Source organism: Eutrigla gurnardus, assembly GCF_963514095.1.
Source record: "Eutrigla gurnardus genome assembly, chromosome: 2".
Classification (NCBI taxonomy): domain Eukaryota; kingdom Metazoa; phylum Chordata; class Actinopteri; order Perciformes; family Triglidae; genus Eutrigla; species Eutrigla gurnardus.
Genome location: NC_139916.1, coordinates 28,648,838 through 28,715,478, shown reverse-complemented (window position 1 = coordinate 28,715,478; position 66,641 = coordinate 28,648,838). Strand labels below are relative to the sequence as shown.

Here is a 66,641-nt window from a genome sequence, read left to right as displayed (position 1 = left end):
TTGGCTGACAGGACATGGTGAATTTATTGTAAAATCAAAATGAAATATGTTGCATATCATTTTTTGGAAAGCATTGCATGGATGGCTAATCAAATGGGATATGAGCCCAAGGGGTCGGGGGGAACCAGATCCTCAGACAACATTTCTTGTTGGAAATTCAATCAAACAACTAAAAGGAGATGCAGAACGACTACAAAGAGATGCAAAAGAACTACAGATTCAAAATAACCATAAGAAGACTCAAAACAACTACAAAGAGACAACAATATTTCCCTTTCCTCAACTTTAATGAATCAAACTGTGGTCAACCTATGCTGCTAGTTGCTACGTTGCTGTTGTGATTGTTGTTTGTCTTTATGAGAATGCTAGCATGCAATGTTAGCATTTAGCTCAAAATGCCACTTAAGCAAAGTCACACAGAGCAGCAATCTTCTTCTCTTCAATTGATTTGCAATGTTGCCATTAAGTGATGCAAAACATTTTTTTGTATTGTGTCAAAGTTTGGTTGAAAACCATAGTTTGAGCTTCTTGAGGGAAAAGCGTTTTTTTGTTTTTTTTACAAGGAAGACTATCCAGATTCATTTTTTAAAAATGAAACTACATCTCTACAATGTGTTATTTACAGATACAATTACTCCTCTATGTTCCAATAAATTATGAATGTAAAATAAAATTGAAATTGAAATTGACCAGATGTAACAGTAGATGTGAATAGGAGTGCTGCAGGGCTTCCTCCGCTCTCCGCTCCCTCTCTCTCCGCTCCACGCTTGTGGTTGTTGTTCATGGAGTTTGTTTTCTGGGAGCCATTTGTTTGTGGTAGTTATTAAACGTGGGTCGCCAGACCGCAACCACAGAAGTATTCAGCCATGATCTCTGTTCCTGGAGCTCACAGTCCGACTCACACCGCAAATTAACTTCACTTCCAGAGGAACATTTTCTATGGATCTTTGGAGTGTTGGTTCCCTTTCTGAGGGATTTTCTGAAGACTATTGCATTAAATAATACAGTTAGACTTTAGAAATCCTACTTCTTACCACCACCTACAGGAGAAGCTGTTATTATCCCAACTAGATAATCCTCAACCCAGTTTTTAAAATATTTCTTGTTTCATTGGTTTTAGTTTTAGCCCCGGTCCAACATCAACGATCTACACTGCTATTGGATGGACAGCTAAAACCAAGATGGCAATGGTCGAAAGCCAAGATGACAATTGCCAAACATTTAACCTGCTAAACATCAGCATGTTAGCATGGTTAAATGTTGACGGCCAAAAAACAAAATGATGATGGTCAAAAAAGAAGATTATGATGGTTAAAACCCAATATGGCGAAGCCTAAAAATGAAGATGGCGACAGCTGAAAACCTATGATGACAGGCAGAAACCAAGATGCAGAAGCCTAAGACCCAAGATGTTGACGGTCAAGAACCAAGATGGCAATGGCTCAAAAACAAACATTATGCCTGCTTCACATCAGCATTTTCACTGTAAGCATGTTAGCATGGTAAAAGGTTAGCATGAAATGCAGCGTCACAGAGTTGCTTTTGTCGTAGACTCATTGGTCATTGCTTATGTCATGATGTCACTGATTTATTCTCTGGTCAAAGGTCGCTCCTGTCTCTGGTCAGAACACCCTGAAGAGCAAGGCCAGGCTGCCACCAATCACCTCACCTGTGGTGTGGCATGAAGGATTGCTGTTGGAGTGTTAGAGTGTACGTACATGTCAAGTACTATTTGGTTTAAATAAAATACATCATCCTATATCAGGAAAAAGGAAAAGTCTGATAATATTAAGCTGGGATGTCAGAGTATATTAATATGTTGGAATAGCAGTTAATATAATAATGCTGTTAGTTAACTGCCTACGCTATTTGTTCATTTAATTAGGAAGTGATTAAGCAGTAAGATAGACAGACACAGCATGTGAATGAGAGAAATCACTGTGGTTATAGAGTGAGAACAGCTGTGTTTTGGACTCCAGGCTTCCTTTATGCAACTCCACCAGCCCAGAACAGGCTTGATTGCTTTAGGCCTTTCATACTATTGTGTTTGGCTCCTAATAGACGGATATTTTTTTTTTCATCCCTGGTCACCAAGGAAAGGAGACACACCCCACTGAATCATTCCAGGTCATGCAGTCAGTCAATACTCCAACCCCACACACAGCAAAACACTGTGATACGTTATGATAAACTGTGAAACACTGAAACACTGTCATACATCATGATAAACTGCTTTATACACTGTGATAAACTGGGATACACTGTGAAACACTGAAACACTGTTATACACCATGAAACACTGTGAAACACTGTTATACACTGTGAAACTGCAATACACTGTGAAACTGTAATATACTGTGAAACTGTAATACACTGATAAACTGTAATACACTGTGAAACACTGTAATACACTGTGAAACTGTAATACACTATGAAACACTGTAATACACTGTGAAACTGTAATACACTGTGAAACACTGTTATACACTGTGAAACTGTAATACACTGTAATACACTATGAAACATTGTAATATACTGTGAAACACTGTAATACACTGTGAAACTGTAATACACTGTAATACACTATGAAACATTGTAATATACTGTGAAACACTGTAATACACTGTGAAACTGTAATACACTGTAATACACTGTGAAACACTGTAATATACTGTGAGACTGTAATACACTGTGAAACACTGCAAATTATTATAATACCTCATTTATTCTTTATTATATTTATTATCTGATCTGTAAAGTAACTACAAAAACTAAAAAAGTACAATGCCTTTGGGATTTAGTGGAACAGAAGCATGAAGTTGCAAATAATGGAAATACTCATGCAAAGTACAAGATATTAAAACTTTTGTGAAGCACACTACTTGAGTAAATATACTTAGTTACTTTCCACCTCTGGCTTACTGTAAATATTAGAAATATTAAACTAATATAAAACTAATATATATATATAAAATACACAGGTTTTTGCAGAAAACATATTTTTCAAAACACTAAACACTGTTTGCCTTCAGAAGTTGTAAAATGTGATGGAATAAAAGCTAACTGTCGATGTCTAAGATATAATCGTAATCATAGCCCTGTTTCCCCAGAAATAGACAGAAAAGCACCTGAAAAACATTTTTTTAAAGAAGTGTGCCTTTTCATGGAATTACATGGAATGAGTTCTCAAACAAAAAACTTTATTGCCATTTTCTATTATCTACATCTCATTTAGAGCTTTTATTCTTAAATTTGTGAGTAAAATTGAACGATTTTACTGTTATATTTAGCTGATTATATTAAGTACCATCATCAAATTACTGTTTTTTTTTTACAAGATAGTTAGGGTTATATTTTGCAGAGAAGTATGATTGTTCCATACAGAATGATTTAGCAAGTGTTGATGCTGCTACACTGAAAACCTCTTACCTGTATCAAGTTTCACTTCTAGTGTAAGTGAAAACTGCAGCCTTTTTGATAAGACTTGTCATACACTAAACTGTAAAATGTGTGAATGTCTCCTGTCAGTCACTGGGTTCTGATTAATACTCAAAGAGACGATAAACATCGGTGGGAAAGTCCTGACAATACTTTAATCTGTAATTCGCATCTCAGTGATGAGAAACAGGGCTAGGGCTAACCACAGACTGTAACGTGTTTTGGTGTGAAACCACAGGGGAAAGCCCTGAAAGAGACATCCTCTTCTTCTTACTTCATACTTTTACTCCAGTACTCTACTTGTGATTACAATTTTTAAGTATTTGTGCTTGAGTATTTCAATTTGATGCTACTTCTACTTCTACTCTACTGTATCTCTGAGGAAATTATTGCACTTTGAAAACCAATGTATGTGGGTATTTAGTGTTTTTGACATTTTAGTGCAAAGTAGGTCAATGGCTGCAGATTGGGTTATAAATATGGATGGTGACCGCCCTCTACTGGTTGAAACCCGGCTCTTGCAACTGGAGTTTGCACTTTGCTGATCTGGAGTCAGGTGGACCTGTATTGCAGGAAAATAACTATTTCCCATTTGAATTGTGCCATGAATTACAGTCATGGTGTTTGACAATTTAAAAGACAATTTTATACTTTAAGAAAGTCTCATTTTGTGCTATAACTGTTTTAGTATAATAGTATGAATATATATACAGTATATATATATATATATATATATATATATATATATATATCTTTCTAAAGACTTTCCACCAACAGTGTCTCTCTGTGTGTTGGGGACCAGGATGTAACGTTACTATAACAACAGGTCTCTCTGTGTGTTGGGTACCAGGATGTAACGTTACTCACACTAACAGGTCTCTCTGTGTGTTGGGTACCAGGATGTAACGTTACTCACACTAACAACAGGTCTCTCTGTGTGTTGGGTACCAGGATGTGACGTTACTATAACAACAGGTCTCTCTGTGTGTTGGGTACCAGGATGTAACGTTACTATAACAACAGGTCTCTCTGTGTGTTGGGTACCAGGATGTAATGTTACTATAACAGGTCTCTCTGTGTGTTCAGTACCAGGATGTAACGTTACTATAACAACAGGTCTCTCTGTGTGTTCATTTAAAGGACAGCCCTAACAACTGGAATTAAAAGCTGTAGAGCCAGGCTACGGGTTAAAGTAACCTAGACTAAGCCCAGCAGTTCATGTGGTGCCTTTTCTGTTCTATAACTCTAGCATGGCACGATGGTGGAATTAGCATGCTAGCTAACTAGCCTGCTGCTAAATGAGTAAAGTTCCATGCTTCATCCACATTCTTAGTCTTAGTGTAGGAGAGAATTCAGTCTGATTTAGAAAAAGTAGTCCACGCCCTCATATTCTCCCGTTTAGATTACTGTAACTCCCTCCTAACTGGCATCAACAACAAATCACTCTCCCGCCTCCAGCTGGTCCAAACTCAGCAGCCAGGCTTCTCACTGGTTTTAACAGACGGCATCACATCACTCCGATTTTAGCCTCACTCCACTGGCTCCCAGTACGTTTTAGAATTGATTTTAAGATTTTACTGATCACTTTTAAGGCTCGTCAAGGTCTAGCCCCAGAATACATCGCAGACATGCTGACCCCATACGAGCCTGTTCGCAGTCTTAGATCCGCGGGCGGGTCTCTCTTAACTGTTTCAAAGCCGAGGCTCAAAACCAGAGGCGACCGTGCCTTCTCTATCAGAGAGCCTCGGCTTTGGAACGACTTGCCCGCGGAGATAAGGCTTGCTGAATCAGTGTCATCTTTTAAATCTCTTCTTAAAACTCATTTTTATAGACTTGCCTTCCTGTGATGCCGTCTTTTTATCTTTTCATCTTTTTATCGTTTTATCCCTTTATCCCATTATTTTTCCTTTCTTTGCAAGCACCTCACATTAATTTACAAGCTAATAATAATTTCCTCTGTCCTCTGTACATTTGTTGTTTTGCTTTTACTGTATTTGTGTGTACTGTGTCAAAGCACTTTGTTAACTGCTGTTTTTAAAGGTGCTATACAAATAAAGTAAAAAAAAAAAAAAAAATACTGCTATTGCCAGATTTGACACTGACTCACCAGATTTTGTAAAGTACAGACAGCTTAATTTCAAATCCACAGAAAAGATTGTAATGCTACACCGATTCTGGAAAATGAGGCGACAAGACACAACTCAGCATGTCTTTACTTTAAAGTGTTTGGGAAACAGAAATGCGTAGCTCTCATGTTCCCATGACAAGTTAGAAAACTATCCATCTGCTGAGGAAGGTCATGTGGAAGGATCAAAAGCTCCAGAAGAGCTATCAAGTGGATGATAAACTCTGTCTATTGCTTGAAAATTACTGATATCTGTATTAATTTCATTCACACGTTGACCATTTCATTTAAAGATCAATAAGTGTCAAAGAGAATAGAGAATCACAACTGAAGAGACGATGACACATGTTCCAACAAAAACACTTTGCTTCTTTATTGAGTGAAATTAAATCCAGTCTCTCATAGGTCACAAACACTCTGCAATACAAGTTTGCATTTCCCGACTATCATCTACGTCGGCAAGACGCTGCACCGCGAGCTTTGGCAACTTCATCTGTAAACTGAAGATTTAAATGTAGCACAAAAATAAAAAGGAGGGCAAAACAAATGAGAAATAGATGAAAACTGTGTTTGTCAGTTTAGGTCAAAGGAGGGGGGGTTCAAACAGAGAAAACATTTCAACCTGGGTTTAAATCAGTTAACGTTGTATATTTAAGTTACAACTTTCATGCCTGATCCATTCTTCTACCCACTACTGACATTCCTTCGAGGCCGCCTTCCCCTCAACAACAGGAAAAAAAACTCTTTACTTTATTATTTCCTTATGATATTATATATATTTTTTTATATTTTTTTTAAGTGTACATCATCTCAGCCATGTGTGACATCTTCTTGGGGATGTAGAGATAATACTCCATGTAGCCAGAAAGGTCCTCTATTGTGATGTCGTCAACGTAGGCCCGCGCCTGCTCAGAACACGAGCGAGGGGAGCCCGACGATAGCGCTGCTGACGATGACGAGGGTGAAGAAGCTGTGGCGGCATTGCTGTTGGTACTGAGAGTTCTGGCCGCGTCCTCGTGGCTCGGCAGGCTCCTCTCGCACTCTGATATGACATTGCGGAGCCCCGTGAAGGAGTACACCTCCACGCCCTGCCAGCCTTGATGAAGGGTCTGACACTGGCAATGTGACTCCGCCCCCTGGCCCCTCTCCTCCTGGGAATCTGAACTTTTCTTCCTGGCACAGGAGCAGTGGACGTTGGGGGCTTCTGCGGAGCCGCTACTGTGGAGCTCGGATAAAGCTCGGAAGTCAGCGGCTTCTGCGGGTCTGGAGATCCCAGGTGCTCCTGCAGCCTCTGCTCCTTCACAGGCACTTTTCTCTGAGCCACTCTCCTCGCTCGACTCTACTGAGCTTCCTCCATTCTGCCCAGATGACGTCGCAACAGTAGTAACAACAGTGGGGATCTCTTGCAAGGATGGCGGGGAAACCACACCTCCAACATGTGTCTCGTAGCCAGCACACAGTCCAAAAACCAGAGAGGGGATGTGACCAGGAGAGGCTGAAGAGGAGAGCTCTTTCTGGGCCGGGACAGCTACGGAGGAGGCTGTTATTCCGTCGACGGCAGGTTGAGGCTCCACAGGCTCAGGCACAGCCAAGCGCTGGTGCTTCAGGCAGCCACTAGGGGTCGACAGTGCAGCGGCTGCCGTGGTGCTGCAGTAGGTGAACTTTGGAGGGTGGAGGATGGGGGACTTGGACCTCCGACGCCGCTGGGTTCTAGATGCTCCTCTAGAAGTTTTCCTCATGCAGCTAAATATGGGGAAAGAGAGAAAGAGGTAGGCCAAGAGAAGGAAGAAAAAAGAAACATTATGTAGTAATCATAACCTTCAAACAATTAATATAAAAATAAATCTATGGAGCTGATCAGCCTGCATCTACTTTAAGCCCTCTGGTCATCAAAACACTGTTTTTGTGTGAAAACAATGTGTCCAGGTAATTAAAAAAAAAAAAAAAAAAAAGCGAAATCTTTTTTTTCGTAATCTTCTCTGTTGGCAAACAACAAAACCGTATCACAGCCAATATCTGTTTATGGGGCTGAAACAAAATCATTATTCTATAGGTGGGACGCCATCCGATAAAACCAGCAAGAATACAGGTAAATGACAACGGCTGTATATTTAAAATGAATGCTTACAGAGAAATCTAGAGCTAAGGCAAGGCAATTTTATTTGTACAGCACCTTTCAACAACAGGGCAGGCAGAAAAAAAAACACATTTAAACAAGCTAATAATAAAATAAAAATGGAAAAATAAATAAATAAAAACAAGAATATGAAGGAATTTAAATTACAGTGCAGCATAAGAAGTTCAAGATAGTATTATTTACTGAAAGGCAGTAGCATTTTTTTATCAGTTTTTGACTATTCATAATAAGTATTTTTCATTTCATTCAGCAGCCATTCAGGTATAGAGTGGTACTGCAGCAAGGAGACAGAGAGAGGCTTCCAAAACAATAAGACACTAAATGATAATAAATGCAGATGAAATTCTGTAAGGAGGTGATGAGGGAAAGCTGTTAAAACAGGAAGACACCACAGTAACTCTAGAAAGCACTGTGTTGAGTTGAGTTGTGTTTGTGAAGACAATGTCGCTTTCACTGTCGGACTACTACTTACTGAGAAACACGGTAGAATAAGACTTCAACATGTGCTCTTTCGTGGATTATTTGTTTGATGAATTACAGGAGATGGTGAGTCTAATTTTATCAGAACATTTGGTCAATAATTCGAGCCATGTTGTTATTTACTTGCTATTTATAATGGAGTTCTGCTGATACAGACACAAGCTAAGAGTGAGCAGTTCCTGTCCTGACACCATCCTTCTAGTTAGCTATGCTAGCTAAATCCTGTACCTGGACTTTATGTTTTGACTGCTGCCAAGTTAAATCCATCCTCTTGTGGATCCATGCAGTCCTCTAGCAGAATGCTGCACACACACCACTGCCCCGCTGTCACACAAACACGCTCATCTCATAGAAACAACTCTTAAATTAATTAAAAGTACTTGTACTAATAAAATGGGGTATTGTAACCATTTTCAAAATACTTTTCTACGATTAGTATACTGTGTAACACTACAGTATGACCGGTTGCCTTTTTAATTACACACACACCACGTCTAAACCTAGTATTGTGAGCCAAATTACAAAATACGTTAATCTGGTTTCCCCTCTGTCAGACAGGACATGGACAGCGGGACATTTTCCTACCCAAAACCTTCACCATCCAGGTTCCAAATTCACATAACACAAGGAGCATGTCTGGTCTTGCTGGGCAAGATTAGTTTATTATTTGAGATTAATTTAAGAAAAGTCGAGCAGAGTTTCAACACTTAGTTGTGTTCCACTCAAGGCCTCAGCTGTTTTTAGTTGGCAAAAAAATATTATGCAAGCGACAGTACCAAACCTCCCCTCTACAATTCCCATCAAAATAACAAGAATAAGATAATGACAACTTAATTATGTCAGAGAAGGTTTTTAACATGTCCTTCTAATTCCCAAATGACACCTTCAACCTACCCATGCCAGTTGTCCTTCGGGCAGCTGAGTTTGGGCTTCCCCCCACTGGTGTCAAGACAAGCACGTGATGCCGCTCTGGGAGTCAACGCCTCCGACACACTCACAGCTCCGGGTAAACTGGGAAGAAAACAGAAACTATAAGGAACGTTATCGCAAATGTGCCACTAACTGAACTTCAACCTCAATAGTCTGGCTGTCGTCTGCTCTTCAAACCTCAATACGAGTCGTAGGCTTGCGCCGGTGAAACCGGAAATCAGCCCAACTCTAATGACTAGATATCGACATCATGAGTCTGACCTCCTCAGTCTGGACATGAAAGGGCTTTGTGGATTAGCTTATTAAACACTGCAATAATTACTAGCTAGCTGATTATTTTGATCACAAAACTCCATGATTTCTTACAGTGAGCACCGCAACGGAGGAAAATCTGCCAGAAAACATGAGGGAATACCAAGTCAGCAAGAGCTCTGCAGGGTCGCGGATCAACATTGGCCCCATGTGAACAGAATGGTGGCTTTAAAGTTGTCTGTGATCAGCAGGTCTCTCTTAGACAATGATCAAAATAGGTATTTTATTTTAGATTAATGATGGCAAAACTGATTCATGTTTTTTTTTCTACAGTTGAAGGTTACTGTTGGCTGCTGATAACAGCACAGTACAAAAAAATGCCTGTTAAGACTGAACTAAATGCTCTTTAATTGTTTTATTATATTATATTTATTTTCATTGAATTGGATGAAGATGTATTTGGCAGTGATTGCACCTTGGCTACTTCCATCTACAACCAAGATTAGTCTATGATGACAGAAACAAATCGCAGAAAGAGAAACATTGCAGACTCATGTACATAAACTATATATTACCATTCCTCCCAGTGATCATGTGTTGCGTATACTTCTGGTTTGTACCAGCAATTCATGCCTGCAAAATATGGCATATGGGAAAGGAACCTTATATATTTTAACATATCAGGAAAATGTCCCCTTTTTCTATATTTTAGCATTTTTTCAGACACTTTAAAAGGTGAGACACATCAGGAACAAACTTTCACTATTAGCATTTCTATTTGTGATCCAGTTGATCAGTGTAAAGCAACAGGAAGGTTTAAGATGCCCTCAGATAATAGTGATGACAATTTGGATGATCTATAAGGAAATGTCTTGTGTTTATATATTTTTATATATTTTTGCCTGCTTGCTTGTTTTTTTTTCTTGGAGCCCTTTATTTTGTTGTGATACATAATTGTCAAAAAAATGTGCTTCATAATTGTATTTGTCCACTGAAGAAAAAGAATAAAAACATGGGTTCATGAATTAAGTGGTGCAGTAATGTTATATCTACCATGGTGGTTCAGGTCAGCATGTACGGTATGTGGAAACACTAAACTAGCATTTTATGACAGGAGCAGAAAACAACAAAAAGCATTTCAGTGGGGCCGTTATTTACCTCTCAGCATCAACCCTCAGCTTCTTGAAAGCTGTCTGCAGCGTCTCCTCTTCACAGTCCTTCCCTCCTGCCTCCATGGTGGGAGGAGGCCGCTCCGACCAGCCACCCAGCTACAACACAACAACAGCTCTTCATCAATGACATGTTAACGTGCAGCTGCGAGCAGCTAGTTGGCTTGAAATAATTTAAAGTCTCTTGCATGTTAAAGCCATCTGTGTTGGATCCCTAATGTTTTCCAAACTGAGAGGGACAAATTATTAAGGCATCATCTACAGATAATAAACATCTCGATCCTTGAAACGTAATACACGTTGATACGTCATGTGACTGACGCACTGGCTGTGCTACAAACATAAAAACACGACGTGTGAAATAAATTGTGGCCAAACAATTATTGTGTTGAGAGCTTCACACTCTTAATGACCGGTTAACAGTTACAGTCGGTGATTTTGCAACAAAACAGCGACAACATTGGCAGCCACTGCTTGTAAACAGTTGATTTCATAAGCACTCCCACCCACCCGATTGGCTAACGCTAGCAAGTTACTTTGGCTGCTAACTAGCGAGCTAGCTAGTTGGCTACAGGATGCCAGAAACAGTTTAGAAACATTTTAAACACTTGAGGTGATACTCACGGTTTAGGATATCCTGGTCGCAGTAAAGAGAGAGATATACCCGGGGCATAAAGCGGGTTTCCCTCGCAACAGGCCCTTTGAGATGGTGATTAGACAGCGAGGCTAGCGACAGCTGAGGCACACTAAAGGCTTGGAGGGCTAACGTTAGCTCTGTGCGAGTTGTCTCCGCAAAAACACGACTGTACTTTTATTCTCGAAAGGCTTCGCATGTATGGCTACAGTCGTTGCGCAAAATAAGTCACGAATGAATAATAACTAAAAAAGAACAACAGATATCAACAGTACAGACGGTAAGGCCTAGCTTAAAAAGCGACTCTTCTTTCTCCTCACCCTTGTTTACAGTCAAACCAGCAGTCGCAATGACTCTGCAACAACGCGCAGCGCTGGTGACGTAACCAGCCAAAAAAAAAACTGACGTCACTCTCTGCGGTTAGAAAACGTTGGACTACCTTTACAACAGCCGAGCTCAATGTATCAAAACATGTGCTTTTCATATTAATGACATCGTTTGTAGGCCAGAGACATGAAGTCTCACTGGGGGACATGATTTAATACGTCCCTCACTGTTATATAAGAGACATCGAGGCAGCCTGGGGCTGGCACAAGAGTTACCGATGTAACACCATAATGCTGCAGTTGTTCTTGAAACTCAGAAAAAACAAAACAATGTAATGGTTATTCAAGTGGGAATTTTTCAAGCCCAGGTGACAACCTCTGGTTCTGTAAGTAGAGCCAAATCCTGAAGTGCCTTAAACTTGCATTATCTCTACTAGCCATCAGGGGGCGACACCTCTAGTTGTAAAAATGAGTGCGATTGTATATAGAATTCTATGAGAAAATTAGCCTAATTCTCTCCTGATTTATTATCTCAGTAAACATTGTAAACATGAGTTTGGGTCTCAATCTGGTTTCAAATCTTCTTCAATCCAGCATGATGTTCATTTAGTACATTATGGTCCATTTAGAGTCAAACAGACCATAAAGCTTGTGATTGACTTTAACACTTAGCTGTACAGTTAACCTTGAATTTTGAAGCTAACTTTGTTAACAGCTTCATATCAGAATCCAGATGATCCAGATCCAGTACGGTTGCTGCTCTGCTGCTTGTGTTCCTCCTCCACAGTCCAATATGGACACTTCCTTCATTGCTTGCAAAAATCCAAGCTGGCGATGGCCAAAATGCTGAACTCAAAGCTTCAGATAGTTCACAAACCAATGGGTGACGTCACCATGACTACCTCCACTTCATACAGACCAGTGCAACATGGCAAGCTCTGTGAAGAGGAGCCGCTCCCTTTCTTAATATGAAGGGTTCATTCTAAGATAACAACAATACAGCTGTAAATACACTCATTGTGATGAATATGATACGTCATTTTGGCTCATAGATCCCCCTAAATCCTACACACTAGACCTTTAAATGTACCTATTGTGGAGCTGAGCCAACAGTTATGTGTTTGTTTTGTCCCTGCCCCTTCTCATCTGTGTCTTGGAGAAACATTAACAGGTTTACTTATAAGACTGGACATTATGTAACAAGAATGCCTCACATTATGCATACAGACATTCAGGCAGCTCCACCAGTCCAGAAAAGGCTTGATTGCTTTAGTCCTTTCATTGTATTCTGTTTGGCTCGTAATGTACAGATCTTTCTTTTCATCCCTGGTCACTAAGGAAAGAGACACTCCCCATTGAATCATACCAGGTCATACAGTCAGTCAATACTCCAACCCCACAAAACACTAATACACTGTGATACACTGTGATTCATGGAGGGAAACACGAGGAAATGCTGCCATCTGGTGGTTACTGTGATTGTTTCAGAGAGCAGCAGATATGGGGTCTTCTCGTTTGCTTCTACTCACAAAGGTATGACAGACCATTTTATGTGATGAAAAAAAATCATTATAATGTCAAAATATCTAAAAGTAATGAGTAAGCACATGACAATATTTTCTTATTATTTTATATTTCAATATTTTGACTTAGTATTGCAAAATAATGAGATTATGAGATGCCACGTCATTATTTTAACTATGACTTCTTGAATTTTGTTTTTTATTGCACTGGTGGAAATGGTCTATGCTACAAAGGTAAGAATCAAATATATTCATCATAATACTGTAGAAACAGCTTCAGGTTGCAATTAACAAAACGAATGCATCATATACACATATGTACCCTGCCTTCGCCCAATGTCCAATGCCCCCCCCCGCGACCCTGAATACAGGATAATAAGTGGTAGACAATGGATGGATGGATGGATGGATGGATGGATTGTTTATTTAGGGGCTTTCTCTAGTCAGTATACATTTGATCAGCTTCCCCAGTTTGTTTAAACTGTATCCAAAATTCTTACATTTTGACACCATCCTTAGCAAACTATTCATTCATGAGATGATGCATCTGAGAAAAAAATAAGAAAAACAAAACATCATATAAAAATACTCTCATATCTTTTTGAAGAGGATACTTATTTTACAGATATCCTTCAACAAAATAACTATAAAATGCATACTCACCTGAATATGTCTATTGAGTTTATGATCTCTGTTTTATGACTAAAACAACAATAACCTTATGAACTTTATGCTTTTCAAATAAGTGAAAATTACAAATTGACAATCAAACAGAGTTCCTATTTCATGGTTATTCTCCTAAGTAAAAATACTTTATGGGAGCACGTGGAGGATGTGGCCCAATGAGACGGCGCCAACTGGACGTTGTTCCCGAAATGTTCTGCCGTCGTCCAATCAGAGGAGAATGCGTGGAAGACCATAGAAAGCGTCGGACGTCTCGACCAATAAGCCGACGATTTAGTGTGACGTGGGACAGGAATGCCCGTACGTTCAGTTTACCGGCGTCTGCGTTGAATTGGTAGCGACTCATGAGTACAAATTACACACAGACGGAGCTCAGTGTTTTCTTATAGCAGCGGTGTAAGATATTAAATACCGAAGATGTTGTGTTTAAGCGGGTTGTCGGTGGCTTTTGCGCTCGCGCTGGTGCCCGGTCCTGCCGACGCCCTGAAAGAAGGAGAGTGTGAAGGTAGGTTTTGTCTGTTAGCATCAGTTAGCTAGCTACAGCATCAGCTCACCGTAGGCTTCTGGACACGCTTTAGGTTTTTGAAGACGTTTCGCCTCATCCAAGAGGCTTTTTCTGTAGTGGAGAAGCTGAATGGCTGCTGCCCGCCTCTCCAGTAACTTTTACAATATTACACAAAGCAGATGTTTCCATGACAGAGCCTTGAGCCTTCTGTGAAGTGTAGACGTAGCTGCTATTGAATGCTTTGATGGCTTTAAACGGTGGTGTGACATATTTTTTTGTCGACGGTCACACATTAGTAAGGGAAAACGATTCTCACAAAGCTCCCAGTTTGCTGCTAAAAGGCCCTTTGACATAAAATTAAAAAAATGAACGAATAAAATGAATATAATTAAGTAAAACATTTATTAAAATCTTTTGCACATTTGCAATGCCTCCATTGGCATATGTTATGTATACGCTCTCTGTGGTAGCTTTGGTGACGAAACTGTCACTAGCTGTGTTTTTATTTCATTTGTTTTTTATTAGGTTTATTCCTGTAGCTGTCGCGTAATTTACAGGATGCCTTAATTCCGTTGGAATCCATAAATACATCCATCTATGGAAACCTTGAGTCACGTCGAAAAAAATAAAATTGAACCTGATTATGTAGAAACCTCAGTACAGTGCCACATAATGATGGTTTGCAATTTGTTTGTCGTTTGTGTGTGAAATGACAGACAGAAATGAAAAGGGCAGATTATAATTTCCCAGAGTGTAAGGTGATAGGTTTTTTTTCCCCAAACAACAGTGCAAAGCACCAATTTGTTTCTGTTTTCTAGCAAGTTTTCTAGTTGTAAATTCCTTACCAGTGATAGCTTTGGGAAAAGTTTGATTGACAGATGGCTCTTCCAATCACCTGCCAGTATTTTATTCAACGCATCTCCTATTTTCATCTTCCAATAGAGTGCTGCGGGGACCCAGCATCTTTGTAGTCCAACAGGAATTTAGTATCGCACTGGTTGCCTTGACAAAACCCAAAGAGGTTTCTCCTTTGGATTTTGGATTATTGCAGAAAATAATCTCTTTGTCAAGCACAAATTCATGTTTCTCACGCTTTTTGTTAAGCACGGTAATCTTAAACATTTCAAGACCAGTTTTATGATTTTTGGAGCTTGAATGCAATTGGTAGAAGTAAATGGCTAACATTATGCTATAAAAGAACTACACCATGGTCACATCAACGTGAGTACACACTACAAGGCCGTGGAGGCGGACTAGTCAGCATGATGGAGTTTAGTTGTCTCATTCAGCCGTATAGCAACTGTTTTTTAAAGATGCGTTAAAAAGCTTCACAATTCACCAGAGGGGTATTTACTGACAGATTTTATATCATAGAACAAAGTGTTCAAATGTCTTCAGCCTGTGTTAAACACGACCTTATTTCAGATACTAACCAAAAACCCATGAACAACACATTGACTTTGTGATGAGGGAACCGGAAGTGCAGAAATGCTGACTCATTCTTGGCTATGAGGACTCATTCCTGGATTCTCAGATAGTTCTGTTTAACAAACCATCTGGTAGGTCGCGGTGGCAAATTTCCATTTTAGTTGATCGAACTAGTGCATTTTTGGCATTTCAGCTGGAATCGGTTATTGGCTATTAAAATGTAGTTTTTTTGAGTAATGACTTGCCCAAAGTAAATATTTACTTGCCCCCCATATGTTTTTCTATTGGTGGTCATCAAATTAAAAAAATGTCAAAATACGTAGTTTTCGTTTTTGCCCTGCCACCCAACTGAACTCCTGTTTCCAGGATAATTTAAATGTTAGTTTGCACTTCAGCTCATAAACTTTGTCTTTACCTGCCACCATTTTTACCACTTAGCCAATTGGTCAAGTGGACTTTTGGACGGTATTACGATCTTCTGATCTGTGGTTGTGCAAAAGTTGAGGTGATGTGTTCAGGATGGACATGAACATCGTCACCCATCCAAGTATTCAGGTGGATGTTTTTGATACTGGTGCATAACTAGCATTAATTGTAACGAAACAGTCCACCACACACTCAATAGTGTTTGACTGATGTCTTGTATGCATTTGTCATCCTGTTAAAAACCCTGCCATCGCTTCCTCTGGGAAGTTGTCTTAATACATGTTTTCCTCTGTTCCAGTATGTTTGACCTTCCTCGGGAAGTTTTACAAGTCACTCGAGGACAACAATGTGAAATTCAACAGTGCGGACATCGAGAAGGCCATTGTAAAGACCTGCAAGGATGCTAAGGGAAAAGACAACCGCTTTGTAAGTAAACTATAGATTGAAATGATAGAAAGTCCTCTGGTCGTGTGACTGGACTTTAGAGGCGTAGAGAGTGATGCTTAAATTTGATTTTGTTTGGGAATAAACTGATCTATTTGTTGTTTATTTAAGGACAACATTGCTAATAAAATGTTTGATGTCCACCCTTGACAACAACCGCTGATCTGCTGGTATTAAATTGGCATGCTGTAATTATTGTGGCCAAAAATATCCTGCGTTTTATTTTGGGTGTTAATAGTTAAGGTAAAATCAATCATTTATTTTATTGATTCTTTAAAGTCTTTCTGGATTGTTTGTAATGGTTTTAGAGATTGTTTATCCCCGTTTATGGCAGCTATTTGCACTTGCAGCTATATGCATTTTGCTATTTGAAATAATAGAAAGCCTGTACATCATTTGGGGAAAACATGATAGTTGCTAGGGGGAACATCACCCAGAAGAGGCTACATCATGTTGTCTGTTCACTTGTTCTCCAACTGTCTTCATCAGTCTGAAACCATAATGCAACAACAAATGTTAAGGATGACTTATTTTTACCCCTGCCACCTAAAAAAGGCCAACACTGTCTTTTACTATTTTTAGAGGAGAATTTTGGTGTAAACGGCTTGAAAGCATTATTTGCTGGAGTAGAAATCACAGAATGAATGTTTAGCTGATAAATGTGCTACATTTGAATAGAAATGCTATAATAATCTGGGCTGCTCTCCAGTCAGAGATAATGAGGGAGAAATGCAAAGTTTAATTATTATTATTTTTAAAGACTTAAATATTCTGCCGTTTTTAGAAACCATTCAGGGCTGGAGTTCCAGTGTGATTGACTGGTGAAAAGCTGCTGCCTTGTGGCTAATCAAAATAAAGCTTTAGAATTAGACAGAAGGATCGTGTTGTGTTCAAGGTGCCCTCTGAAAACTGATTATCATGTTGGTCAGTCTGTGTTCTGTAAGAGTGGAGCGAACACAAATCTGCACTGGGGAAGATCAAAACTTTGCTGAGGTAAAAATCTAAAAACAAACAGCATTTCTGGTTATTATTGTGAAGTTAGTACAAGACTAACTATAGTTAATATAGTTTCATATTAATGGATGTAGGACGATATTTAAATGTTATTTCACTAGGGCTTAACTGAATTGTTCGAAGTTTCATTAATAATGTTCACATTGAAATTCTAAATCAACATTCAAATGCTACACACATATTTTCTTTGGCATGTCTAGTCATTGTTTTTAATGCCAGTATTAATTTGTATTAGGCTGCACTGAAAGTGTTTTAGTCTTTGTTTAATTAAGCTCTCATGGTGGCTGTGTAGGATTTTTTTCAGACTCGTGTGATCCAAACATTTTCAAGTCCAAATGTATTGAAAGATTCACATGTGACGTAAATACACACAAAAAAAATAATATTCTGATTCAATCCATATTTGTTTGCAATTAGCCTTTCAAAACCCAAATATTTACTGCGGCCAAAAAAAACTGTCTCTCTGACTTGCTGCATACAAACGGATACACCGATGAGTTATATTCATTAACAAATGTGACTAGATTGAAAATAAAATCAAGTAATTCAATCTGATTAATAATTGTATTCAAATTGGGAATATAAAAAGAAATGGAGGTTGATGATGTTATAGAACATGACAGCATATATTTGAAGCTGCATTTGAAAACCTTAATAGCAGCTTTGAATGTAAAGTAAAATTCAGCACAGGCCTATAGTGTTCACTAATAGTGGCCCCTTAAAGTGCTGCAGGAGGATGATGATGAATTTAATGACTGACCCAGAAGTCGTGTTCCATTACAGAAAATAAGCTCTTTGGCAAACAAATGTTGATGATACTTGCACGTTTTGTTCAGCAAGATGATCTTCAACACCACTTATGAAACCAAAAACGCCTTCAAGAATCAAATTGACTGTGAGACGGGGGAACAGGACTCTTTGCTGCAGCACTCTGCTGATTGTTGTTGCATTTGTTTTCATTTAAGTGACTGGATGATACAGAATCACCAAACCGGTCCAATCAGTGTTTATTTTTGTGTATTCTCTTCATGGTTTGTTTGTTAAAATATAACTGTGAATATGAACCAGAACCACTAGACCCCCCGGTTTGGACCAAATGTAACGAACGCAGTAGTGAAAGCTTCATCCGTCTCTTGTTGTGAGACACTATACAGACAGTGAAATCAGACTTCTTTCTCCCTCTTCACATGTCTAGTGTTACTACATCGGGGCAACAAGCGACGCAGCCACCAAGATCATCAACGAGGTGTCGAAGCCTCTCAGCTACCACGTTCCAGTGGAGAAGATCTGTGAGAAACTCAAGAAGAAGGATAGTCAGATCTGTGAACTGAAATACGGTGAGGAGCACTTCTACTTTTTATTTAAAAACATGTCCCTAAAGTGTACTGTAAAACTAGCTGCAGAACCACTGCTTAGGGTATATATATATTTTTTTTAAACAAGACTTAAGTGCTAGCAAGATTTGTAGAGATGTCGTCTTTTTAAGCCTATGGCAGAATATGGGCCATGACCAGAGCTCCAGAATAACATTTGCACTAGTATCACTGGTGCTACTAATTCTCCCTGTTTGTCACGTCAGCACATTGTTTGCTCACACTGCTTTTTTTGTACAACATGGTAATAGTCAGTGGTGTAATGTAATTAACTACATTTATTCAAGTACTGTACTTGAGTACAATTTTATGCTACTCTCTATTCCCCTACTTTTCTGAGGAAAATGTAATTTTTCTATCTATGAGTATATGAAATACAATGCACATTGAACCCCACGCTTTAAGTCAAGTCAGATTTAGTAAAAGTAAAATTACATAATATTTTTTAGGATCCAGGTGCTGTACTATAAGATGGGTTAAATGCAGAGCTCAAATTTCCTGTGTGTGTGTGAGAGAGAGAGAGACAATTAGCATGAGTGCAACCATGTGAAATTTTAACTCACTCACTATAAATGATCGTGCCTGTGGCCATTTTGGTCACAGTCTGGAACCCTGGTTATTCTGTCAGTGTGGAGCTCAGTCCATCAGTGTGGACTCAGAGCAGAGAAGAGCCTTGACTGAGGTCAGGGTGACTTGACTTTGGCTTGAAGGGAGAAAGGACTGGGTCTCCTCTTTGCCTTGAAGGCCAGCAGCAGGGAGCCGGTGTAGTGAACATAGAAGAGCTGCAGATCATCTGCAGAGGGCTGATGGCAGCTGCAGGTGTCACATGACAAGTGCCTGGATGAAGCCCACGGTTGCCTTCCTGGTAAGGAAGGGGCTAATCCTGCTGATGTGGGCGAGCTACTGCTGTAATGTTTGTAGTAGGGCTGCAAGATGTATTGTTTCAGGATCAATAGTGCGTAATGCAGGTACGCCATAGTTGCATCACAGGACGTGTGATGTTGGTAAAGTAACATTAACTATTTAGCTGCTTGGTGCAAAGGAAAACTCTCATGTTCATGACTCATCCCGTATCGGTGATTAATGACCTACAGTCTAGGACGGCCTGCCAAAAAAGGCTATCTTAGGTGGTCTTGCAGAGACCCAGGTTGAAGGTGTCTTGTGGATCTGACCGGGAGCTTTTAGTCCTCACTTTACCCTCGCTCTCTCTCTGGGAGGAACAGGGCTCCTGGTCGACTGTCCAGAGTGGGAGGGGCCTGAACCCGCTGACCCGTAGAAACACGGAGCCTGTCTAGTTAACCAGCTTTGTGGGTGTCTCATGGTCTCCTCAGTCCTGTCCATGTTGAGCCCTGGTGGTGTTTTATGAAAAAATAACAATAGCTTAAACTCTTTACTGGTATTTCACCAAATGCATTTATTAATCATTATGAATAATGAGTTTCTACAAGCTGAGCTGGGAGTAAGAGCTTTGAATTTGACTGCCAACATTTCATTGTGTATGAAGTTAATGAGAAACTGTAGAAATGATCGCCTCATTCACCTTGTTCTTCTTAAATTTGCTTTTGGAGTGTAGAGACATGCTGATGGCACAAATTAGCAAATGCCTTAACCGTACCCTGGGGAGTTTTCTTGTAAATAAAGTTTACATGCATGCACGTTTTACATTTACATTCCCTTCCTCAAATAACATTTGCCACGTGTGGTGCTCAATACAAAGGGCTACTAGAGGTTTTACCTTTTTTTTAAAAGTAATAATTTTGCATCTTGTGTGTACCATGCAGACAAACAGCTGGACCTGACCTCAGTGGACCTGAAAAAGCTGAAAGTGAAGGACCTGAAGAAGATTCTGGAAGAGTGGGGCGAGTCCTGCAAAGGCTGTGCCGAAAAGTCTGACTTCATCCGCAAAATCATCGAGCTCATGCCCAAGTACGCACCTGCAGCCGCCAAAGCACGGACAGAACTGTAATGAGGAACCAAACACAGCCACACAACTTTGTACTTGACTTGGACCAGACTGCTATCCAGGAGGAGGAGAGGAGACGGGAGTTTTGTCTTTTGGGTTTTTGGACACTCATCTGGTAATCCCACACTGATTCAGATGTATAGATATGGGTGTATACTGCAGTCCTATACTATACTTTAAAATCAAGAACAAGTGAACTAATTAAAGGGGTAATATAAGCATTGCAAGTAGGTTTTCTGCTTATGTCGCCAGTACAGTTCACACATCACAGCTGATTCTCCAACAGTGTCGATATACACAAATAGTCCATTCATTTTTTTAAGTCTAAATGGAAGTCATTGAGCAGCTGCGCTGAAGCAGGTGGAGGTTTAAGTCCGCTTCCAGTTTACAAACCCACTTCTCCGGTCTCTGCCCATGCCACCAGGCGTTGTTGCCAGGATGCTTTTCGGAAAGTCGTCATGTTTTGAAGAATGTGTTTAACCTCCCAACTTTACCAGATTTCCATGATGTCAGCATAAAATCCACAATCCTGCTCTGTGCTAAAAAACCTGTATTTTAACGTTTATATGATGGCGTCGTGGTATAGTGTGAACAGGTGGAATGATTACATCAAACAAATACTGTTTCAATGTACAAGCGTGTGTGTTTTATTAAAATAGACGTTGAAAGAAAATGTGAACCCCTTTAAGGCCAGAGTTGATTTAAAAAGCCAGTGACCTCTCTACTGTCGAGACATTCAGATCTTCAACACTCTGCTTTTAACCTCCTAATCAGGCTTTTTCTTCAATGTGCAGGTAACGGTTACTCATATTCCAACCCCAAAAAACATGTTTTTCATTTACACTTTTCAGGACCACAGCACCAGGAGGCAGTTTAACTTAATTTTTTTATGGAAATTAAAACTCACTTGCTATTTTTTTTTTTTTTTTTTTTTTTTTTTTTTTTATAGCAGTATCAAGGAATTAGTGCATTAATGAAATGCAGGTGCTACATAACAAATGTTTGTGTCAGTGGTGTATGAGGATCCCTTTGGCCCTGTTCACAACCGTGCGTCTTGGGTGATCCAATCACAAGTGGACTGTTGAGTACGTCACTTCACACCTCGTCTCACAGTGCCAGATCCGTCTTCACAGTGCTGTGTCAGCGCTAAAGAAAGGTCTGGCTCCACACATCATCATTCCGTTACTGCGGGGGGGAACTTTGCTGGTGGTCGTCTCAGAGGGAGGCAGTAGAATGTGACTTTACATGTCAACTAGGAAGTTGTTTCACTTTAAAATAAATCTACTGATTTACAGATGTTTCTCTCCCAATGTAACTGCATTCCAATACCCAGACCACCATCCAATGTAGTATGCCAGAAATAGACTTGGTACGTCCCAGTGCATAGAAACTACCAGAATGTCTGACTGCATCTGGTTGCATTTTGCAGTATAAACCAGGATGCTCTCCTGGCTATTCTGACCCACAATCCTTTGTGCAGCATATATATGAGCCAAAGAGTGAAAGCTCAAGGTGCAATGTTACGAGGAAGAAGTATGTCCAAATTAAATGCACACTGTGGTGTACAGTATGTACTAAAAGAAAACGGCTGCGCCTGAACTCACTCACTACTCACTATAGTGAGTTCTCCGTGTTGTAGTTCGGTTTGAATGCATGGTGATGATTATTATACCCTATATAATGGACTTGATGTCTCTCACAATTCATCTTGAAAAGTAGTAGTGTACAACCGATGGTCTCCAAACCGAGCATTATGTACCATCATGCATTGTGCTGAAGGAGTGATTGAGACAAATCCATGAAAATGATATATTTAACGTGAGCAGAGCATCATAACACAAACTGAGAGAAAGTACTTTTATTTACTTATTAATTTGGAAAAATACACTCATTGCTTCCACATTGACAAAGGCAGCATACGCTGCTCCTTTAGGTCTTACCTTTCACAATAAAAGACATATACACTGTTAACCAGGGGAACTTGAATTACAACAAATTAGCTTGCAATATGTATTTCTGCTAAAGAATGTTTTTTTTTTTTTATTGATGGTCCACCAACCACCTTGGATCCGACATGTTTTAATTGTGTGACAGCAGTGATGTAATTAACAGAGCAGAAAAAAATGTACCAAGTAATGTACCAAAGAGATTTAAAATTTTACAGATGAGTTATAGAAGTGAGTGAGTGAGTGATTTCAGACACAACCCAAGCCTGCTATAGTCTAATGGATGACGTTCTTTTGGCTATTATGGTGTCATGACAGACCTGGAAGTTTCTACTCCTTTTATTTCAAAAAGTACATACTTCGTGCATACACGCTGCTACAAGAAGCTGTCCACTTGTGATCAGAGAATCAGATGAGTTTGTTTTGTAAATACAGGTGAAAGGAGGACGCGTGCCCACGTTTTAACTTTTGTACCAGTTTCCAGCTCTAATTCGTTTCAGACTTCTTGTCGTAGGAGCGTCTCACAAATACTCACAGAGGCCATTGGGTGACTTATGTTAAAACACGTCTTTGACAAAGGAAGGTGCATAAGTCCTTCCGTCAGCAACGTATGAAATATTTAGGCAAGATATTTATTGAGGATTTAGCTTCTTTCATTTCTACTAAGTGGTTATTGTTTCCTGGTTTTGTTTCGATCTGGTCCCAGATGGTTTCTGTCGTGCTGATCTATGTGTTGTGAACATTTGAAATCTCTCGTGCTGTCCACCTTCCACTTCTAAGCAGCGCTGGGATCAGTTACAGTGTAATCCAATCAGGAATTGGATGATAGGATTGTTGATATTAAAACATAGTTTAAAAATAAGGTTGACTGGGAGAAAACTAATGACAAAAGGTTTGACCCCTCTCGCCCACACCTCAAAATCAGCTGTGCAAGGATATGTAAGGTTCCTGAACATGGAGGGAAACAACTTTTTTTCCCTCCACATGTTGCAGTGGCAGTGAAACTAAGGTGGCCGCCAAAGGGATAGTTTTTTTTTTTTTTTGTTTTTTTGTATGTAAGCAAACGGTGTGTATTTTAAAGAAATAATGTCTTGGTATGGGAAATGAAAACTTAAAATATGCTGTTGTTTCACATTGACCTTTTCATGTAAGTCCCAGTCATTTGTTACAACTGTTCTATTCTACTTTTTCATTAAAATATGAAAACTGAGCCTGTGGAGTGGAGGATTATATGATTTACAGTTCAGCAAGGTGACAAGATGAAATTAAATGAGCGTACTCTGATTTTTTGTGACTCAAATATTTTCTAAAAACTGATTTCAAGTCGCTTTGAATTACACCTTCAAGCAAATTCAAGCATGTGAACCGTGCAGTAGTTTTCTCTCTCAAAAATATTTTAAGATATTTTCTTTAAACTTCTTCATTCAACATTAAGGCATACTTTAGTATTTGTACTCAAGTAAATAATGTGAATACTTCTTCCACTACTGATTGTTTCTGCCTTGTCTTGATAATGAAAAAAGTCAAAATATAATACAAACAACATGTAGTTTTAACATAATTCTATTTCGTCTGTTAGCTGGTGTAAGAGCTGACCTCCTTAAACCTTCACCTTACATCTCTTTATTGATACCATAGTTAATTTCCTAAATGTATTAAGTTAGTACAATTTCATCCAAAACCATGAGGGGATACAACAAGAATCTTTTCATTAAACATAGGGTTTCTGAATGTTGTCGATTATAATAATAGTAATTATGATAATACTTAACAATAATTATCTCGCTTCTGTAAACACCTCTTGGACCCCCATTAAAATAATTTTCACATAGGAGTAATACAATAAATGTTTTGTTTCAGGCCTTAAAATTGGCTGGTGTCCAGAATCAAACGTGTTACGTCATGACGACCGCCGACGATGCGTCACCGCCGTTTCCGCCCTCCTCGGGGAAAGCGCACATTCCTATTGTCCAAGATGGCGGCGTAGGTGCAGATCCTCCGAGGCTGACATGTTTTTAAACGAGTTAACGCTTTTATTTCGATATATATGAAAGTATCCAGCGTCTCGAGTGGTAGCGTTTCTTTACCGAAGCTGTCGCCTGCCACGTCGGTATTGCTAACACCGCTGGACTTCGCTGCCCAGGCCGGATTCCCGTTGCAGGCACCGAAAAGTTTGAGCTCCATCATCCTGTGAAGATGAAGAGGCAGGCCGGGAGAGAGACTAGTCCGTCCAGGGCCGCCGCCAAACGGATACGGGAAAGGGAACGAGAGAGTGCACGGAGAGAGGAGCTGGCGCAGCCGCCGCCGCTGGCTCTGCTGCTGGCGGCGGAGACCCGGGGATATCACCGACGGAGCCGCAGTAGAGAGCGAGAGAAGCCGCGGCTCAGGGAGGAGCGGGCGGCCGCTTTGGAGCTCCACCACCGACACGAGCTCAGCCTCCTCGGTCGTCCGCCGCTACGGACTACGGCGGTGGCGGAGCTCCCCACCGCCAGGCCCGGCACTCTGGAGTACAAAACGCTGCTCATCAGCAACCTCGGCTCGCAGGTCTCGGACGAGGATGTGGAGGACGCGCTTTTTCATGAGTTCAAAAAGTTCGGGGACGTCAGCGTGAAGCTGTCGCACACGCCGGAGCTGGGCCGGATCGCCTACGTGAATTTCCGGCACCCGGAGGACGCCAAAGAGGCCAGACACGCCAAATCCTCCAGGTTAGTCTTAGGTGACCGACAGCTCAAAATTGAACCCATGTACGTTAGGAGGCGGAGTGTCACGCCGCCAGACGCTGGATATTTGCCCCTGCACGCACCGTACCCTTACCGGCAGCGCTCCCTCTCCCCGCCGGCTCCGGGGGCGAGTAACCTCCGAGACATCAGAGCGCGACATTACGCCTTGGAGACGCTGGGTCTCAGCAGAGAGAGGGAGAGGATTCTGGATTATTATGGGATGCTGGATGAGAGGGGCCGGCCTTATGGCTTCCCTCCAATGCCAGTGGTGGAGGATTTAAAACCTGAGGATGATCAGAGGGCTACCAGCAATCTTTTTATTGGCAATTTGGATGGTAATGTTACAGAAGCAGAACTGAGGAGGGGCTTTGACAAGTATGGCGTCATTGAGGATGTTGTGATTAAACGGCCAGCTCGTGGACAGGGTGGGGCGTACGCTTTTGTGAAGTTTCAGAACCTGGACATGGCCCACCGGGCCAAAGTAGCCATGCAGGGGCGGCTAATGGGAGGCAACCCCATAAAGATTGGCTATGGCAAAGCTAACCCCACCACACGGCTCTGGGTTGGTGGTCTTGGGCCCGGAAACTCCCTCGCTGCCCTCGCTCGGGAGTTTGACCGCTTTGGAAGTATAAGGAATATTGACTACGTTAAGGGGGACAATTTTGCTTACATTCAGTATGAAAGTTTAGATGCTTCCCAAGCCGCCTGCACCCAGATGAGGGGGTTCCCTTTAGGTGGCCCTGAGCGGCGTCTGAGGGTTGACTTTGCTAAAGTTGAGGAGAGTCCAACGCGGCCGTTTCCTCCAGGTTACCAGCCCCCCGTGGCTGCCCCCTCCCACTATGAGCTAATCGGGGAGGCCTACAGCCGCCATCGCAGCCTGGAGCGAGAGCTGAGGGGAGCCAGGGAGCGCTCACCGGCGCCCCCCCACAGCCTCCTCTCCCAGAGGGAGAGAGAGAGGGCCCTACTGGAGAGAGACTACCCCACAAGTCCCACCCGTAGCCTGGAGAGGAGAGTGGGAGCAGTGGAAGCGTTTGGGAGGAGTGGGAGAGGAGCACGGAGCCGCAGCAGGAGCAGGGAGCGCTGGCTGAAGGAGAGGGAGGAGAGGAGGAACCGGAGGAGGAGCAGGAGCATGTCGACTGAAAGGCTGACAGAGGAGAGGGGGAGGTCGAGGGTTCGGGGTCAGGGAGTGGCCGTCTCTCCTGACGCGAGCCCAGACCGAGCACGGGTCCGAGCTCCTGACTCCACCACAGAGCCGAGAGACCACTCCCCTGAGAATGGCGGCGGGGGGCGCCACCCTGCCACCAATGAGGATGATCTACCATCTGGCCGCCACCACAGCAAGAGGTCCAGCGAGCATCTCAACAATCACCAGCATCGTAACAGCGAGGTCATCGCCGCCGTCTCTCCCGCCATCCCCACGGACACGCACACCTCCTCCTCTCCCAGCTCGCTGTCCGAGTTCGCCCAGGCCTCGCTCTCCAAAACGTGGCACGGCTTCTTTGCTCTGAAGAACAGCAGTTTCCCCACAGACCTGTACATGCTGGAGGGGGGCTCCTCGTTCTTCAACACTGTAATGAAGGACACCCTGAAACTGCAGAGCCAGAACCAGCCCAGCCAGCTAAAGATCGCCCAGAGGCTCCGCATGGACCAGACCCGACTTGACGAGGTGTCGCGCCGCGTCAAACTTGGGCGCCCTGATGGCTTCGCCATCCTCCTGGCTCTCCAGGGCCCCATCGACCGCCAGGCCCCTATCCCCGAGCCAGGACTGCAGGCCCGCTTGCTACGCCACCTGGTGACCTACCTGCGGAACAAGGAGGCAGCTGGAGTCGTGAGCCTGCCCGCCGCAAAAGAGGGGGGGCCGGGCGCCATGCTGTACGCCTTCCCCCCTGGAGTGTTCTCACAACAGTACCTGCAGGCTGCCAAAAGGACTGTGGGTAATCTGGACGAGGAGCACATGGTTGTTGTGATCGTCAATGACACTAATTGATTATTACACTGTAGACACTTACAGGCACACACACACACACACTCAGCTCAACCACAAATACTTCCACGTTGTTTTTTAGAAAGATGTATTTTATTGTTTTATTCCGTATATGATAAGTGAAACACAGCAAAGTACACTACATCTCTCTCTTTCTCTTCCTCGTTTATTACTTCATGTCTCCCTCACGGCCAGCCACTTGTCACATTTACAGGTATTGATTTGCCATCAGCGGTGGCCGTGAGCTGCGTGTTTAAAATGGTCTGTATTGAAGAACACTTAAAGGAGAGAGGATGTTAATGTAAAGGCCTACCGCACATACAGGCAGCACTGTTGCTTTTTTACTCTAAGCTGTAACGTACAACACTAAATCTGAGGGTTTGTTTATATGCTTGTTTACTTTATCCGTATTTTTCTTTTTATCTGAATTTACCAAGTTGCTCTGTATAACCAATATATGTGGGACTCTGACGTTTTCTACAAAGTGATTGTACTGTAAACTTTACGGGGACAGTGATGCCAGCTGAGGCTGGCCCAGGCTACTCCAGTGTGTCTGCTCTACCGGCAGGTGTGTTTTCCCTCTGGTTGAAAAACGGCAGCCGCCACAGCCAGAAGACACAAAAGTGAATTTCCTGATCCGTCCCTGTGACTGTATATTTGACATAGTTAGGTGTTTTATCAATTGAACCATTCCAGTTCTGTTCTGAAAGGTGTGTGAGTGTGTTTGGTCTGTTGTTGCATGCAGGAAAAGAAAAAAAAGTTATATTTTTTTGTCCGTCTTTCAGTAACCTGTTGTCACTTGATCTTTAAGTTTGATGGAGACGACGTGTTCAGCTGTCATACTGGTGCAAAGTCTGATCATATTGCTGGTTGGGATTTTATATTGTATACAGATCTTTTCAATTTTAATACATCAATCCATCCATCTTATCCATCTGTGCGCCTTTTTCTTTTCATGTGCCTCATCACTTTATTAGTAGTTTGATTTAACCTTGTCTCTTAAAAGTTTGAATTTTCTATGAGGTTCTTGTCCAGAGTCGGTGTAGCAGTTACAGTAGATGGAGTTTGAAGAAACAGACAGGAGTCCCAGCACGGAGCAAAGTCACAAACTGGTGTGGACATATTTTAGACACAAAAAACTATCAATATGAGTTTAAGTGGACGCTATATTTAGAATAGTTTCACATCTTTGTCCTCTGTCAGACAGCCTTTCTGATGGGGAAGTGAAGCTGATATCTATGATCTCCTCAAAGCCACAAGACTCCATTGATGAAAACAGTGATTTACTTCACAGAACACTAGAGTTGCTGGTCTGGTTTGTTTGTGTTACAATGTGGGTTTGGAACATCATTTTAACATACCGGTATTTTATTCTGCTAATTCAAAAAGCGTTAACTAATAAATACCATGTGTGCCGTGTTCTTTAGTTCTACCATGTGATTTGCAGTAGTGAGAAGTAACTCGGCACATTTTACTTCAGTACAACCTTTGGATATAAACCAAACATTTCAAGACCCAAGTTTAAAAGTAAATCAAAGTAGAGTGATTTTAAAAAAGAACCCGTATGAGCAGGGAGCTAGAGGAAGGTAGAGAGGAACAGCTCGGTCTCTGATCTTTACTTTTTTTTTTACTCCACTTTGATAGTCTGACAGAAATAATTACATATTATGTTTGCAGATTATTTGTCATACCAATGTGTTTAAAAGGATCGGTGCGGATTCATCAACATTGCAAATAATAAACTTAACAGCAACTCCACTGTTCTGAGAGGTTAAATCACTGTTTTTGTTCTTGGCTTTGAAGAGAGCAGAGATAAGCGCTTCAGTTCCCCGTCAGAAACCACAAGGTAACAAGGTGAAACGACTGACGATGGAGAAAAACCTCACACAGCCACAATACTAAACACAACTATCCCTTTAATGCAAACACCGTTTACAGGCAGTTTTCAACTTGGCATCATGACTTTTCGTAAATATACGAATCTGTTATCTGTACGCAATTCGAGCTATCCGTGTGTATGTGTACGTTCTGAGCGAAACGACCCATCACATCCACATGTTTGTCAGCGCCCTCTAGCGAAACGACCCATCACCCCTTTAGGGTTAGGTTTAGGGTTCGGTGTTGATAAACACGTGAAAAGGTGATTGTGCGTAGTGATAACACGGCATAATGGCATACGAGTTGGCGTGTCATACATACGCCACTTCATGAGATCAGTCTCCAGTTTTAGTTGAATAAAACAGTCACGTTGTGTGTTTGAGAAACCAGAAGAATTGATGTTTCACTGCATCAACTCGAAGCTCTTTCATTGCCTCTAGAAATGTAAAAACAACATGTGTGATAATTTCAATCACACTCACCGCAGGTGTTCCCAAAGTCTGTTCCAACATCTAATAATCAAATGATCTCCTGGGATTTATGTAACGGAGCCGACACTCACTCATTTTGTTAAATTTTGTTAAAATCTTTGTGCCAATTTAATAATTTTAACAAGAAAAATAAAATGTGTTCCCACCTGATAATGAGTATAATATTAGAGGCGAGAGAAATGAAATAAAAAGTGTTGCTGTTTCCAACTAAATGAGATGTATAGTTCATCACTCTCATCACACAGCTGCATGTCAGCGACACGTCGGTCAAGTTTACTCCATTTATTGTTTGGTACAAAAGCCACATAGAGGTCGGTTAGAGCCTGAACATGTCTCTGAGGAAAATCAGCTGGTTTGAGTGGTCAAGCAAGCAGAAAAGATTCATGTATTTAAAGTTTGGTAATCGTTGACGGAAATTGTGTTGACCAAAGTACAATTCAAAATGCTTTTCAAGATATAAAAGACTTTTAGAGGAGAAAACAAACAAGCAATATAAAAAGATGCATTAAGATTGGCTTAAATAGAAATACAATAGAAAACAAATAGTTAAAAGTTACAGTGCAGTACAAGATATAAAATATATTATAAAAAAATTATTAAACAAAATATTAATTAATATCTGCTCAAATAGTAGTCAGCTACTACTATTTTGATAATTGATGAAGGAAAAAGTCCAAATTCCAGCTGTCTGATTTCTTTCCTCTGTGACGGTGAACAGAGTATCTTTGAGTTTCGGACAAAGAAAGACATTGGATGCCAAATGCATCTGTGCTCATGATCCTGAAGGGCTTTTATTTGTAAAGGAGTCTTTTCAAATTGTAGTATTACTACTTTTTCCACCACTGGAACTACCATGTTCACAGATGAGATGTTTTTCTGTTGAGTCCGTTCGCACCGCGCTGTCTTAAGAACCTTTCATTCTCTGGTCTCTTCTTTGGTCTGAAAGTTGATCCTTCCATCTGTGGCTTGAATGTGTTTGATTAAGAAAAACTGTAACGCTCTAAAGAAAACAAACTGACATGAACTGATTGAAACTGTGAAGGATAATCAGCCTGAAAATCTTCATTCTCCTCAAACTCAGTCGAAAAGAAGAAATCTAAAATAAATGTAACATGAATGTTAATCATGCCTATAAAATCGACCAGTTTTGTGTCATATGCTGTTAAAGAGAATAAAAAAACCTTTTATATCATTTTTCCTCGACCAGTGACACGTTGTGAACCCGCTCCCCTGAACTTGTGTCCTGACCGATGACATCACACAGACCTGACAGGTGGAGTTTGAATCCACGACGACATTCGTTTTTTGTACACAGATCCCCTTTTTGGTTTCGTTTTCATGTCAACATATAGAAACGTATTCTGTACCGAAAGAAAATGTAATAAACATTTGATGCTCTTTACAAGACTGGATGGTGTGGAGTCATGTGTCTGTTTATTATACTGTGTTTTATCAAATCCTGTATTTAAGTAAAAGTAGGCATGGAATAATACACTATTACAAGTACCAGGATTCAAAATGTTACCAGAGAGCAGGGTGGTAGTCGCACAAGTACTCAGTCTGTACAATGGAAACTTTAAGGGCAAAAATTTTGTTTTTTGTGAGCTGGTTCATTTAGAGATTTTAGTCTATTATACTTCCATAACACATCTTCTTTCAGACCTCAGCTTTGTCCTGCAGATGTTGAGGACCTCTGTCTCCTCAGGAAATAGAGGTGGCTTAGGCCCTTCCTGTAGAGTTACTTATATAACTCCCTATAGTATCCCAAAAGAATAAATGACCTGGCTGACGGTGAATGCCACGTGTGCTCTTCATTAAAGGCATCTAGGCTATTCTATTCAGAACACTTTCTGTTATCCATCCATCCATCGTCTACCGCTTATCCTGTATTCAGGGTTGCGGGGGGGCTGGAGCCGATCCCAGCTAACATTGGGTGAAGGCAGGGTACACCCTGGACAGGTAACCAGTCTATCACAGGGAGACATGTAGAGATAGACAGGTAACCAGTCTATCACAGGGCTGACATGTAGAGACAGACAGGTAACCAGTCTATCACAGGGAGACATGTAGAGACAGACAGGTAACCAGTCTATCACAGGGAGACATGTAGAGACAGACAGGTCCCCATCCTGCATGTCTTTGGACTGTGGGAGGAAGCCGGAGAACCCGGAGAGAACCCACACTATCACGGGGAGAACACAGTGCTACCCAGTACCCACTACACCACCATGCAGCCCCACTTTCTGTTATATTGCTTGAAATCATCATAACATACCGATAGGTGTATGTACATTAAAAGCACTGACATAACAAAGTTTTTAAAAAAGTTCTCTGTTGCCGACACAGGACTGTCAAAAGCACGTCCAATTATTTTCTCCGGGCCAGAGACAACCGAGGGGAGAGAAGAGGCTGGCAACCTAGTTCATCCAGACAGGTAAATGACCTGCTTTGTTTTGCGTGAAAGGTGTTATATTTCTTAATTTGTGTATCCATCGTTACTTGTAGATCGCGTATGTATGTATTAGCCAACACCAAGTCAGCTAGGGCACCATGGAAGTTAAAGTTGCCATATCATACTGTTTTTCATCAATTCCACACAGCTGTCAGAGGTCCAACAACACTGGATTCGATATGCATTGCCCCAAACCCATCAGTGGTCCTGAATTTCAGCTGTCTAAAGGTTGCTCTGCTGATCTCTACTGAGAACAGGCTGCTTCTGTGCCTACCTTTAAATTCTAATGAGCTCCATCTCCCTTGTTACTGAAGCAGTCTGATGTGAAGTGGTTAGCACACACATACAAGCTAATACGGACCGTAGACGGCTCATAGTCACTAAAAATGAAACACAACCACCATCTATTCTGTTCTTCTGTAGCTGGGACAGAATATAAGCACTTATGTTGATTTGTACAACCAGCAACAGAGCAATCTGCGTGTCTCTGAGCGACGACATTGTGAAACACCGCTATCTCACTGCTGTCTCACCGCAGGACACACCGAACTTCACCTCGGTGATGAACGCCCCCTCTCAGATATCTCCTATCATCAGAGGAGTTCGGCCTATCAGGACAAACCGAACTTCACCTCGGTGATGAACGCCCCCTCTCGGATATCTCCTATCATCAGAGGAGTTCGGCCTATCAGGACACACCGAACTTCACCTCGGTGAGGAACGCCCCCTCTCAGATATCTCCTATCATCAGAGGAGTTCGGCCTATCAGGGCACACCGAACTTCACCTCGGTGAGGAACGCCCCCTCTCAGATATCTCCTATCATCAGAGGAGTTCGGCCTATCAGGGCACACCGAACTTCACCTCGGTGATGAACGCCCCCTCTCGGATATCTCCAATCATCAGAGGAGTTCGGTCTATGCAAATGACTCCCTTCGTTACGTAACAACAGGAGCTGAATCTGAACAGCCTGTAGGAGCGCCATTGTACCAGTGGGGGGTCTGCAGAGACCATGCAGGAGTCGCTTGTTTTCCTCATTCTGGGAGTTGACAGGCTCAGGGAGGAAGAGTTAATTGGTGTAGAGACCAGAGAAAACATGTTTTTCATAATATGGGACCTTACATGGTTACAAGTAGGTAATCTGCAGCTAACGCTATCAGTGTGTTATTTACGTGATCTCTCTTTGCTTTGAAAGTGTGAAGTTGGCTTGTATGTAATCTGCAGCTAACGCTACCTGTGTATAATTTACATGATCTCTCTTAGCTATGAAAGCGTTACGTTAGTTCATATGTAATCTGCAGCTAACGCTACCTGTGTGTTATTTACGTGATCTCTCTTAGCTTTGAAAGGGACATAGTGTGGTAGTGTGGCGTTGGCTTGTATGTAATCTAACTAGCCTCACGTGTAGCATGTAGCGATGTAGCTTACATGTGTGTTTAGAACATAAACAGTTCCACACAGCTGCAACATGGAATAATAGATTTTTTCTCCCTCTCACTGGTGACTACAGCTGGATTCAGACATGGCTCAGACCTCTGTTATCTTATTTAATCCTTCTTTCATGGGTAGCTTGTGTTGTTGCCCTGGACTACAGTCACCACATCCAAGATCAGTGAAGAGAAACGATAATGGCTGTTTGTTGTGTGACAAGTCCTCCTCATTTAGGTGATAAACTTCTAGGTATTTAGGTATTGCAGTCTGTCTCTCTCTCTCTCTCTCTCTCTCTCTCTCTCTCTCTCTCTCTCTCTCTCTCTCTCTCTCTCTCTCTCTCCTTCAGGGTGAGCTATACCTGAAACAACTAACGAAACAGCTGGGTGGTAAAACTAGATCCCAGTCTTACCTCACTCCCTAGCCAATAAACAGAAAAAAACACTGTACAAAGAAAAAAGCTACTCACCACTACTAACACTGGACTGACTGCTAAATCAACACTATTTACAATATTTACAATGTGGTCCAGAAACTCTGCAACCATCATCAGTTTGCGCTGGTACAAAACAAACGAAAGACTACGAGAGCGATAACAATCAATGAGTGAAACGGCGGGTGTCAGTGTTGAAGCGGTGGGTCAGCGTTAAGGTCAGAGAGAGGAAACGCCCCAGATCTGCTGCAGGCTCCATCTTTAAAAAGGCCCGGCAGAGGATCCGTCCAATCAGCAGTCTCCACCTGTTCCAGAAACCTAGGATACACACAAGGCACAGCACCCCCTCCTGACAGGGAGGAAGCACAACACAGAAAAACACACATAATATGTGTATATTATCCAAACATAATGACATAACACCCCCCACCCACCCAAGTTCAAACATGTCTTCCTAAGACATTTTGACCTAACCCACATGGGAGAGTGCATCGCCTACCACATTTCTACTACCTTTAATATGTCTGATGTCTATATTGAAATCTTGTTGCAACACACCGGATGCTCAATGCAACTGTCATCCTCCTGCAGCAGCACAGCACTGGTGCCCTGAGCACTAGCATCAACCTCGACTTTAAAGGGATGCGTAAAATCAGGCGCCGCCAGTACTGGCGCACTGCAGAGGAGAGCTTTGGCAGATTCAGATGAGTCCTGACAATCATTTGTCCACACAAATTCGTCATCGGGAAGGACTCAGTAAGGTTGTCAGCGGCGCAACAACACAAGCAAAGTTTTTGCAAAACCGCGTCTCTGGCACCGAAAACATCAAAATGGCCTGGACTTTGGCCGATAGGGGACACACTTGTCCCTGACCTACTTGTTTTCCCAAGTAAGTGACAACAGCTTTACCAAACTCACATTTGGCCAAATTCAGCTTAAGCGAGGCATCCTTTAAACGGCCGAATATTTTCCATAGCAGTTTTCACTTGTATATCGCACACAATCATACATCAATGATGGAGTTCATAACCATATATCAGTAGCATTCTCAGCAGGCTATTTTGTAATAGTAAAGAGTGAAGGAAGTGTCCATAGTTGGACTGTGGAGGAGCGATGGGTGGATCTGATGAACACAAGCAGCAACCTTATTGGATCTGGATCCATCTGGATTCTGGTGTGGAGCTGTTAACAAAGTTTTTTTTTTCCCCAAATATATTTATTGGATTTTTTTAGTTTTTTTTGTTCCCTGTCTTGGGACAACACATTACAAATACCATAAACATGCGAAACATGCAACCAGACAGAGACATAAAAATAAACAAAATAAAAAACATTCAAAACACGATGGCACACTCACTGGTACAGAGGTAAAGGGTACTGAGGTCGTGGGATGTCCAATGGCTGTGAAGGGGTAAAGAGGATATGGTCATTTTAGAGCCGTAAGAAACTGAGGGCCCTTTACAAAGTCCAAGAAGGAAGTCCACATTTCTTCAAACAGTGCATATTTTCCCTTCAGTGAAAATGTTATTTTCTCCATTGCTATAACTTGTACAGTGTTCTCTAGCCAGCTTTTTGTAGTCGGCCTCTGTATTGATTTCCAACATTTTGCAAAAGTCCGCCTGGCTTGAAGTAGGCATAGGATAACCATCTTCCTGTTAGCACGGCTGAGGTTAACGTCCTTTGGAAAGAGTCCCAAAACGCATATCCTTGGGCACATGGGAAGAGTCACCTTGGAAGTCTTTGAGAGTGTCTCAACAACCTCTCTCCAAAATTCTTGTAACTTTGAACAGGACCATAAACAGTGGAGAAGAGTCCCTTTATGAGTTTCACATTTTATACAAATATCTGGAATATTGCCATTGAAACGATTCAAAACCTCGGGAGTTATATAAAGCCTCATGGACCATTTATATTGTAACAGTCTAAAACCTGAATTAATTATTTGTATTTGTGACTGAGCACAAATAGTTTGCCAATCAGACCCAGTTATCTCCTCCCCCAAGTCTGTACACCAAGCAAGTCTCTTGTCCTCCGATGATTCTGGTGACGCTGATAACAGAATCTTATGGAAGATTGAAATAAGTCTTCTCTGAGGTAGGCTTACCACAGCCTTTTCTATTGTTGACAAGTCAGGCATTGAGAGCTTTTTTTGGGTTTTATAAACGAAGTCTCTGACTTGGAGGTATTTGTAGAAATGTTTCGCAGGCAAGTCAAACTTTGTCCTGATAACCTCAAATGACATAAAAACATCCTCCTGAAAGAGATCTGCTATTTTTTCAATACCTTTATCTGCCCAGAGTTTGAATCCTTTGTCTTTAGCCCCTGGTTGAAAATGATTGTTTCCCCAAATGGGTGTGAACTGAGATAACTTACAGGAAACATTAAGGTAGCTATGAACTTCATGCCAAACACGCGTGGAGTTGGAAACAAAGGGATTACCTGTGGATTTCTTTAGTTTCTCAGGTTTGTACAAATACAAATAAAGAGGTAAATTAGCTGAAGTTTCTCTTTCCATGGTTACCCACGAGAGGGATGAACTGGGCTTAAACCAGAAGGAGGTTGTCCAAAGCTGGCATGCCCAGTAGTACCATTTGAGGTTGGGAAGCTTCAACCCTCCCCTGTCATATGGCAGGTAAAGTAGGGAGAGACGCAATCTCGCTCGTCTATTATTCCATATGAAATTTCGGAACACTTTAGATATATTTGGGAAGAAGTTTGTTAGCGGGGGAAGTGGAATGCATTGAAATAAGTACAGAAATTTGGGGAGCACATTCATTTTAAGGATATTAATCCTGCCAATCAACGAAATTGGCATTGTTGTCCATCTGTTAATAAGGTTAGTCACTCCTGATATTACTGGATTATAGTTAGTGGATACAAGGTCCTCTGTCGAGTGAGTAATATTGATCCCCAAGTAAGTAAAACTTGTTGTATTTTTAAAAGTAGTTTGTATTGGGGGACAGATTCGCTCAGATTGTTTAAGGAAAAGGATATTTGACTTGGATTCATTCACTTTATATCCTGAAATTGACCCAAAAGTCTTTATAAGTTTAAGGAGATTTGGAATAGAGCACTGAAGCTCAGTCAGGAATAAAACAATGTTGTCTGCAAAAAGTCCTATTTTATTCTCGACATTCCCTATTCTGATACCTGTTATACTGTTGTTTTGTCTAATTGCGATAGCAAGTGGCTCGATTGCCAATGCAAACAAAAGAGGTGAAAGGGGGCATCCCTGTCTGGTCCCTCGTTGAAGATTAAAGGGCTGGGAGGTAATAAAGTTTGTCATGACTGACGCGCTTGGGGAGTGGTAAAACATTTTTATGCACTTACATATGTATTCACCAAACCCAAATCTTTCAAGCACTTCAAAAAGATAATTATGTTCCACCCTATCGAACGCCTTTTCCGCGTCAAGGGAGACAATTGCTGTATCAGGGCTTTCCTTCCTTGCATCAATAATATTTAGTAGTCTTCGAATGTTGTGGAAACCTTGGCGGCCCTTTATGAAACCATTTTGGTCAGGGGCTATCAGGGAGGGAAGATAATTTTCAAGACGTCTCGCGAGAACTTTTGCTATAATCTTAGCATCTGAGTTAATTAATGAAATTGGACGATATGACCCACATTTCATGTGGGGTTTATCTGGCTTTAAAATCAATGTTATTAAAGCATGGGATAATGAGGGAGGTAAATGTTCCGTTTCAACTGATTCTACTAACATATCAAAAAGCGGTGGTACGAGCAGCTCCTTAAAGCGCTTGTAAATGTCTATGGGTAGGCCATCGGGACCTGATGCCTTCCCTCCATGCATATGGGACAGCGCTTCGAACAGTTCCTCTTTTGTAATAGGAGAGTCTAGTTTCATTTTAACCTTCGTCTCTAAAACCGGAATGGAAAGCTGATCCAAAAACCGGTGTAAGTCATCAGTACCTGAAGACTCTGACGTGTAAAGGTTCATGTAATATTTATGAAACGCTTTGTTAATTTCTATTGGATTCGTTGTTGTCCCCATCTCAGTTTCAATCTCAGAGATAGCTCTTTCATTCTGCAATGTTTTAATTCGCCATGCTAATAATTTCCCTGCTGATTCCCCCTGGTCATAATATGTCTGCTTTAATCGAGTGATACTATATAAGGCCTTACTAGCTGTGATATCATTATATTTAGCCCTTAATTCTGCGAGTCTCTGCACATTCTCCGGTGAATTATTCACTGAAAGCTCCCTTTCTAGATGTTTAATGTCTCGCTCAAGTTCAGTCATAAGAAGATGTGTCTTATTTGAGTTGCTACTAGTATAAGAAATCATTGAACCTCTAATATAGGCTTTGAAGGCTTCCCATCTAATAGAAGCAGATGTTTCCATTGTATTTGTAGCAAAGAATACCTCAATATTTGTTTCCACAAATTTTAGAAAGTTCTGATCCTGGAGCCATCTCTGACTAAGCCTCCACACTGTTTGCCCCCTTGCTTGTGAAGTAAGGCGATAGAGCAAAAATATTAGAGCATGATCTGAAATAACTATGCCTTTGTGTCCACAGTCCTGTACATTAGCCATAAGAGTCCTAGAAATTAAAAAATAGTCTATGCGGGATTGTGTTCGGTGTGTATTAGAGTAGCAAGAATATTCAAGTGTGGTGGGATTTCTGGATCTCCAAATATCACAAAGATGTAGCTCTGACATAAAGTGGTCTATCGCCCTTCTGGTATTAGTATGGGAGGTGTCATTTCTCGACGAACGGTCTGGAAGAGGGTTGGGAGCGCAATTAAAGTCCCCCCCCATAATTATTTCACCTCGAAAGGAGGAAATGGTCATAAAGAGATTACTAAAGAATGTGGCATCGTCATTGTTAGGCCCATAAACATTTATAAGAATAATTTCTTGATTCAAAAGATTTCCCCTGACCACCACAAATCTACCAGTAGGATCCTGGAGAAGATTGTGAATCCTGAAGGGGACTGATTTGTGGATAAGGATTGCTACTCCTCTCGCCTGTGACGTGTAGCAGGAAGCTAGGATTTGCCCAGGCCATCTCCTCCTTATGCGCACAATCTCATCTGACAGTAGATGCGTTTCTTGGAGAAAAATGATTTTTACTTGGAGGTGTTTAAGTCTAGACAGTACTTGCTTAACTTTAACAAATTTTCTCATACCCCTGACATTCCATGAAATAATATTGAGAAATGGAGCATTACTCATAACCCAGCCTACGTAATATTACACTTATAACATCAACTCTTCTACGACCAATGAAAACCAGTGTGCCATCACAACCTAAAAAATAGAGAAAAAAGAGAACAGTAACAAAAACAAACGCCCCCTCTCCAGAACGGAGACGGAGCTCTCCTAAGTCCCTGTGCCCCCTAATTGCACAGACCCCTCTCACACTCTCACAAAACACTGAAATTCCGGACAACTTGCATTGATCCTCAAGGGAGGAGCAAATACAAAACATTGAACATATTAGGTTAGAACCCACGTCCGGCATAAATTATTAAGTATAAAAAACAGAAAGCAAACCCGAGTGAGGTAAATTACGGACCCATAGTATTATGTAAAATGAAACAAAACAACAACACGTATTGCTACTATTAAACAGTGGGCCGCGATATTACCAATGTGTGATACCTGTCATTGGAATAAGATGATCTTATCCAATAAGGCAAAGTCCAAGTCGTTAACTTATATTGGATCCAGGCGGGCTAGCGTCCTCTAGCCGGACTCACTCAGGTCACTGCTCCGCTCCGTCTGAGCCCGCTCCGTCTCGATCTCCCGGATAAAATCCTCAACATCAGCTGGAGTCAGGAAAGTAAGCGGTTTACCCTTGTGGTAGATCCTCATCTTTGCCGGGAACTGTAATCCAAACTCGATATCAAGATTGTGAAGACGGGCTTTTACCCCATCAAACTTCTTCCTCTGCTGCTGGATCTCCGCTGAAAGGTCGGGGAAAAACATCACACGATTCCCCTCGAACTGTAGTGATTTCTTCTTGCGAGCCGCCTTCATCACTCTGTCTCTGTCTGTCAGCCAGCGGAATTTTACAAGAATCGCCCGAGGAACAGGTTTTAGGTTCGGCTTGTTGGCGTTAGCTGATTTTGGAAGTCTGAAAGCTTGGTCAACGAATGCTCGATTCGGGAAATCTTCTGGACCGAGGGATCTCGGTAACCACTCGTTAAGGAAAGATATCAAGTCACCTTTCTCTGTGTTTTCTGGCAAGCCCACCATTTTCACGTTCAGGCGGCGCTGGCGGTTTTCCATGGCCTCCACTAACCTGGTGAGTGCTAGCACCTTTCTTTGAGTGGCTGCAGAGACGGACTCTAGGTTGTTCAATTGGTCCTCTGCGGAACTTATACGGGACTCGGCCCCACTTAGTCTTTCGGAGAAGGAGTCTATGGCTTCTTTGATCCCGTGGTTTGAGGAAATAACTTCTTGGAGCTGGGCAGAGAAGTCTTTCCGAAGAGCATGAATAGCTGCTAAAATTCCTTCATCCCGAGCTTGGCTTTCGGAGGCTTCAGCTAGCCCACGAGCTAACTCCAGGCCGTCGTCTCCTTTCTTCTCTTTACCTCTTGTGCTGGGTTTACTCGGCTTCATTTTTGATCCAACTTATGTCCTGCACTTATATCACTCGACTTGGACTTTTTGCAAAATTAAACGGGTTTACTAATATACTAATATATTTTACCGGAGCACACGGGTTCTGCGACGTCTCACCACCACGCCATGACCGGAAGTCCTCCTGTTAACAAAGTTAGCTTCATAGTTCAAGGTCAACTTTATAGCTGTGTTAAGTGTTAAAGTCATCTTAGTAGCTAACTGCCTTGGACCCTGACACCCATTTCTCATATTGGTCAACACCATAAGGATGGATGGATGGATAGATCCATCCATCCATCCATACACTCAACAAAAAAATATATATATATCTATATATATAAATCCGCCTGTTGTGCAGTCTCACCGGCAGTTCTGGTCGCTGGGCAGAACCGATCACGGAGGTGCTGGAGCCACATGTACCAGTCCTGAGCGGGCGTGGTAACACGTGGCCGGCGGGCATGTGCACGGTTCACTGTCGTTCCAGTCTCTCTGAAACGAGTCCACAGGCGGCTGACAGTGGAATGATCCACATTCAGTTGTGTTGCCACAGCTGTAACGCTCAACCCAGCACTCAGCATGCCAATGGCACGCTCCCTCATGATTTGTGACATCTGTGGCATATTGACAAATGACAAAAGTCCACATTTTGGTGTGCCCTTTTATTGACCAGACCATAAGGAGTGTCTGTGTACTGGTCATGCATATTGACCACCACTCTGCCATGCTCCATGACTCTCGTGAGTTGAAATACTCAATCTGAGATTGTAGTCAATAGGAGTGGCCAAGTGACACTGGACTACTGGGTTTGAGCAAACAAATCATTCCATAAACAAATGCATCAAGAATCTGAGCAAATGTCATGACATTCTATTTTTCTTCACCATTTCAAGTTCGTGTGTGATAGATTGATTCTTGTTAAGAAGTGCTACGAAAGAGCTTAAAATAGTTAAAAACAAGGTTCAAACAGTTATAAATAGACCAGTCAGATGAGTGTATCTGAGATCTACCTGTTAAGCCTTCAGAGATTGATCATGATCGATTACTTATGCCTGCAGAGGCCGGAAGGGGGAGCTCTCGGTCACGATATGTCATTCTCAATGAAGCTGCCAGAGAAGAAGCATCGTGTCTGAGCGTCTTTATTGATATTTCCCCTTTTCAGGTATGAAACGAGTGTTTATGCTCAACGAGTCCTTCTGTGTGTGTTTTATGAGCATGATGACAATATTTTGAGCATGTTTAGGGTGGTATTTGTATGTTTCAACTCCTAACTGGCGTACTGTTAAAGTAGTTAGCTTGACTCCGTCCTCCTAGCGGACGGCACGGAGCAGCACTTTGTTAAGCATGCATGCGACGCATGGCAGCCTCAGATGTAAAACAGACAGAAGTGGTGCAAGAGCAGGTAGTTCAACCATTAGAAGAAGAGCTGTTGATAAAAGAAATAGAGAGATTACAACAAGCACTGGCATTCTCACAACAAGGGAAACCAAACCAAAGTAGTGAAACCAAAAAGTCAGTGGATGAGGGAATTAACATTATGAACCATGCCCCTGCTCAACAGTTCCCCCAACCCCGTTTGTCAGTACAGTGGAGCAGAGAATTCAAAATATCAGTGAGCCAGGGCAAAAGGACAGGCTTACCTTCTCAAGCCTAGCACACCAGATTGAGCAAGGCATCAGCAAGGGGTTTCCCGAAATGGAGATAGTTGACGCAGTGATTAGAGCCATAGCACCAGGCCTACAACTTCGCAGCTACCTTGAGGGCAAAACCAACCTTACCCTGCCCAACTTAAGAAGGATTCTCAGGTCTCACTATCAAGAAAAGGGTGCAACAGAACTGTACAAACAACTAACATCAGAGGTCCAAAGCAGCAAGGAGACTCCGCAAGCGTTCCTGATCCGGGCTCTAGACTTGAGGCAAAAAATTCTGTTTGCTTCACAGGAAGCAGAATCTGGCTTGAGATATGATCCTGTCCTTGTCCAGAGCATGTTTCTTCATACCGTTCTAACAGGCCTGCAAAACGATAGTATTAGAAGTGACCTCCAACCTTACTTGCAACAGACCACATCAAGTGATGAGCTTCTCCTCGAAAAAGTCAACATTGCCTGTGCAAACGAAGCAGAGAGACAAAACAAAAAGAAACTACTTACCCAACAGCGGTCAGCCACTGTGCACTCAGTCCAGCCTAATGAACCACCTGCAGAAAAAAAAGGGAAAAATCAAAATCTTGAGCCCACCAACAAAACCCAGCCAGATGTACTAAATGAACTGAGAGAAATACGCTCTGATATGGCAGTACTGAAAAATCTGGGCGCTGAAGTCGCACAAATCAGAGAGTCAATTCGCCAGCCCAGTTCAACACAGACCCAGTATCTGGCCTCCCCCACAGCACAAGAATGCATCCCCACTCCTCCGTTTCATTTTCCACCACAGAGCTTCTGGCCTCCCCCAGGGCCAGGACAAAGAGGAGATACAGCCCAACATCAACAGCGATTTGCCCCACCGCATCATTATTCTGCCCCAAACCGTGCACGCCTGAGAAAATGCAGTGGCTGTCATCAAAATGGACGTGAGTATTGCACCCATTGCTTCAGATGTGGTAGTAATGAACATTACCTCGCCGGTTGCAAAGTGAGAGACAACAGAAACGACAGAGATGGTCCTTTAAACAAAAGAGGGTTGCCCCCACGGGACAGGGAGTAACCAGCAAAGATGGATTGTCCCACAAGTATTGCTCCCACTGTGGTGTCTCTGAAACACATCAAAAATTTCGACAATGTGCATCATGTAAAAAAGACATTTACTGTTCTAAAACCTGTCAAGCTGAGCATTGGCCAAGACACAAAAAACAGTGCAACCAACATTCTCATGTACAAGTAAACCACCACTCTCACTCAAGTTCAGAGACCACCCACGCCACGAAAGAGGACAGGCAGTCTCATCTTGTTGCACTCGTAGGGAAACGGTGCATTGTTGAGTGCTACATACAAGGCCGCAGAACACGAGCACTATGGGATACAGGCTCTCAAGTCTGTATTGTGGATGAGAAGTGGAAAAAGAGACATTTACCACATGAAAAGTTAAAAAGTGTCTCAGAGCTACTTGATGCACCTGATGATTTGAAAATCACTGCTGCCAATGGACAAAATATGCCTTACAAAGGCTTCATTGAGGTCCCCTTTGGGTTGGCTGCAGAGGGAGCTGACCCTAAAGAACTTGTTGGGCTGTGTATCAGGCTGTGTATCCAGCTACTGTTTTGGAGGAACCTGATAATTGCCCCCCAGTGTCAGTGAGTCAAGTTAATGCAGAGAGTGACCAAGTTACAAATACTCCATGGAATCCACCAATCGATTTGAGCCACCTGAATGAACCTGAAAGAGTAGTGGTGCAGGACATGCTTCGCGATGAGTGCTCCTCCTTTTCCAAATCAGACGATGACATCGGATGTATAGAGAAACTGAAGTTGAGCATATCGCTGAAAGATATGGATCCTGTCGCACGTACATACCTGTCTGTGCCAAAGCCACTATATAAAGAGATGAAAGATTATCTTCACAATCTTATTGCACAGGGATGGGTGAAGAAATCCAACTCTTCTTATGCCTCACCGGTGGTCTGTGTAAGGAAGAAGGATGGGAGCCTTCGACTTTGCGTAGATTACCGAGAACTAGAGTTCTCAACTGGCCTGAAAATTACAGCCCGACCCGACCCGGCCCGCAGGTTTTTAAACCCGAACCCGACGCAGCCCAACACACCAGCATGAATTGTCGGCCCGAACCCGACCCGAACCCGACCCCCCGCGCGCCTGCATTGTTTTCCTCATACACTTGTTATCACGATCAGACAGACAGCAGACGTGAATTCAAATGAAACTTACTCTGCCCCATGAAGCAGGCAGCCAGATTGACCAAACGTGAACAGCGATGATTCACAGCAAACAATATATAATTTACAACCTACAATTTTTTGTATTTTTTATTTTTTAATGAAATGTGTTTTATAAAAAAAGGAAGCCCGAGGCCCGACCCGACCCGGCTCATTTGCGTATTTTTTCGGCCCGGACCCGGCCCGAAACTTCGGGTCCCGTCGGGTTTGTCGGGCTGGGCCGACCCGTTGAGAACTCTACCGAGAACTGAACAGAAAGACCCACCCTGACAGACAACCGATCCCTCGAGTGCAGGACATCCTCGACAGCCTCGGTGGCAATTCATGGTTCTCATTACTAGACCAAGGAAAGGCCTACCACCAAGGTTTCATGGATGAGAACAGCCAGCCTTTGACTGCATTTGTGACCCCATGGGGCCTCTATGAATGGATAAGAATTCCATTCGGGTTAATGAATGCACCCACTGCCTTCCAAAGTTGCATGGAGGAGTGCTTGGAAGATGTGCGAGACAACATCTGTGTGCCCTACTTGGATGATACACTTGTGTATAGTCAGTCATTCGAAGATCACGTTAACCATGTCCGCAAGGTGCTTCAGTTGTTGAGGAAGCACGGGATAAAGTTAAAGCCTAGCAAGTGTGAACTATTCAAACACGAAGTCCGCTACCTTGGAAGAATTGTTTCTGCTGAAGGTAGCAAGATCGACCCAGCCGACCCCATTGCTGTGAGAGCTTTAAAGGATAAGAGGCCAAGCAACATAGGGGAACTACGTGCTATCATGGGCTTGTTAAGTTACTACTGGCAGTACATACAAAATTTCTCCCGTATTGCAGGGCCACTTTATGACTTGCTGAAAGGCACAGCAGCAGACAACAACGTGACACAAAACACAACCAACACAAGACGAGTCACAAGAAAGACAAAAGGAGTGCCGTCACACAAACCAATCATTTGGACTGAGGCACATCAAAACATCTTGGAGCGGCTGTTAGACTGTCTAGTCGAACCACCAGTCCTTGGCTTTCCAGACTTCTCACAGCCATTTGTACTCCACACAGACGCCTCAAACCGAGGCCTCGGGGCAGTTCTATACCAACGACAAAATGACAAACACCGTGTGATAGCCTACGGTTCCCGAACACTGACTGCCGCTGAACGGAATTACCATCTTCATTCAGGAAAACTGGAATTTCTCGCTCTAAAGTGGGCAGTCATAGAAAAATTCCGAGATTATCTGTATTATGCGCCTACATTCACTGTCTTCAGTGATAATAATCCTCTTACTTATGTCATGTCAAGTGCCAAGCTCAATGCAACTGGATGCAGATGGGTGGCAGAACTTTCAGACTTCCACTTTACCATTCTGTATCGTCCAGGTAAAGAAAATGTGGATGCAGATAGTCTGTCACGGATGCCTTTAAATATTGAGGAGATGATGGGACAGTGTACTGAGGAACTGGCATCAGATTGTGTTGCAGCGACGGCCCAAGCTGTTGAGGCTCAAGACACCAGCTCATCATGTGTCTATCCAGTGCTTACTCCTTTCCAATGTACAGCTGTGAGTGAGGAGGTGCACAAGCCATTCTCAGCTACTGAGATCCAACAAGCACAGCTCAATGACAATAATATTGGTCCAGTGATGCAGTGCAAACTGAGAGACCGCAAGCCATCAGGTCATGAACTTAATGCCTTCAGTATGCCAAGCAAGTGTCTGCTGCGGGAATGGGAAAGACTTCACATTGATGAAGACGGCATTCTTCGCAGGAAGACAGCAAACAAAACTCAGCTTGTATTACCTGAAGTGTTTCAGATGGGCATGATGAGATGGGCCATCAAGGAATTGATCGAACAACATCACTAGTTAGAGACAGATTCTTTTGGCCGTACATGCAGAAAGAAATCGAACACTATGTCGCAAGGACATGTACCTGCCTTAAACAAAAGACACCAAGTAAAGAAACAGGGGCCCCTTTGACCAGTATCATAACCACACAGCCATTTGAACTGGTGTCGATAGATTTCCTTCACCTGGACAAATGTAAGGGCGGATACGAGTACATACTGGTAATTGTTGATCACTTCACTCGTTTTGCGCAGGCTTATGCCACCACCTCTAAGTCTGCGAGAACAGTTGCAGATCGAATATTCAATGATTATGCCCTAAAGTTTGGACTGCCAGCACGGATACACCACGATCAAGGTGGCGAATTCGAGAACCAGCTCTTCGCCCAGCTGAAAAAGAACTGTGGTGTACTTGGGTCACGAACGACACCCTATCACCCGCAAGGAAACGGGCAAGTCGAGCGATTCAACAGAACATTGTTACAAATGTTAAAGACACTAACTGACAAACAGAAGTTGATCTATGCATACAACTGCACGCGATGTGAGGTAACAGGTTTCTCTCCTTTTTACCTCCTCTTTGGAAGGTCCCCAAGGTTACCTATTGATCTCCTGTTTGGTCTCACCTCTGAGACAGGAAAAGTTGACCATCAAAAATACATGGAAAAATGGAGACAGGAAATGCAGGAAGCATATGAAGTTGTTCAAGAGAATGCAAAGAAGTCAACAGAGAGAGGTAAAAGACATTATGATGGAAAGGCAAAGAGCTCAGTGTTGTATCCCGGTGATCGTGTCCTTGTTCGGAATCTGACACCTAGAGGAGGCACTGGAAAACTTTGTAATCACTGGGAAGACACTATCCACATTGTAACTCGCCAGGTTGGAAAGGACATCCCCGTCTACGATGTTAAACCTGAGCTGGGACGCGGACGGTCAAGAATCCTGCATCGTAACCTGTTGCTACCGTGTGATCACTTACCTTTGGAAATCCAGCCAGAAGGAGTGTCTAAACGAAAGAAACATGTGACAGAGACAACCAAGGACTCCACAACTCAGGAAGAAGATGACGATGAGGAAGAAGGTGGCTACTATTACAACCCAGTTGTTCAGTCTGACGTGCCCATGCTCGACAAACCCCTTGAGTATGTGGACACTGACCATGAGTCACCAGTGTTGTACACTGACAAACCCGTGGTTGAGGAAAGCTTTATCTCAGAGACAGACGAGACTGAGACACAACAGGAAAATGGACCGCAGCAGAACAATGATAATCAGAGTGAAGTCATTCAACCAAATGAACCTGTTGAGGAAGAGGATCCTGTAGCCCTGCCACCAGACCCACCTGAAAACCACAGACAACAAAGTTATGACCTACCAAAAAGAGAAAGGCGAGCCCCCAAAATCTTCACCTATGACCAACTTGGGACCCCTGCATGCTACAGTGCAGCACATGCAAATGATATGCTTTGTCAGTTTCAGCCCATACCATACAGAGAAGTACAGCCAGTGACAATGTGGATGAGTCCATTTCCAGTTTACCAACCCTTACTCATGCAGGGATACTGAGTATAACAGTCAGAGACTACTACGCTCAATATAAGTTGTAGATGATTTTGCAAATTCACATTAAGGTAGTATTGCCAGAACCAGTTAGTACATTGCCATTGCCCCCATAACACAGTTAAGACAAATAACCAGTACCTAGTGAAGAGCCGTTGGTTCATAATGATTGTGATGTCGGGACGACATCAAATTTTGCGGGGGAGTGTGTGATAGATTGATTCTTGTTAAGAAGTGCTACGAAAGAGCTTAACATAGTTAAAAACAAGGTTAAAACAGTTATAAATAGACCAGTCAGATGAGTGTATCTGGGATCTACCTGTTAAGCCTTCAGAGATTGATCATGATCGACTACTTATGCCTGCAGAGGCCGGAAGGGGGAGCTCTCGGTCACGATGCGTCATTCTCAATGAAGCTGCCAGAGAAGAAGCATCGTGTCTGAGCTCTTTATTGATATTTCCCCTTTTCAGGTATGAAACGAGTGTTTATGCTCAACGAGTCCTTCTGTGTGTGTTTTATGAGCACGATGACAATATTTTGAGCATGTTTAGGGTGGTATTTGTATGTTTCAACTCCTAACTGGCGTACTGTTAAAGTAGTTAGCTTAACTCCGTCCTCCTAGCGGACGGCACGGAGCTGCACTTTGTTAAGCATGCATGCGACGCACATGGCGTGCATTTGGATTGTGTTTGTTTTATAGCATGATGCTGTGGATGTGTATGTGTGTTTTAATAGTTATCACCGCATTTATGAGTTTCACAGAGTGACTGTTTAGGAAACAAGGAATTTAACAAAGACATGACACAAATGTTTAAGATATATTTTGTTTATCTACAATGCATTTAAGTTAGAATAATTTAAGTTCATTTGTATTATTTTCAAAGACAGTTTCACAGTCATTTATCTGTGATATTTAAGTTAACCTGTTAAAAAGAAGGTACGAAATTTAAAGCGTTTACCTGTCAAAGAAAATGTGAAAATATACCTACCTGTTAAAGGCCAGAAGAAACATGGATTGGGAAAATGCATATTTTTACATTGTAATATTCATGTTTAAAGGAACATTTGTACTTTTGTAAATATTTTTGGAAAAAAGTCATTCTCAATGAAGCTGCCAGAGAAGAAGCATCGTGTCTGAGCGTCTTTATTGATATTTCCCCTTTTCAGGGTCAGAGGGGTATTCCATCAAACTCGCTAAGCGCAAAGCCGGGCTAATTTCGATAAGCCCCGCTACCTTTAGCGAGAGTTGCGTTCCATCACGAGACTTGAGGCACTCTCCGCTAAGTAACCATGGGAATTTATCCGACCAAACTAGCCTGCCCCGGGGCAGGCTAACCATCAGGCTTGCTTTAGCGGGGGTTTCAGAGAAGTCCGTCTGTCGGAAACAACTGTACCAGCAGAAGGTTCCGCCAAGTCTAGTCCTCGTGATTTCGTCATGTGAAAGACCAAAAATTACATATATGAAGTACAAACTATATTTGCATCAAGTGTCTAAGAATACATGCTTGCAATTAAAAAATATGAATAAATCGTTTATTTCCTGAACACCGACTATCTAAATACATATCTATTTATTGTGTTGCTAGTCTCCCAGTTGGGTGAGTGGTGATGCACCTGCCCCCTGGTGCAGGCAGTCCGTGTTCACATCTTACAAATGTGCCAGGACGTCTTACAAATAATTTTTTTTTGATTGCATAATTCTCTGTAGATCAGAGAATTAGACCAACATTTTACTTTAACTATGATAAATATGTCATACAATTTCCCCAGAGCCCAAATATAACTTGCAAAAACATGATAGGCATAAAGATGTTATTATTAATAGCATGTATATCCCAATGACAAAGGCATTGCTGCATGCAATTTTCAGCCACATGAATTCCTTTCAGGTGAGTTCATTAATAGGTTCATTAATTGTATTCATTAAATTGTTGCGATAAATGAGTTGGTCAATGTAGATGCATTTACTAGGCCTATCTAAAAAAAAGAGAGAGAGAGAGAGAGAGTTCCGGCCAAAGAAAGAAAAAGAAACGACTATGGATGGGAATTGAACCGTGGGCGGCCGCATGTAAAGCCGGCGCGTTACCTCTACACTATCCTCACATTAGAGAAAATGTAGTCAGTGTTATATTAGAACATGTTACTCTTAACGGTACTTCCGTATTAAATCGCTCGGCAATTCTTGCCCAAGCAGCCTCGCGATTTTTATTCATCACTACAGTATTCCCTTTTGTGGTTATGATGGGTTTGTACTCCTCGTACAGTTCCATCAATATTTTTTGCTCTGGTCTTTTCTGACATTTTCTCGATGATTCGACATTCACGGTTCTGGTCTGGCTTCATATCCCGTGAACGTGCGTAACACAAGACAACTTTAACCTGGCTTGAATAAGCCTCAACAAGGCGCGGCTGAAATGCGTTAATGGAACGGGTTTAGCCGCAAGTGGAAGTTGGCGTTAGTTCTAACCAGGCTTAACCAGGTAAGCGCCGCTTTAATTAGCGAGTTTGGTGGAATACCCCACAGGTGTAACACGTGCGTCTATATTTTTGTTGAGTATTGTAGTATTTGTAGTAGTATGTGGTAGTCCATGGTGGCAGGCACAGCCACATTTAGATGGATCTAGTAGAACAGAATATGGTGTACAGATAACAGAAGGATTTATACTAAAGCTGATTTGGCTGCTTAAAAGTGGCGGACTCATAATGCAGCTTGATACCGAGCTAGAGGACTGTGGGTCCACACACACCTCCTCTATCTCTAACAGTTTCTCATTGATTGGTGGGTGGATGTCAAGACATTACTGGTTTTATTGGTTCCAGATGATGTAAGCACACCATTTGATACAAAATACAAAGACATTTTCATGATCTTGGGTTTTTAGCAGTTTTTGTTTGGTCAGTTCGTCACTTGTTTTTGTCAGCTTTTGGGTCCTGAACTTTTCTATACTGACAGAAATGTTAATTTTTGTTTTTGGTTATATTTTGCATAATATTGTTAAATAGCTGCACAATATGACACTTAAATAATTTTAAATACATTTTTTGACTTTAAGATCTCATTGCTGATGTAAACACTTAATACTTAATTTTACACACAAATAAAACACAAAGGAGGTATTTATATCATTTGATATGGGCATTTTTTTAGTGTTTTAGTTTGTTGTAAAACACCACAATGTAATAATTATGTTGGATATAACAGATGATCCTACTTTATACTGTATTTATTTATTTATTTCTGTGTCTGGCTTAACTGCTGAAACCCTGCTAGCTTCAGAATTATGCTTCGGGTGGGTTAAATGCAGAGGTTATATTTCATGTATGTACCTGTATGTGTATGACAGCTGTGATAAAGTTGAAGTCTTAAATTGCTGTCAATAGAACTAAATGTTCTATTGAATTTGGGATTTTAATAACAGCAGTTAATAAAAGCTGTTGTAGTCTTTAAAGGAGCTCTAAATGCCACTTGTGATATACTGGCTGATGTGGACTCGATATTTGATAAAACAATGATGATAAAACAATTTCCAAGAACATGAGAAATAACAGAAAGAAAGTCAAATTAAATAAAGTCAAAGAAGGGGAGGCTCATAAATGTATGAAAAATCTTATTCTAGCTATAAAACAAATGTTGAATACCTATTTCCTGTTTATTTCTCAATTTTTAAGTGTATTAATTTATTTTTTCAATTTGTATATAGTATATCCTTACCTTATTGTGTTGAAATTATTTAAAACAATTAAATATCTATGCACAACCAATAACAACATTGTCCATCACACAGAATCCAGAGTATCATAATTACAGAGGAAAAAAATCACAGATTTACAAGAAAAAAACCCAAATCGGTATGTTGTTTTCTACTAAAAGGCCCAGTACGGCACTATCTCGTCAAAGTCTGGATGCTTATGACACTTTTCAGTTTTTTCAGAGAATTTGTGATATTTTTCTCTCCATTAATGACCATAAGTTTTTCCTTGTGAATGTTTTTTTTTTTGTCTTTTTCTCTGCAAATTGCCTTCTCCACCAGCTCTGTATAGTATTACTATTATTATTTATTTATTTTTAACCTAAAATAGAACCTAATAAATAGTTGTATTATAGAAGCTGAGTAATAGAAGCCACCACTCTCACCTCTCCTGCAATGTGCAGTGGTTTGCTTTAATCCTGCACTGGTGTTCACGTTATTGTGTCCCCTCACATGTGTTTCTCGATCTCCGTACAGCTGCCTTCAGTACAGGACACTAGGGGGCAGTGCAGGAACAGAAAAGAAAACAGGCTGCAGTCATCTTCCACAGGATTTAACTGGGAATGTACTCAGACCCTGATGTGGACTGGTTTCCAGTCACGACCAAGCCATAATAAAATGTCTGCTTATGTTATGTTTGGCCGACCCCTTGGGACAAAGAATACAAATTTATTGTTGTTATTTTTTTGTTTGTTTATTAAACCACAAGTACTTCAAACTTGTAATCATTTTTTGATGTGTTCAAGCACCCGATGAGAGCATTTCTTTGTGTAATTAGTGCTGGAAATTAGCATGCAGTACATGTAGATTAATTAGATGCAAATTTAAATGAATGTGACACCAGCCAGCAACAGTTAGTGCTAGAAATCAAGACAATTAGCAATTTTTACATTTATGAAAGAGCCCTTCCTTCTTTTACATTGTTTAATTGGCCTTTTCCTCCACTTTTATTTTATGATTAATCATCAAATACAGTGATTTTATTTTTTTTCTGTTGCCCTACGTCACGTTGCATTAGTTTTGAGAAATGCTCTATAGTTGCTATACACTCTGTTACCAGTTTATGAAATCTAAAACTAATGCAGTCAAATGCAATGGTCCTGCAGTAAAGCCTTCTCCATGAACGTTACAATGTTCACTTTGTTTTGATTTCATTGTGTCAGATTTAGATTTCTTAGATTCGTCCTGGTTTCCACCAGGTGGAAGCATATGGTTCCGAAAAGTGACGCTAACCCTGAAGTGCCTTTCACTTGCATTCGTTCTACTGGCCATAAGGGGGTGACTCCTCTGGTTACAAAAAGAAGTCTGATTGTATAGAGGTCTATGAGACTACTTCTCTGATTTTCTCTTGATGTATTATCTCAGTAAACATTGTAAACATGAGTTTATGGTTTCAATCTCTAGTTCCAAGTCTTCTTCAATCCAGCATGATGTTCATTTAGTAAATGATGGTCCATTTAGAGTCAAACAGACCAGAAAGCAGGGGATGCTTTAGGGGCGGGGCTAATTGATGATTAACAGGTCTCTACCATGGCGTTGTTTTAGTCTTACAACTTTTACCTTTTTTACTTTTTTAGTGTGTTTTCACTTCATGAAAGTTAATTGTGACATATTTTGGTCACCTATAATTATCTCATTCAGTTGCATTCGTGTCACTTCCGGTTGCAAAAAAACCCTGCATTGCATCGTTTAAAACAGAATCAGAAACATTGTCTCTCGTATCAGCCTTTTTAAGTCTTCTTCTTCCCTTCCTCCTGGTCTAAAGGCAAATCAGTATTCAGATGCATCTGGTTTAAAAGATGTTTTATATGCATTACCCCAAAAACTTAAAATAGCACATGGAATAAGGACTTGTAATCCCACATTATTCATAATGCATCAACATTAATTATTCTCAGATGGGTGTGTGTATGTGTGTGTGTGTGCATGTATGTGTGTGTGTGTGCTAGAGATAGGTAGCTGTCCCAGGTGCTGAAATGCAGCAGAGGAGATCAGTAGACAGTCTCAACAATGCCAGGTATTTTATTTTAGGCCTATATGTTGTTTATTCATGTGTTTGTAGACCTACATATGAGGAAATTAATTCTTATGGGCTTTAGCTGTAATTTATTTGATATGATTGTTGCCCATGTTGTAGCATTTTGGTTTCAATAAAAAGGAAAGTCTTTGAAGTCTAATTTTTCCATAGAATGGTTACAAACTCGTGTGATCCAAACATTCCCAATAGCATTGCAAAGTCCAAAAGTCAGTTTATTGAATAAGTTGATGTAATCACTTCCAAAATTCACACATTTCTTATGTTCTAGCAACACATAATGCTTCAATCCATATTTGTTGTCATCTAGGCTGTCAAAAACAACATTTTCACTAAAGTCAAATAACTCCTCCTGTTTGCTGCACTGATACAAATGGAGGCTCACACTGATGAGTCGAAGATCAGCTACACATTTATAAAAACAGTGTGACATTAAGTCATTATTTTGGTGACTACGTTTTACTTCTACTTGAGTCATACTATTCTAAAGTAATAATACGCCTCTGGTTGTTTACACTTTTTCAGAGATATCTGCAAGTTAATCTACAAACATATACTTGTCTACTTATAAAATAACTTTCTTTATTTTACATTTATTATATTATTTTTAGACAGAATTGGGCCAGTACATGTGGCCGATTCAGGGGGTTCATTCATAACGAATCTTAGCTGACAGGCAGCCTGACATATTTTTTGCGCATTAATGCCGGTTCTGTGGGCGGAGCTTGCGGGAACACAGGAGGGTAAAAAATAGCACCATGACCCTTTGCCCCAAAGTCAGACGGCAACTAGCAAGCAATGGATAACGTTGAAGAAAAGGCTATTTTGAATGGTAAGTTCAGCTGCAAAAGCCCACATCGAAGATGATCGGACGGTTGACAGTCATTATTTTGAGCAGCAGTGGGAGCTTCGGAGCTTTCGTTGCTTGCTTGACCGACAGGAGAGAGGCAAGAGTCCGAGTTGTGTATTTTTCATTCTTGTCCTGTTCCTGCTCACTTTATTTATTGTTTGTTTTATTTTGTATTATCCTGTTTTGATCCCACACAGCAGAAGGGGATGATTCTGTGAGCCTTTATTTTCCCCATGTGAGGTTGGACTATCGTTTGATAGTAGATTTAGAAGTGGAGGGATCCAGGGAGTCATCTTTCATAGTAATCTCTGACCAATGTAGCATGTTGTTGTTAAGATGGATTCAGGTCCATTGTTTTGTTACTGCTTTTAAAAAAAACAGGGATGTTTCAGTAAACCTTTATTATAAGCATGAGGTTGGACACACTAGATTGTTTGAGATGCTTACTTTGTCATATTATTTTACAATTAAGCAGATTTCTGTTTGTCTATTGTTGTCTGGTGGGGGTGGAGTTTTGCCATGCTGTGATTTGAGCATACTTTGTTATGCTAAATAAATGTAGTATCTGTCAGGGTTTCCCGACAGAATTTGTTTTTGGTTTCTGTTTATAATTGATTTACAATAATATATCTACATACAGTATATTTGCATCAAGCAAGCACATTTGTGCATATATGTCCACTCCCATTTATTAGGATCTGCAGTTCTTTCTCTACTTCCTCGTGATGGGCGAAGGAAGCTTTAGTGAAGCACATGACACAGGACACCTCCAGACTGGATAAACAGGCAGATGATCAGGTGGGCCGGCTCTGTGGTCGGCATGAAACTGGACTCATTGGTGACGGTGGCAGAGAGGAGGACACTGGACAAACTGCTGGACATGATTGACAATGCCAGCCACCCCCTGCACACCGTCATCAGCAACCAGAGGAGCCTGTTCAGTGGAAGGCTGCTCCTTCCCAAGTGTAGGACCAACAGACTCAAGAACTCCTTTGTTCCTCATGCCATCATCTACAACTCCTCACTCGGGGGGAGGAGGAAATAGGGTAAAGAGGACATAAGGAAGGGGAAGGAGTGGGAGCCACTCACTGTGCAATCAATGATTAATAATCTACTCATACATACTTATTTATATCCATCCTCTATACAATTCTAACTAATAATTCTAACTTATTTTTATTTTTTTACTTGTATTCTTATCTCTACTTTAAATATATTTAGCTAAGCGTGTATTGTTTACTGTTTATTGTGTACTTTCTATATTTATTTTGCTAAATGTTTTTGCAAGCTGCTGAATATCCAATTTCCTTGCGGGAGTCATCCCAAAGGGATCAATAAAGATAAGTCAAAGTCTATGAGCCATTTGTTTCAAAGATGGGTTTGTTACTCGACGCTTCTGTTACAGTGACCTCTCCTGGCAAAATGCAGTGCTGCAGTGCATTTAAAGTATCTTTTCTTTGACAATTCTTACACACACACACACACATTTTGATCGTTAAGCCAGTAAGCCAGTGGGTCTTCTGATCTTTCCAGCAGTGGATCAGTCATGTAGCGTTGCACCTCCACTGTAGCATTCCTTGCCCTCCTTGCTTCGGAGGCATCTCTGTCCAGAGTTTCCCAAAGGTTATTATTATCTGAATGACAAACATGATGGTAATCATCAAGACTGAAAGGTTTCAATTTGTATCATTTTTTACTTGTACTTATGTTGTCCTGCATTCTATCAATTAACTATTTATAAAATGACATGTGAATCATATGAATTGCGAGCATTGTGCTGTCAGTTTTACTGATGCCTGTACTCGATTGTAGAAGCCAATGGTTTAGAATGTAGGATCCAGCAGTGTTGAAAGGGTCAGTGTCACAGGTTTTGCAGAGTACGGAGGTATTGGACCCAAATGCAGATTTAATGGAAAGCAAAAGGTTTATTTAAATGGGGGAAACTAACACAAAACACAGTCCGAACTTAGGGAGGCCACAAGGGCAAAAACAGTATTCAAAAAAGGAACTAGAAATAATCAAATAGAAAACAACTTACAAGTGGTGAGCGAAGAGTCCAAAACCCAGGGAACGCACAGGCAGGACAGATTGGTGACATCAACAACTTCTGCTCCTGGTATCTTGCAAGTTTAGACTTTGGACAACTTGGTCAATCATTTACTTAGTTATTCAAAAGGAAAGCGTCCCTGGGTGGGCTTGAACCACCAACCTTTCGGTTAACAGCCGAACGCGCTAACCAATTGTTAAAAAGAACATAATACACACCAATACCACACAATGATATGACATGAAAGATATGTAAACACACAGATCAAAGATGAGTTGATCATGGTAAACCAGGTGAATGACATGGTAATTAATGTGATGGAAATATTCACCATTGACAGCGTCAATGCAGGCCTCCCAGGGCTCTGTACAGGCGCCGCTGAGGTGGAGGCTGAGGCAGCTGAAGTGGAGGCTGAGGTAGCTGGCCTGGATGCTGCAGGACTACTCACAGACTGAGAAAGATCAACCCATGAAAGAAGCATTAATACTAATCCATATTATTCATTATGGGATTTTGTCCACATAGTAAGTATTGTATATCCTACAAAATGCATTTATTTCACCAGGCTCTCAATATTACCTGCCGAGGGTGAAAGCCACAGGAACATGTCTGCGCTACCCTCAAGATTGAGGTCTGCCCACGCAGCATCATGGGACACTTCTCAATCTGTAATGAATTAAAAGTCATGATTTACTTACGGACACAATCGGTTCACTTTGGAGTTTTGGTTGACTGTTGGGGCAAAGGTTACCTTCTGGTAGAGGTTGTGCCACTTGCCCTGTTTGGGAGATGGCCTGTTCCCTGCACCGGAGGGCCAAGTGCCAGAACAGGCAAATGCCTTCAGGCGCGCCACCCACTCCTCAGACCCCATGGCTCGATGCTTCTTTGTAGTAGACATCTGAAGACAAGGGGAAGAATGGCTAAGTTACCACACATTGTCATAGACATATGCTATATCAATATCTTTCATAGATACACACTTTTATTTGAGACACACATTTGACATTCAATCAATGAAATCATAAGTTACTATCATCATATTCCCAAATCATTTGTTCTGAATTGATTACCTTATAATAATGTAATAGTCGTTTGTAGATGACAATTAACTATTCCAAATCATACATACGAAACAAATAATCGCTAGTCAATCAATCATATCCGATTAATAAGGCCGTCGGACTTTAAGAATGAATTACGCCGGCCATTTGTAAATGTAAATCATGTCTCGAAATGTAAATCAAATAGTTTGACCCCTATATCGCATTTTAACTCGGACTTTTGAATGAATTACGCCGGCCGATTTACAATCTCACTCATTTCAACAATATCATTTCATCTGTAAATGTAAATCATGTCTCGAAATGTAAATCAAATAGTTACCTTGTCGTGTAGTTCTCCAAAGTATTGCTTCTACGGAACGGACGGAACGGACGGACGGAACGGGACGATGTGATTGGTCGGTCAACATATGGAGAAGAAATGGAAGGGGAGGATTTCATTGGTCAACATATGGACAAGAAATGGAAGGGGAAGATTTCATTGGTCAACATATGGACAAGAAATGGAAATGGGAAAGCAGACTTTCGAGAGTGAGGTAGCGCCACAGAGACAGGTTACCATTATTCTTGTGGGAGTGTAATCATTTTATTAATTTACATTTTAGGCCTCATGGTGAGCTGGAGAAGCCAAAGGTGCGTTACTTCTTTAAATCTTGAATTTTCTATTTGGGGATAAGTGAGCAACAACAGATGATGTGCCACAATGGGACAGCCATGCTTTTGCTCCTGGTCTCTTGAAGGTTTAGACTTAGGGCACACTCACACTGTACCTCGGCCCAATTGCCTGTTGTACATATGTCATCACGTCATAATATGACACACGCATGGCTTGATGTTGTTTGCAAGGAGCGCCGTCTTAAGACATCACAATAGAGACCAACACAGAGAACATCCTGAAACTTTACTGACACGTCCGTCTGCACATATTTCTAGTAAACACTCAGCCAGAATCAGCGCATGTGAGCGTCAGCGATCAAGAGCCGGCAGCGCGAGTGGAGCGGATTTTGGACGGAGACACGCGGCGCCATTTTTATTATAAAAGTACCGTTCTGGTTCCACTCTGGTACCGCTCACACCACCAGTCTGAGGCACCAAACCCGACCCAGAATCCCACTGTGTCCTACACAGTCATCAACAGTATTTAGTCATAAACCGTCTCGATAGTGGGGGAGATCCGAGTAGAACACTGAGAGGTAATGAGAGGGACGGCCTATCGATTAAAGCCTACGTCATGTTCACATTGCATACCTGTGCATGTGAGCGTGCATTAACCATACCGTACTCAAATCCACCTCTTCCAAGTGTGCCGGGCCGAGGAAGCGTACCATTCTTAAGTACTGAACGGAGCCTCACACTGGCCAAACAATCCGGACCTTAGGCTCCATCCTGCCTGGGCACGGTACGGTTGGTGTAGTGTGAGTGCACCCACATGACAAAGAGGTTGTTCATTCATTCATGCAAAGAGAAATCATCTCTGGGTGGGCTTGAACCACCAACCTTTTAACAGCCTGAGGCACTAACCAATTGTACCAGAAAGACCTCCTCCAGAGTCCAGGCCTCATGACCTGGAGAAATTGAAAGTACATTAGTTATTTAAATATTCTATTTGGGGGATAAGTGAGCAACAAGCAATGATGTGTCACAAGCCCCTTTTAGACAGACGATTCCGCCGTAGCCTAATGGCGGAAAGGTGAGTCAAAATATGCTGCGAACCGGAGCGTTGAGATAGAACTTTGTTTGTGGCGTAATGCCGCTACGGTGTCTGCATTTCCATAGCACCCCAGTGTTGCAGAACAAGCGAGTGTTTAGACTGATGACTATAGAATAGAAATGGAAATGGAATAATGAAAAGGCAGTCTAAAAGGGGCTACAGTGATGTTTTTACTGTGAACGTTTACTATGAAACATATAACCTACGTTGATATGTGTTCCCCTGGTTAACAGCAGCTCCATGCTTGACAGTGAAGTGCCTAATAGAGGAAGTATTCCCATGATACTTCAGTGGAACACAACGAACATCGGACCTGTTGAGAAAGCAGTGTGTGTGTGTGTGTGTGTGTGTGTGTGTGTGTGTGTGTGTGTACAGCTATAGCCTAATGGCTACACTAATTATATACATCATTTTCCTGTAATGCTACTTAATATAGACTTGAGATAGACCATAGTACTGTACTGACTGTTACTGTTTATGTAACTTTACTTTTCCTCAGCAGCGGCACCAGAAAATTATTATTGCGGGGGCAATGAGGGGGTCTGATTGTTTATAGGAGGTGCTAGTGAATTCTGACACCAACAAATAATACTATAATAGATATAGGCAAGGCAAGGCAACTTTATTTGTATAGCACATTTCATACACAAGGCAGACTCAAAGTGCTTCACATCATAAAACAAAGTGAAAAAAATAAATAAATAGAAGAATTAAAAGAAAATAAAGGAAAATTTAAAAATGCATTACAGAAAGATAAGGAGAATAAAAACATATTTGCAATAATTAAAAACAGTGCAGACATTAAAAGATTTAGCAGAAAGCTATGGTGAACATAAAAGTTTTCAGTCTCGTTTTAAAAGTGGTCAGAGTTGGGGCAAGTCTTACATCTTCAGGAAGTTTATTCCAGCCATTTGTTGCATAGTGACTAAATGATGCTCTCCCGTGATTGTTGTTTACTCTGGGAATCACTAACAGATTGGTCTCAGAAGATCTTAGTGGTCTAGAAGGCTTATGTAGTGGGAGCATATCAGTGATATACTTCGGCCCTAGACCATGTAGTGATTTATATGTGAGCAGGAGGATTTTGAAATCAATCCTCTGACATACAGGGAGCCAATGTAAGGATTTAAGAATTGGTGTAATGTGCTCACATTTTTTGGTCTTTGTAAGAACTCTAGCAGCAGCGTTCTGAACAAGCTGTAGCTGCCTGACAGTTTTTTTGGGAAGACCTGCAAGGAGACCATTACAGTAGTCTAGCCTACTAGTGATAAAGGCATGTACAAGTTTTTCTAAGTCTTGAGCTGACATGAGCCCTCTAAGTCTTGCTACATTTTTGAGGTGATAGTAGGCTGATTTTGTTACTGATTTAACGTGACTGTCGAAATGTAAATCAGAATCCATAATAACCCCAAGGTTTCTGGCTTTGTTTGAGGTTTTCAGGGACAGAGAGTGAAGGTGTTGAATTACTTTAAACCTTTCTTTTTTAGCACCAAAAACAATTATCTCAGTTTTGTCCTCATTTAGTTGTAGGAAGTTTTGGCACATCCAGTCTTTATATAGATGTACTGTTCCCGTGGCCGTGCTGATACACTACATATTGTCGAATGCATGTTACTAAACGTTTATCATAAAACAAACACAAGCATATTTAATGGAATGAAGTGCCAAGCACAAAAAATAATCATAATCCACCACAGAGAACATCTGTGGATTTACAAGAGTGTAACTGAGAATTGTAGCACAGTGTATAGTTGTATACAGTATACTCTTACCACTGTCTCTTAACTCACTAAATATGTTTTCTCTCTCCTTCTGTTCTCCTCTCCTTCACTCTCCACTCCTGTCTTCCTCCTCTTCCTCTCCTCTAAACTCCTCCTCCTCACTCTCCACTCCTGTCTTCCTCTCCTCTAAACTCCTCCTCCTCACTCTCCACTCCTGTCTTCCTCTCCTCTTCCTCCCTTCTTCTCCTCCTCATTCACTCCCCACTCCTGTCTTCCTCTCCTCTTCCTCCCTTCTTGTCCTCTAAACTCTGCTTCACTCATTCTCCAATGCTGTCTATCTCTCTTCTCCTCTCCCCTCCTCCTCCTTTCTCTGTTCTCCTCACCTACTACCGCCCCTTCGTCATCCTCGCTTTCATCCTCATCCTCCAAGTCCGTCATCACTCTGTCCTGCGTCCGTAAATCACCACCACCATCGTCCACTCTTATTTGCTTTTTGGCTATCACAAATCAGTCCATTTCGCTCTGTTGACACAATCGCTAACTAGCCGCTATGCATCAACCACCGCTAACGTGAACGTCAAATTCAGCCTGCCGTCTGCGTGCAAACCAGCCAATCAAATCGCACGACACAGGAAAAAAAAAAACCCCAATCACCATAGGAACGTTATAAACAATATTTCTTCAGATGATTGATTGTTAATGTCTCAGTGTCTTAATTTGTTCTATATTTGTTATAGTTTTTAATCCATAAATATTTCGAGGGGAGGGGGGGCAAAAGGGGGGGGGGGGGGGGGGCGCAGCCTTTGACAGGAGGGTCTTGAGACCCTGCTTGCCCCCCCGCGCCGTCACTGCTTTTCCTACGTTACATTGTAAACAGCCAACACACCTACCTTATCAGGGGCCCGTTCCAGAATGCAGGTTCAACAAACTCTGAACGAAACCCTGAACTCTGAGTCAACCAACTCTAAGATGGGCAACTCTGAGTTTTCGGTTCCAGAACAGCAGTTCGGAGTTAGTTCAATCAACTCTGAGTATGTAAACTCTGAGTTACGCGCTGCCTGCCGACTCTACAAAGCCATCATCAATGGAGCTCCGATACTACGATTCACCATGGCAACCGGGAGAGCGTTATTAGATATTACTGAGTGTTTATGTAGAAAACGAGCTCATCCTTAGAAAGTGGAGCAACGTAACTGCAGCAAAGTAGCGATAGTTGTCGTGGCGGACATTTATGGCCCGACTTAATGTGTATAACTGAATGAAACAGTCGATTGGTCTGAAGGTGATAAGTCTTTATTTTGAGGCATGAAGAGCGACACTGTGGTGTAATGGTTAGCAACGCTGCCTACAGTGCAGGCAACAGGGGTTTGACTCCTGTAGATCTCAAAGGAGTGCAATGAACAAATGATAATTTTTAATGTAATCCCCCAGGCATAAAAAGAAATTGGCTTCAGCTGAAAATTAAGCATACAAATATTGCACAAATACGTAGACTAAGGCATATGATTTTAATCATATTTCACATATTAAACAGTAAATATAAGCAGCTACTTCAATAAAGAAATGTCTTTTTTCAGAAAACTCCCGTTCGCAAAAAAATCTTAAGAGCTCTGCAAAGATTCTGCATTATGTCGATATGAAATGTCGAAAATGTCGAGAATATTGTTTAGATATGTGATTGGTAGGAAAAACGGTAATTTCCTTCTAAGTAATCAAAATCCTCTCCCAACGCAAAGCTGTTAGAATCACTTTTATTTCCGTATCGATTAGGTTGACGAGGAAAGGACGGCACATTTTTTTCAGAGTTGGTTCAGATTCCGGAAAAAGGCGGAGACATGTAGAGAGAAACTCAGGGTTTGTTGAAGCAAACCTGCCAGCGAGCAGGTTAGGTTCACAGAGTCAGTTACTATGGAAACTGACCTAAAGGTTGAGTTACCTCTCTTTCTGGAACGAAAAACTCAGAGTATCCCTCTTCTCAGGGTTAACAAACTCAGAGTTTCAGGAAAACCTACTTTCTGGAACGGGAAGGAGAGATCACATTGACGTGTTCCCACATCAGAATGACCTCTCTTCCCTGCTGGCTCAATACATTATCCAATATAAACACAATACCAACAACTCAACAGCAACAACACCGACTATGACAACCCACAAATTGTTATAAAGTGTTGAGGCACTAAAATTCAAAACTGTCTCAACCTGTCACCAGTCGAATCGAGACGAGGCATTGCCAGTGAATCACCTGATTGGCCTGCAAACCAGTCAGGTGATTCATTCAGGCAACGAAGCAGCTGCTGCTTCGGACGTCATATGTCACGTGATTTTTTTGCGCACCAGAGCAAGCTTTGAAGCAGTGGTTCTATGGAACTGTAGTTCAGGGTTTGAAGCATGTATCGAAGCTTCAGTGTCGCACTGACATCACTACTATTTCCCCTTGTTTTTCCAGTGTTCTCCCTCTGTTGTTATTGTACGTTTTGTCTGTCGGTGGTTCTCTGGGCGTGGCTGACCTACATTCTGCTCTTGCAGCCGAACTACTCACACCTGCGGATCTATCCCTGATTCCCAGCTACCCGATTTAAGCTGGTCCTCCCTCGTCAATTCCAGTTTGTATTTACATAGTTTAATTCAATGATTTCCTCCTTTCCTGCAGTTAACATTGAGAGTTTGTTGAGAGGACCTACCCCCATGTGTGTGCCTTCAGTTATGATTGGTGGTAATTTGGTTTTAGCAAAAGAGTTTGGAAATGAATTGTGGTTTACGCCCGTCATTCTTCAGTCCTTTAAAAAACAAACCTTCCTACTTTAGATTATGTTTCCATCTAAATAAATTATGCTGTCATGAAAAACATAATCAATACCAGGGTTATGTTCAGAGACTATTTTTTTTTTGTTTATTATACTTTGCATAACATATTTTCACAGCTGGGATCGGCTCCAGCCCCCCCTGAATACAGGATAAGCGGTAGACGGATTGATGGATGGATAACATATTTTCTATTGCAAACTAGTTGTCTATGATTGTTATTTCTAGGAAACAGGGTTATGAAGAACACGTTGAGTATGAAAAAAATATTAAGTGAATATGACTAAACTACATGACTTGAATACTTATATATGATAAACATACCTGCGTTACTTATAACCTACAATGTAACTACTAAAATGCCACATTTTGAGGAAAATATCCACCCAGAAGGTTGAAGGTCACTTTGCCTCTTCTTGCAACATCTGCAACCAAAATCTAGTTACTACAATAAACATGCTGCTGGATTTTAGCACGATTCACCTGTTTGTGTTTGGACTGTTGTGTCCAAAGAACACAAACCATAGGTTTGATCACCTGAACTCTGCTATACTCTGTCTCCCCTCAGCTGCCCTTGAGCAACAGTGTGAGCTGCAGGTTGAATCTCTGGGCCTGCCTATGAATAAGGAGAACCTCCACAGCATACTGTATATTGGTTTATTCACCCTGAGCTCTCTGCACTCACTTCTTTTGTAGTGTAGACAAGACCTTTCTGTTACCGGCAGCTGAGAGTCTCTGAGGATTTAAATAAATCAGCTGAGAGTCTCTGAGGATTTAAATAAATCAAAATGAGCTGCAGCCTCTGAGTTGGTGAGCTGCAGGCTGAGTCCTGCAGGGATTCTACTGAGCATCCCTGTGGAGGCCAACATGTTACATGACTGAAGTACTGCACCTGTGTTGAGACGATCCCATGAAACTCTAACTGTATGTGTGTGTGTGTGCAAAGGAAATTACATTTTTGGAAAAAATGGCTGATGTTGATTTTGCATTTTATTCTTGTTTTTCCACTGCATACAGAAAGTGATAAACATCCAGAGTCAACACTCAGATGAATTTCCTCAGCTCCATTAATATTTAATGAACAAACCCTTGGGGACCCACAAAGGACTTTGGAGGAAACAATGGGTTGAGTACTTTCACACGCTGGAGTGTGTCTCAGTATTTACATATATTAATAACACAAAACTGTGACCTGATGAATTTCTTACTGTCGACATGCTAGGAGCGAGGGTCTTTGAAACAGAATTATCTTTCTACATTAACATTAATTATGCTCACACATTTACACAGAGACATTTATGACTTGCAAACACCAGGAAAACGTAAAACATATGATGTTCCAGTAATCTAGAAGAATCTCAGGTAGTTAAATGTATAAGAAGGTCTTTCGTAATGTCAGAGAGCCGCTGCTCATCATTAACAGAGAAACATAAGAAACTCTGTAGACAGACTGACACGAGATTCACCATGTATTCATACAGTACTCAAGCAGCTTCATTAATGACACAATTAGAACTAGTAGAGACTAATTGAATAATCATTTTTCAATGTATTATTCCTCAAACTGAGAAAGCTTGGAAATAGATGGAAACCTGATATTGATTTGGAATGATTTTCTCTCATCGACCTTAAATGATTTCTTCATCAAAGCCATACACCTGTCTCTTAAAGGTTGAGTAGGTCATTTGGAAAAACCACAGAGATTTTGACCGAACCGAAAAAGTCCCGCCCCCTTCGTTCAGACCTCTGTTCAAAGCCTATGAGCATTGGAGATTCTTCTCCTGTTATTACTGAATCAGAAATGGAGACAAAAGGTATTGTATCTGTGGTCACCCAGAGCTCTAGGATGGTAGCTCATATTAGCAGAGACTGAACGAAAATATGTGTAGAAATGTATGTATGTAATGAAGTAGAAACCAGAGACTGTCTCTGGTCCAAACAACAAGGTCACTGACATATTTCTGTCTAGATTACCTTATTTGGAGTGTTGGTGTTGATGGAGCAGCTACAATGTTAGCGTAGCCTAGCACCCATCAACCAGACTCCATTCAGAAAACAAGCATTTTAAAAGTTGTTAGCTTGTCATCTTGCAGACAGACCTAACAAAGCATGACTTCACACTTTTTACTGATCACCCTCATTATGGAGTTATTTCAGCATCATTTTTCATCTGGTTAGTGCAGTTAAATCACAACTAAATACTGTATTGTGGGTTCATCCAGCTGTAGTAAACCAGCCGATGTGTGTCTTGCCAGACCCAGTGAATACAGCTTGGTGAAATTCACCGAGCACCTCTAGATGATGTTATGAACTCAGCAATGATTTCAGAAATGATTGCTGGAACCTAGTTGGCGTCTACATGGAGGTAAGCCCCGCCTCCTCCCTGGCGCATCGAGCCCAAGTGACATTCTGATCCTACGGCCAAACTCACACAAGTAACACAATGTGAAAATTTGCTTTGCATTTGGTGTGAACGCACCTTAATATTTTTTTCTTTTTAAGAATTCTCCTCAGACAGAAGTTTGACCCTTTTTGAAGGTTTACAAGGAGGAGTGTGTGCATGTGTGTGTGTGCGTGTGTGCATGTGTGTGTGTGCGTATGACAGTA

The 66,641-nt window shown here is 41.6% G+C and overlaps 3 protein-coding genes across 3 annotated transcripts; 2 read left to right on the top strand and 1 right to left on the bottom strand.

Annotated features, from left to right (window-relative positions):
• Positions 1-5,911: 5,911 nt before the first annotated feature.
• oser1 (oxidative stress responsive serine-rich 1) lies at positions 5,912-11,513 on the bottom strand. The gene is made up of 4 exons (XM_084029442.1): positions 11,156-11,513; positions 10,521-10,630; positions 9,075-9,191; positions 5,912-7,306 (listed from the first exon to the last, which is right to left on the bottom strand). Exons 2-4 carry the CDS (start codon positions 10,595-10,597, stop codon positions 6,358-6,360), a joined length of 1,143 nt encoding a protein of 380 aa, XP_083885568.1. The 5' UTR covers positions 10,598-10,630; positions 11,156-11,513; the 3' UTR covers positions 5,912-6,357.
• Positions 11,514-14,014: 2,501 nt separating this feature from the next.
• On the top strand, positions 14,015-20,866 carry manf (mesencephalic astrocyte-derived neurotrophic factor). Its single transcript, XM_084022684.1, has 4 exons — positions 14,015-14,203; positions 16,356-16,483; positions 18,711-18,852; positions 20,670-20,866. The coding sequence occupies exons 1-4, from the start codon at positions 14,116-14,118 to the stop codon at positions 20,852-20,854; spliced, it is 543 nt and encodes a 180-aa protein (XP_083878810.1). The 5' UTR covers positions 14,015-14,115; the 3' UTR covers positions 20,855-20,866.
• Positions 20,867-24,764: 3,898 nt separating this feature from the next.
• Positions 24,765-31,277, top strand: rbm15b (RNA binding motif protein 15B). The gene has a single exon (XM_084026863.1). It carries the CDS (start codon positions 24,994-24,996, stop codon positions 27,502-27,504), a length of 2,511 nt encoding a protein of 836 aa, XP_083882989.1. The 5' UTR covers positions 24,765-24,993; the 3' UTR covers positions 27,505-31,277.
• The last annotated feature ends 35,364 nt before the right edge of the window (positions 31,278-66,641 follow it).

Coding starts and splice junctions, on each gene's coding strand:
- oser1 (XM_084029442.1), bottom strand. CDS start 10,597: ATGGAGGCAGGAGGGAAGGACTGTGAAGAGGAGACGCTGCAGACAGCT. Junction 9,192..10,520: donor CTGAGGGTTGATGCTGAGAG/GTAAATAACGGC, acceptor TTTTCTTCCCAG/TTTACCCGGAGCTGTGAGTG. Junction 7,307..9,074: donor CCGAAGGACAACTGGCATGG/GTAGGTTGAAGG, acceptor CCCCATATTTAG/CTGCATGAGGAAAACTTCTA.
- rbm15b (XM_084026863.1), top strand. CDS start 24,994: ATGAAGAGGCAGGCCGGGAGAGAGACTAGTCCGTCCAGGGCCGCCGCC.
- manf (XM_084022684.1), top strand. CDS start 14,116: ATGTTGTGTTTAAGCGGGTTGTCGGTGGCTTTTGCGCTCGCGCTGGTG. Junction 16,484..18,710: donor AGGGAAAAGACAACCGCTTT/GTAAGTAAACTA, acceptor TCACATGTCTAG/TGTTACTACATCGGGGCAAC. Junction 18,853..20,669: donor GATCTGTGAACTGAAATACG/GTGAGGAGCACT, acceptor TGTACCATGCAG/ACAAACAGCTGGACCTGACC.